Source organism: Saccostrea echinata, unplaced genomic scaffold (genome assembly GCF_033153115.1).
Source record: "Saccostrea echinata isolate AGI-Se365-2 ecotype Australia unplaced genomic scaffold, CSIRO_AGI_Sech_v1 ptg000018l, whole genome shotgun sequence".
NCBI classification, from domain to species: domain Eukaryota; kingdom Metazoa; phylum Mollusca; class Bivalvia; order Ostreida; family Ostreidae; genus Saccostrea; species Saccostrea echinata.
The window spans coordinates 1,753,578-1,825,666 of NW_026889767.1; the positions used below are offsets into that span (position 1 = coordinate 1,753,578).

At 34.7% G+C, this 72,089-nt stretch overlaps 2 protein-coding genes across 2 annotated transcripts; both read left to right on the forward strand.

Annotated features, from left to right (window-relative positions):
• Positions 1–17,168: 17,168 nt before the first annotated feature.
• LOC133189428 (uncharacterized) lies at positions 17,169–21,333 on the forward strand. The gene is made up of 2 exons (XM_061324800.1): positions 17,169–21,272; positions 21,319–21,333. The coding sequence occupies exons 1-2, from the start codon at positions 17,169–17,171 to the stop codon at positions 21,331–21,333; spliced, it is 4,119 nt and encodes a 1,372-aa protein (XP_061180784.1).
• A 2,602-nt stretch (positions 21,334–23,935) lies between these two features.
• Positions 23,936–55,158, forward strand: LOC133189429 (uncharacterized). The gene is made up of 7 exons (XM_061324801.1): positions 23,936–23,993; positions 29,871–30,083; positions 36,000–36,260; positions 46,430–46,507; positions 48,418–48,584; positions 54,817–54,874; positions 54,971–55,158. Exons 1-7 carry the CDS (start codon positions 23,936–23,938, stop codon positions 55,156–55,158), a joined length of 1,023 nt encoding a protein of 340 aa, XP_061180785.1.
• The last annotated feature ends 16,931 nt before the right edge of the window (positions 55,159–72,089 follow it).

A 72,089-nucleotide genomic window follows, 5' to 3' on the forward strand; every position in this document is an offset into this window, starting at 1 on the left:
ATTACATTAAATTTCTTGCCATTCAAGACACCTTAATGCTATACTGATCTTAAAAAAACAATTACAGATATCACGACATTGTCAGTGAGCTTACTGTTTATACATGCATCACGGACGTAAATTCAGACTAATTATACTATAATATCAGTAAACGAACAAAAAATGTCATACAATTTTTTTTAATTCTACCAATAACATATGGCTAGTGAGGAGAATATATAAGTCATTTGTTTTATTTAATGTCACTAATTTAAACATTTAAGGTCACTAATTTTAACTTTTAAGAAAACAATTAATTTTTTACAAAAAATGTTTGTCTGTCAATTGCCAAACTTTTTTTTAAAAGAATGTTGAACCATATGGTTTGCTGATTTTTCTTTAGATATATTTGAATTAGAAATTTATTTAAAAAAATTATATTCATATTGGTTTAATAATTTATGTAATTCATAGTTAAAGAAATGCACATATTTTTAGAGATATTCTTAAAGTTTCAAACAAACAGTACTTTTATCGCCGACTAGATACACCAGATACACCATGTACAATTGTCAGGCGACCTAATTCAGGCATAACGCACATTAATTAATTCTTTAAACTCCAATTTACTTATCTATTTATTTGCTGAAAGACAAAACAGAGAATATAACCACTCACATAACATCGATGAAAACGATATGAAATATAGGCAACCTGTCGAAAAGCCCGCGCTTATTGAAAATAGTTCGCTTACAATATGCATTCAGTAGCGTATGTGCACAAATTGTTATATCACGATTACCCTAATAAAGTAAATATCTAATTCCTCTTTCAATTTAATTCTCAAACAAAAATATTGATCAATTAACAATTCCGTAGATTGAGATGTAAAAAATATTTGTTTAAGTATCGTCTTTCAATGTGACTATTTTGTTTATCGGAAGCGTCTGCTTTGACGCTGTTAGGCTTTTTGTTTACTTTTCTGAACATGTGCTATTTATAGTAAGGCAGTCGATCACGATGCCTACAGCCAGGACTTTGCTTTCAGCAAAGCCCGGCTAAAAATGCATGTTACTAAGTTTTTAATATTATAAACAAACTCCCATCACCAGTATCACACAGTTTTTATCCAGAAATTTTCGTAGTTTTCAAAAAGATCCCGTATTATCTCAGTTTGTATTTACGAGAAAATTATCTGGTAGCTACGAGAAACAAGATAAGTCTGTGAAACACTGATGCTCCCGTATGGCAGCTTATGGCGACGGTTAATTTCTCAAATGCGTGTCTTTCTCCAAGGTCAAGGTCAAGGACTTGTGTCATTGAATACATACTTGAAATATGAAAGCCCAAGGACTAACCTTTAAAAGTTATGACCAAGATTAAACTTTTTGGAAATGTGGGTCAAACTCCAAGGTCAAGAGGTAATAATTAATGGTACCTAGGGGAAGGTCTTGTTGTAAGAAATATACTAGTGAAATATAAAAGCCCTATCACCAACTGTTCATAAGATATGGCCATGGTTAAAGCTTTCCAAGAGTAGGTCAAACTCAAAGTCAATAGGTCGAAATTTCTGGTATCCAAAGAAAGGTCTTGTCACAAGGAATATACCTGTGAAATATGAAAACCTTAGTGTTATCTGTTCAAAAGTTATGGCCTAGGTAAGTGGCTCAATCGCTAAGGTCAAGGTCAAGAAGCCAAAAACATTTCTACCCATTGGAAGGTCTTGTTACAATGAATACACATAGCACCAACTGTTCAAAAGTTATGGCCAAGGTTAAAAGTTTTTTTATTGAAAGTGGATAAAACTCCAAAGTCAACGGATAAAAAATAGTGGTTCCTAGGGTAATGTCTTGTTATAAGAAATATACAAGTGAACTAACACCAACTGTTGAATAGTTATGGCCGTGGTTAAAGCTTTTTCAAAGTAGGTCAAACTCCAAAGTCAAAAAGTCAAAATTGCTGGCATCCAAAGCAGGGCTTTGACACAAGGAATACACCTGTGAAATATGAAAACCTTATTATTATCTGTTCAAAAGGAATGGCCTAGGTTAAAGTTTTTTGAAAGTGGGTCAAACTGTAATGGTCAAGGTCAAGAGGTCAAACATATTTATAAGCATTGGAAGGTCTTGTCAGAATGAATATACATAGCACCAACTGTTGGTAATTTTTTGCAAAAGGATTCAAACATCAATGCCAAGATGTCAAATTTGTTGGTACCCGAAGAAAGGTCTTGTCACAAGGAATTCACCTGTGAAAAAGTCATAGACTCTCCCACTCAACATTTATGGGCAAGATTAAAGTTTTTGTGGACAACTAGACAAACAGCTAGACTAATAAACAGGACAAAAAGTATATTATACCCCCGAATCTTCCATTACGGGGCCTTAAAAATTGTAAGTACGAGATAATATATGACTAATTATTACATATTTATTTCTAGACATGTACCAAAAATTGTTCTTTTTATTTCCCCCGTAATTGAAGATTCGGGGGTGTTAAGATTTTGCCCTGTCCGTCCGTCTCTCTGTTTATTTATTTGTCCCCAAAAACTTTAACGTTGCCATAACTTTTGATTGGTTGGAGCTATTGGTTTCATATTTCACGTGTATTCCTTGTGACAAGACCTTCCTTTGGGTACCAATAAATTTGACATCTTGACCTTGACTTGGAGTTTTATCCTCTTTTACATAAATTTACCTGACTTTATCCTTGGCCATCACTTTTGAACAGTTGATCCTATGGCTTTCGTTTTTCACATGCGTCACCTTTTTACATTGACCTTATAGTTTGATCCACTTTTAAAAAAAACTTTAACCTTGGTCATAAACTCTTAACAGTGTTTAATAGGGCTTTCAAACATAAGAGGTATATTTCTTGTGTTAAGACCTTCCTTTAGATTCCAACAACTTTGACCCTTTGACCTTGACCCTGGAGTTTGGCATACTTTTGAAAAACTTTAACCTTGGCCATAGCTTTTGAGCAGTTGGTTCTAAGGTTTTATATTTGAATAACTATCTATTTCTTTTGGAAAGGTCTTCCCCTACGTTCCATTTATTTTAACCTTTTTGAACTTAATCTTGGTTTGATCCACTTAAAAAAAATAACTTTACCATATGCATAACTTATGAATGGTTGGTGCTTGGGCTTTCATATTTACTAGGTATATCCAATTACACAAGGTCTTTCTTTAAGTACCAACATTTTTGATCTCTTGACCTTGGAGTTTAACTTGCATCAGTTGTATGTGAGAAACTTTAACCTTTTCCATAAGTTGACACAGGGAAGCATCAGTGTTTCACTAGCACATCTTGTTGAATGCTGTTTTAAGTTTTATATATGTACACATTTTTCAAGAAGGAAGTTATTCTGATATGACTTCCGCTGGCGAATAAAACGGGGCGTGGGGACGAGTGTGCTTTTTGACATACACAAAATCTTAATACCCTCATTTAAGAATCTCGTATTAATGTTATGCATGGCTTCATTCTCATTTTGTTTCCTTATTGCCTCAACTAAATATGCCATGAGTTTAACTTTCACTAAATAAAACCTATGAATATTATTTCCTTTTGATACCAATAATTGATACCTGATCGACTAACGGATTGCTTCCTGGGGAACACACTTTCTAATGTTTCACACCTCAGGGAAGAGAATTAAAGTGTGATAGAAACACACCATCAATATATCGGTCATCATCTGTACACCTTCAGAGTTTACACCAGCCTCTATAAGGTCACAATGTGTTCCATCTGTAACCTTCACAGACGGAAAATCTGATACATGTAGAGCTGCAGTATATATGTGTTATAATTATTGAATGATGTACAAGTCTAGCTTAACGTTAATTACATTTTTCACAACACAGACCAGACATCACTCAGTAATAAATCACCATTTTCAGTCTTTTTTTGTAAGTTCATCAAATTCTCTTTAAAAAAAGCTAAGTGCACGAAGCATAAAAAAAACGACCTCTTCTCAAAAACTAATGTTATGTTTATTATAGATAATGTAGAATTTTCGATTTTCATAACCGTTTTCCTTTTTTCAATATCTATTATACTTTTTGAAAAATAGATATTGCAATATGGCAGTGTTTTGATAGAAAAATGCAATAGGAACGTCGTTTTTTTGTAATGTAATGTCACGTCAAAGAGCGATAGAAATGACTTAAAGTTTGCAATCACAGTGTACAATGTAGCAATATACGAATTTAAGACTTGAAATTGAATAATTGGAGATAGATATTTATTTAATCAACATCATTTAATTAAGAACCATAATTTAAAAAGGCAGATAAAAGTGTTTATATAATATACCAGTCAATTCTGACTAGATAGAATTGAAAAAAATCTTTTCAATGGAAAATGACTTCAACTGCGGTATTTTTAGATCAATGGAATAGTAAATATTTGAGCTTTTAAAAATCTATATCTAAATAAATCATCATAGAAAAAAACAGTCAACGGAAGTTGAAAGGATGTATTTCCTAAACATTTGAAATAATAAATTGAACATCTCATCGTTTTCGTTCATGTAAAAGAGAAACTGAAAGGAATTTCGTAAAATATTAAATAGATATTTCGTAAGATATTAAATGTAAAGGAATAGACCCCCCTTTTTTCCACCACCAGCTCAAAGGATACAGAAGTTCACTGGAGTTGGTAAGAAGAGTCATGTATATATATATATATATATATATATATATATATATATATATATATATATATATATATATATATATATGAAAGAAAATTGCTTGTCAATAAGAAGTGTCAAACCAAAATCCCCCGATAAGGTTTTCGTGTTCGAACTGGTTTATTTCCTTGACATAAAAAGGGGGTTAGTTTTTTTTGGCGTTGGTATTCACGGATCCATCATTGACTCTTATATTTTTTTTGTTTTAAATTTTCTTAAGTGGTTCAGTCATGAAAGCCGGAAACTGGTATTCGATTGAAAGTCTCTTAAAGGAGAAATGCCTCCGTCTTTTCGTATTACGGGCTTAAAATTAACTAATCACATCAGGGGCGGATCCAGCAATTTTTAAAAAGGGGGGGGGGGGGGTTCCAGGTCTGTGCCACAAACAGTCATGCATAGAATCACACCACAGGCACTTCAACCTGTAGAGACGGTTTTCTAAGGGGGCAACCTTCAAAAAGAGTTGACAAGTAAAAAAAAAAATTTAAAAAAAATAAAAAAAAAACCTGTGCACCACGCTCTAAAATCCTATTGGGGGGGTGGGGGGGGGGGGTGGGGTGGAGGGGGGCTTCCTCTCACTATTCAGTACATTTTTTTCTTTCAAATACTTGAATTTGTGCATTTTTACCTTCCAGCAACAAGAAATTGGGGGGGGGGATCCAAATCAAAACTTACATATTAAAACTACAGCAAGATTATTCTCCGTAAAAGTGAACCCCCTCACCCCGCACTATACGGGAACATTTTAAAATCTTTCTCTTCATTGATTAAAATATCTCCATAATATAAGGAGAGAGATATATTCTCTTATGCACACTCCCTTTCATTACGTTTTATGCATACATGTACTTCTTAAAGTTTAGAACTTCAGAAGATAGTGCAAAAATTGCATAGCTAAAAGTTCGCCGGAATCTTACTGATGATAATCAAAGTGAAACACCTTGCATGTTACTTGTGGTTGGTCGGGGCCCGTGGTCGGGATTGTGAAGGTACACGAAGGAAAACAAATACGCGAAACTCTATATAGAGTAGAAAGAAGATATTGAACTACTTATTTTATTCAAAAATGTTAGCCGTAAAATATCTATATTACAGAATCCCCCCTCTCTCTCTCTCTCTGGAAAAATAAAGGGGGTTCCAACCCCCGGAACCCCCCCCCCTCTGGATCCGCCAATGCACATATACATGTATATTGTGCGTTATTTTTTTTTTTTATCAGTGTACAATTATTTGTACAAGGGAGGTGCTGGTCAAGAAAACTTGACAGAAACAATTCATACAAAAGTAGTTTACATGTACACATTTTACTCGTAAATTACATTAGTGTAGTAACAATTAAATAATTCTGAATTTTTTGAAACATATTTCAATTCCCTTTTTCTTCCTTCTCTCAAATCAGTTTTTTTTAACTTGACATCCCACCTGCACTTCCATCTCACTCCTTATAATAAACAATGTCAAGGGTCATATATGTAAAATATGCATCTTGTTCTGGAAACATATTTGAAATGTGTTGAAACCAGACAGCATCCTTTCTTAAGAAGGGTGAACGTTACTTTTCACGTTTTTATGCAGTTGCATAAGAATTATCACGCGGGCTTTTTTTTTTATGAAACGATTGACATGAAGTTACAAAAATAAAGATTGATTGCTGCTACATGTAGATATAAATATTATATGTACCGACATGGGGATTCATTAAAGCCGGACATGTGCATCTGACGGATCAGCACATGAGTTCTATTTTTTTTTTAATTATAAAAAAGATAATTTTGTAACAGAAACTCAATATATCACAAAAATATTTGATTCATAATATATGTAGTCGATGTAATAGTATATAGTAGTAGTATAGTAGTATAGTAGTATATAGTAGTATAGTAGTAGTATAGTAGTATATGTAGTAATGCTTTTATGTAGCATAGATATGCTACAGAAGATTTTATTCAGCTTATATCTTAAAACAGACTAGAGCCTACCGCGCGGTACATGTAATTGAATTCTTTTGTTCTCTTCCTGCACCCCATTCCCACTTAGCCAACACAGATTTACCTGTGTTTTACCTTTTTTTTTTTTTTTTTTTTTTTTTTTTTTTGAAAATGTTGGCTGAGTGGGAAGACACCTTGGATCCAGTTTACAGAGATATTTCTAATTATCTCATGCTAAATTTCTAATATCTGTTTTAGATAATTTTCCCGTTTCTAATTAAGTGCATCTAACAAAACGACAGAAAATTAGATCCATAAAAAGCCTTCGATTTCTTTTTATGATAAGCATTTTAACCGCAATATTGATTGCATGTATCTTCTATGACGTCAAAAATGACGTATAACGAGTAACGTCATGTACAACATACATGATCATAATATACACACATGCTTTTATTCCAAATATGATTTCAGAAAAATGTAATTTTTAGATTCTTTACCACATTTAGTGTCTTAAAAACGAACGATCGACTGCTTTTCTATCGCTTTGTATCTTATCTATGGATCTTTAGTGTAATATGAGCCACCCATTAGCAATTGGCTATTGAAATTTTTGAAAGCATCAAAATTCAAAAGTAATGTCAAATTTCGTATTTGTCAAAGCACAAACAACGCTAATAATTGACATAAATTAAAGATTTGTATTTGTGGTATTTAAACATATAGTAATTATGAAAGTTGTTCTTGTCCGCGACCCCATCTAACTTTGGGGAAAAAACCTGTTGATAAATAGGCATTTTTAACGTTTTTCAAGTTAAAACCAGCATATATTCCAATCGTCTGATACGCCTAAAGACGCCTCATTTAACTTTTTTTTTTACATGTGGGATATGAGTGCGTTTCCACTTACATTATCAATATACATACACCTCATGAATCGATCCTATAAGTTTGTGTAAAACACGATGACACATATGATTGATCGTGGCCATAACATTTTTCACACGCATTGAAATTTTATTTTATTTTTTTTCAACATTAGTACACTCGTTACCGCAAAATATTTTCATTGGAAAATGTTTCCCGAGTAGTTATTATTCTTTTTTCTGTTTTAATATTTTGGGGTAACGAGTGTGCTGTGTATGTTGGTACCCGAAGAAAGGTCTTGTCACAAGGAATTCACCTTTGAAAAAGTCATAGCCTCTCCCACTCAAATGTTATGGGCAAGATTAAAGTTTTTGCGGACAACCAGACAAACCCCTAGACTAATGGACAGGACAAAAAGTATATTATACCCCCGAATCTTCCATTACGGGGCCTTAAAAATTGTAAGTACGAGATAATATATGACTAATTATTACATATTTATTTCTAGACATGTACCAAAAATTGTTCTTTTTATTTCCCCCGTAATTGAAGATTCGGGGGTGTTAAGATTTTGCCCTGTCCGTCCGTCTCTCTGTTTATTTATTTGTCCCCAAAAACTTTAACGTTGCCTATAAATTTTGATTGGTTGGAGCTATTGGTTTCATATTTCACAAGTGTATTCCTTGTGACAAGACCTTCCTTTGGGTACCAACAAATTTGACATCTTGACCTTGACTTGGAGTTTTATCCCCTTTTACATAAATTTACCTGACTTTATCCTTGGCCATCACTTTTGAACAGTTGATCCTATGGCTTTCGTTTTTCACATGCGTATTCATCGTGACAACACCTTACCATGGGTGTATATATTTTTCACCTTTTTACATTGACCTTATGGTTTGATCCACTTTTAAAAAAAACTTTAACCTTGGTCATAAACTCTTAACAGTGTTTAATAGGGCTTTCAAACATAAGACCTTCCTTTAGATTCCAACAACTTTGACCCTTTGACCTTGACCCTGGAGTTTGGCATACTTTTGAAAAACTTCAACCTTGGCCATAGCTTTTGAGCAGTTGGTTCTAAGGTTTTATATTTGAATAACTATCTATTTCTTTTGGAAAGGTCTTCCCCTACGTTCCATTTGGACTTAATCTTGGTTTGATCCACTTAAAAAAATAATTTTACCATATGCATAACTTATGAATGGTTGGTGCTTGGGCTTTCATATTTACTAGGTATATCCAATTACACAAGGTCTTTCTTTAAATACCAACATTTTTGATCTCTTGACCTTGGAGTTTAACTTGCATCAGTTGTATGTGAGAAACTTTAACCTCTTCCATAAGTTGTCATAGGGAAGCATCAGTGTTTCACTAGCACATCTTGTTGAATGCTGTTTTAAGTTTTATATATGTACACATTTTTCAAGAAGGAAGTTATTCTGATATGACTTCCGCTGGCGAATAAAACGGGGCGTGGGGACGAGTGTGCTTTTTGACATACACAAAATCTTAATACCCTCATTTAAGAATCTCGTATTAATGTTATGCATGGCTTCATTCTCATTTTGTTTCCTTATTGCCTCAACTAAATATGCCATGAGTTTAACTTTCACTAAATAAAACCTATGAATATTATTTCTTTTTGATACCAATAATTGATACCTGATCGACTAACGGATTGCTTCCTGGGGAACACACTTTCTAATGTTTTCACATAAGATTTGGATAAATATGCTTATAATAGGTTCAGTTAATATTCACAAGGTGTCTAATTCAAAGAAATAGCAAAGATTACTGATAATGAGTAAGTATCAGTAAAAATGACAGCTTTCTGCAAAGTATGTATGAACGATGTATACAAGTTACTGCAACGTGATTGTTCATTTCCCCTTTACAGGTTAGTTTGTCTGGTAAATCAACGTGTATATATGCGTACTTGTACATGTACATACCGATATTACATGTATGTATATGTAGATATTTAAACTTTCATTAACAATGTGATGACGTAATTTATTTTTCAAACAACAGATTCTTAATGTATGTATGCCACTCTTTACCTGAGTTATATCAAGGCTTTTTATAAAAGTACATTTTAGATAGTTTCTCATATATCATTACAAAAGCATAGGAAGGTCAAATTAAGAAATAAAAAAAAGAAGAAAATTAAAAAAAGAGAAAGAAGTCGTTATTACGAGATAAAAAGTCGAAATTACGAGATAAAAAGTGATTATTACGAATTAAAACGTCATTATAACGAGATTAAAAAAAGTCATTATTACGACTCAAGAAAGTCGTAATGAAGAGGTAAAAAGTCGTAATAACGATATAAAAAGTCGTAATAACGACATAAAAAGTGGCTACTACGACTTAAAAAAGTCATAATAACGAGGTAAAAAATCATCATTACGAGTCGATGACTTTTAAAGGTAAGTATTTAGTTATGAGCAAAGGATGGACTTCATAATGTCTGTAGTCATATTTCTTTAAAATGGCACTAAAAAGGGAAAAAAACAACAGAAAAATATTTTTTTTACTAGACATTTGTATTAAACAAATATCAAAAATTCATTATAAAAAATTATCAAAAAAGTGCTCATTATGTCACTATTGTGATAAATTTGAAAACGTTTGTTTGATAGTGACCACTATGACACTAATGTGATAACTTTTGAAACTTAACTACAGTGAAAATTCTGAAAAAGTTGAAAAACTCACGTTTAAGGATTTGTTTAAAGTTATTACTTTGAATTGAAAACTTTGATTAATTGCTAAAGTGATATTTTTTTCTTTTTGATTCACTATAGTTAAAATTAAGACAGTCTGCTTTACTAAAGCTATTATCACTATGACACGATATAGTGAGTGTTTTGACACTTTAATTAGCTATTGTGACCAGAATGACGATTTAGTAGTAACTTTGACACTTTGATTCACTGAAGTAATAACTTTGAAAATTCGATTTACATAAACAGATCTCTCTTGATCTATCACTGTGAGACATGCACACTGGCAATATCATAGAATTCTTATTTATCACTCCATCATGGTTTAGCAAAGATGTTGATCCAATCCTTCCTGCAAGAGATGGAAGTGGTTGTGATCCATATACATTGTTTTCTGATTTCTTGTCTCTTGAATTCTCACTTGGTTCTGCTTTGCGTATATTACCATGAAGAGATGTAGGATAATTCCTTCTTCAAGTCCTGTATTTCAGTTTTCTATCGCAATGTCTAGAAATGTGACCAACATTTAGGCACCTAAAACACAGATTTTTCTCTTTGGCATATTTCTTTCCATTTTAAACACCCCTGGTCAGGAAATCCATGCATTTGTTGAAAAAAATTTTCTCCATTACAAAGAACACAGGACTTTCCTTTTCTGGGAGTAGTGAGTATGGCAAAAGTCCTTTCTTTGTCCGAGATAGAAGAAGTTGAATATCTGTACTTGGTGGGTTTCTTAGACTGGGTTAAGGACTTTTCAGTTTCACTTTGTCCATGCTGTGCTTTCTCAGACTTGATTGCTTGAATGGAAGTAACAGGATCAAAAGCTATATTTGATATAAATTCCATGTAGTCCTTAAAAGGATGATACTGGTTAGATTCTCCCCTTTTCTGTACTACGATATGACCCCATCTGAAGAGTAAGCAAACTGGTAGTCTGCTCAACTTTTTCTGATTTTCTCGGCTATCATTCAAGACGTCAATGTTTCTAATGCTTCTCATAGCATGTAACATTGTCTCGAAAAGTCTGAAAACTATTAAAGTCCTGGACCATCCCTTGATGGAATTTTTTGGCTATTTTTCATATTTATTTCTGAACACATTAATAAAAAAGAGTCTCCATACGCTGGCCTAGCAAACGTTCCGCTGCATCAAAGGAATCACTAGCAGACACTAGAAAATATTTTTAATTACATCCTTTACTGGTCCACCAATGTATTTTTTTAATGGATCCTCCCTGTAGCCGGTATTTGCAATTAATGCTTAACTAGTGATGTTCCTTGAAATGAAGTTGGTGATGCTGATAGCTTAGGTATGAATCTATTGGCATTAGGATTTAATGCGGAAAATGTCGGAGTTAATGATATGCACTTTCCATGCTAACAGATTCGGCTGCAGCTCCTCTTGTGTATTATTAATATCAGAAGTGAAAGATGGTTCAAACGATTGCATTATATAAGGCACCTGAAAACTAAATTCCAATGTATTTGAAATTTCAGATGACTTAACTGGTTAACTAACTTCAAGCAACATGAACTTCACATCCTTGAGTGCTGCCGCATTATCTGTTCCCTCCATCTTATCAAGGGTTTTCTAATTTTGGTAAAGCCATTTCAATAGGCTTCAGTGTTTTTTATTTTCTAAAAATCTGCACTGGTTTTAGCTTCTATGACAAAGAATTTCTGTGTGCGTTTCAAAGCATCTGCTTCCATTAATGTCTCCTCTGAGCTTTTAGATGAGTGACTAGAAAGATGACTAGAATGATGACTAGAATGAAGACCAGAATGACGACTAGAACTATAACGATTACTGCGATGTGATCATGCTGAATATCGAGTAATAGTTTCATAGGCCTCTTTCTTCTTTTCAAAGATATTGTCACAAACTTTACATATTAAACAGTGATGCTCATTTTCAAAATTTCAAAATCGTTCAGAGCATTCCTTGTGAAAAGAATGAAATTCTTTTCATGCATCTTCATTAACATCAGTAAAGTCACAAACAACTCGTAGGTCACACATCAAATCCTCAAGTATACCTCTTTCTTTCACTTCCAGATCTGCTTTATCCGTAATCAGAATTCTCAGTCTAGTACACTGCTAACTCCTTTTGTTAAAACACAAGTTAAATTCATGTTTAAGTTTTTTTCCATTTAAAAAAAATCTTACCTTTAACTGTCATTTTTCTTTAACATGAGAGATATGTATGCACAGTATCTTCATCCTCGGTATTTGAATTTACAGTTTCAATATAATCACTAAAAGTTTTTTCTTTCCTCTCTTGATACATGTTTTCAGCGTCGGGACTCTCGTCAAGACTCTCTACTTTGTCCGCCATTTTGAATAATCACTACTCTCGTGGGAGTTTCACTGTATCGTAAATGATGTGTTCCAAAATATAATAATAAAATGGAGCGGAATTCATACTAAGAAGGTTATGAAGTTTCTTACACAACGCAATAGAGTTCATAGATCGTTATATTATCAACAAATGGAACACATAAATCTGATCACTCGCACTTGCACTTGCACTTGCACAAAACTTGAACTTGTAAAATATCTCAGGCCAGGTAAATTTATTGCAATCGAATATTTACAAAAAGATTCGCAAATACTGAACCATCGGACATTCGAGTACATTTTTCAAACCTACTATCATCTTCGAGTACTTACACAGACAAAATGTCAAGGGCCTCGCAAGGCACAGTAATTCTAGTGTTTCGTTTTGGAGTCACGACGTAATTCGGGAGCTAATTCCAAGTCGCAGGTCCCGACGTGGGACTTGAAGACCGGTGTGGAATAAGACCATAAAAACGTAGGTCCAGTGTCGGAGTATACATGTAGATGGCACGTAAAAGATCCCTTAATGATGCTTAATGATCAAAGGCCATACATGTAAGTGCCGAGTAAAAGTCTAAATTAGGAGCCTTCCACCGGCCCAACAAATTTTAAAGGTATTTTAAAGCAAAGAAACAACCTGTTTTCAAGGGCCTAACTAAAGCAAAATAAACTGGCCGTCTCAGGAAGCCGTACCATAAGCAAATTTTAAAGATTTCAACACTATTTGGAAATAGTGTACATGTACATGTATAAACAATATATAATTCAACTAAACCATCTCTAAAATGATTAAAGTTTCATATATCTAATTTTATAGTCACGGAGTCAATACCCCATAAATAAAAGGAATAAAGAAACGACATCTGAATTATATTTATCAAATGAAATAATCATACAAAGACACATTTACAACTCCTATGGTCCTATGCAGTAAAAATAGGATCTTACATGAACTGTTTATTAGATCGAAACGAATCAAATGCAGTGAAATTTATTGATATGTATTAACAAGGAGCGCCCCTCATCTACTAATGAGGCAGGCTTTGCTATGCTTACTACGTACGTTAATTTTTTAAATACCATCTTAACACTCCTTAGTCATGGTACATTAATTCACGAGATGTCTCAAGAGTGTAGGATTCTAATAAGTTAAAAAAATAATAAGATTGATACGTCACCATTGTTTTATAACACGAACTAACCCTCTGAGGCCACATATTGTCGGCACCAAATGAGAGTAAAACAAAAGCCGCCGTTCTGATAAAAAACGGATTTTGATGAAATTGTATTTTATAAATTTGATAAACAATAAAAAAAAAAATTAAATAATCTTATTAAAAATACTTTTCAGTCGGCACGATATAAGTGGGTCGGTCGCGTTAGGGAAAACAAAGGTATTTTTTATTTTGGCCTAATCCATTCACATTCATCAAAATGTAGAAGTCAAGTCACAACGAAGTATTACTGTTACACTGTACACTATTACGTTAGACTGCATCGTCACTGTCACCACCCCGATCACCGAGAATCCATACCATATTCAATTTTTCAGCATGAAAAAGTGGCTTGCTACATGTAAGTCTGCTTAAATGGAAAAGTGTCGTCTAACTGGATTGCCTTCCTATTAGGGATTTCAACAACAACAAAAAAAAAAAAAAAAAAAAAAAAAAAAAAAGATTATTTACAGCCTCAATCACAGGAGTTCACAATTTTATCAATAAAGTTAAAAGAAATCATTCGATTGACCATACATGAGCTATGCGTTAGCATAGCGAATATGCAAAGGCGGATCCAGGGCCGCCCCCATCCGTTTGAATTTTTAATATGTAGAACTTATATGTCCACTATCCTAAAATCAAGGAAAAAACATCTCTTATTTGTGAGAAATTGTCAGCCCCTGGACCCCCTTAAGGACCTTGCCCTAGACCCACTGGGGGCTTCAATGCAGCCCCAGAACCCACTGCCTTCTACTGCCCCCCACCCGTTACAAAATTCCTGGATCCGCCACACTGATATGCGAACGCATATCTCATCTCTTGGTCAATCGAGTGATTTCTATTGACTATATTGATAAAATTGCGAACTCCTGTGGCCTCAATGGGGCATAACCAGTGTCCACTAAGTAATAAACAGATAAAAAAAAATAATGAAGAACCGCACAATCATGACAATTGTACCTTTTAGGATTCACTATGAGAAAAACACACTGCAGCTTGTACTTACTATAATATATTCATCCCAAAGTGAAGAAAACTGCGTACTCGTGCAATTCATCTGCTCTTGCGATTTTTTTTCTCTCCTCCATCTTTTTTTTCCGGATCTCGATCCCGTAACTTTATGATGAAACATTTGTGATGCAGTCATGCTATATTTTTAAGAAACTCAAACGTTGTCTTTTAAATAATCAACCCTTTAATTTGATATTTTTATGAAAGCATTTTACTTACTTACTGGGTCCATGCTGGTCAACACATTTATTTCTGGTGAATTTTTCATGTACCTTTCTAAACGTAAATATTTCAAAGGGGGGGGGGGGGACTTAAGAAGAACTTTTTGTCTGCCAAATATTGTTACTCTAAGTAAACGTGTTTTAATAATAAATACAGTGTATTTGACTTTCGATTTAATTTTCCATTGTGTTAAATAAAAAAGAAAAGGACTGACAGAAATTTCCATGTACAAAATAGATGTCGCACTTCTTGTCAACCAAGCCGGAATTAATAGCTTCGATACTTGTAATTCATCTCTCGTATAATAGTAAACTTGTTCCGTCAATACACACAAAACGTCAGGTTTTTGGGGGTGGCTTGTTTGCTTTGCCCCCTAGCAAAATTAAAAAAAAAAAAAAAAAAAAAAAAAAAAAACTGGATTTTCGCATGAATTTCCACTGTCCGTCTATTTGAGTGGTTATTTATAATTTACATGTACTTCTTTTGTATAAACTGATCTTGTAGTATACGTTTAATATTGAATTTCTCCGTTTAAAATTAATACTGACAGCATGCTCGGACATAGAGGGGGGGGGGTGGTTCCGAACCACCATCACCCCCCCCCCCCCGGAATTTGACAAGTTATATACTGTAGTAAATAAAAAAAAATGACTTTGCCCCCCCCCCCCCCCCCAGAAAACGTGGACACCACCACCACCACCACGAAATAGTTTTTTTTCACGTTAAGGAAATGAAATTTACGTTTTTGTCGTTGTTGTTTTTTTTGTTTTTTTTTTTTTCGGCTTGTCAAGAAATTTCTGGGTTGGAATTTTTCTGATTGGGGTGGATTTCCCCTCCCCCCTTCCTGGAAAAATTCTTGGCTCCGCGCCTGGACAGCATGTTATTATAAAAAAAAATATAATTGTCAAAAAAAATGTTAAATTTGAAGATAATGAACAAAAGTCGATTGAAAATCGGTTGACAATAAAGAAAAAGAGCTTTGTTACCTAAAGATACCATGTCATTAGATACTACGACAGACCCACTACTGTCGTATACAGCTATGTTCATTTATTTGATGGTTACCAGTATTAAAAGACATTTTTTTCTCACTGAGCAGGCAGAAAATCTAAACAAAATAAAATTTACATTACTGTATCGATGTAACAATCACTATTATACTTGTACATATTATTTGTATTTCCCGCGTTTTGTCCCTATGCCCCATCTACCCATAAGCCCTTGCAAAATAGCTTGGCCGACCAGAACAATTGAGGCCTGGTCATTCCCGGCAGAGAAGCGTAGCTGCAGACACGTTTCTAAGTGTACATGCAAATAGCTGCCATACAATCAGTATCTTGGCTTTGGCACGGAGACAGGTCCGTGCGTCAAGAACACTGGTATGACATGTGCTAGATACATGCACTAAGCTGAGGGGATCGTCGAGACACAGCGAAAGGTTCCAGGACTAAGGCCCGGAAGGATGCTGTGTGTGGAACAAGATTCACTGGGGGTGGACAGATACAGATAAGTTAATCCACGTAACATTGTATTAGCTCGTTATACGAACACTGACGAAATGGCAAACCTAATGATTTCATTCCTGCATCGAGGATGAGGATGATGATGTTGACGAAGATGATGTTGATGATTATGACAAGGATAATCATTGATCTGTGAACATGTTTGGCAATGATACTTTGAGTGAAATCTATACCCGGGGTTAATTGGTTAATTGTCTGATTATTGGTTACCAATTGCTATTATTTTTTTTTTTGGTTTAATAGTGTGGAAGAGTGTGTGGATCAGAGTGTGGTTGTCTGTTTGAAATCTTCTTTATTATTATTATTATTTTTTTGTAAATAAATTTATTAAAACTTAGTTGAATTTGTGTGATTTTTGGAGATAGCCAGCTTGACCACGTGACATTTGGTGGCTGCGGTGGGATTGCTGACCCTCTCCAAATTACACATTTTCACTATCTAGGTGAAGGTTTGCCAAGTAGATGTAAATAGGTTAGGTTGCTCTAGTAGTAGTTAGTCTTGGGATTCCTGTACATAGTAAGATAGAGGTAAGTGAAAGAATGGCTCTCTCTTAAGTAGGTCAAAGGTAAGGTGGTGTTAGACATATTTATTAATTGGAAAGTATATTATCCTTGGATTATCAAAGTTTTGGTAAGGTGGCTCAGTACTTATAGGCACGATGTCTACCATCAAGGAGATGAAGGAGCTCTTGGAAATTGGGACGCAGATGGGACTCAAGGATGCAGAACTTCAACAGTTTGTGAATAATGAACAAGCAAGACTCCGAGATGAACGTGAAAAAGATCGTGCAGAACGCATGGCTAAACAAGAGCGTGACTTTCAACTAGAATTGGAGATCAAGAGAGAGCAAAACGCTGAGGCTGAACATAAAAGAAAAATAGAAGAGATGGAAATAGATCACAAATTTCAAGTGTTGGCAGCAGAAAGATCACAGAAAGTTCTTGAGTCTACAGCCCTGCATCACCCTGAAACCCAACAACCTGTTAGAGGACCAAAACTACCAGCATTTGATGAGGCAAAAGACAACATCGACGCATATATACAACGCTTTGAAAGATACGCTATCTCACAGAAATGGCAAAGAACAAACTGGGGAGCTCACTTGAGTGCACTTCTAAAAGGAAAAGCGTTGGACGTGTTCGCTAGATTACCACCAGATAGTGCATTGGACTTTGATGAACTTAAAAAAGCACTGATGAAACGTTTCGACATGACTGAGGATGGATTCAGAAAGAAATTCAGATCTTCAAAACCCGATGGGAGTGAAACCTTTCTTCAGTTTTCAACAAGAATCGAAAGTTATCTGGAGAGGTGGATGGAATTAGCGAAAACAAATAAGACGTATGAAGGACTCAAAGACTTGATGTTGCGGGAACAATTTATTTTGTGTTGTAACAAAGAACTTTCCTTATTCTTGAAAGAACGAATTCCTCCTTCTATTCAGGATATGGCCAGATATGCTGATCAGTTTGTTGAGGCAAGAGCAACTAGTTCATCAGCTGTTACCCAGAGACCTATCTTTGAAAAGAAAGTTTCCATAGGAAAGCAATTCTCTTTTCCAAGCACTAGTGACAGTAGCAAACCCAGTGGTGGAGTCAAGTGTTTTAATTGTGACAAATACGGACACAAGCAGTTTGATTGCCCCTTAAGGAAATCTTCCGCAACCAAGACAGCAAACACTCTGGAAAAATCTGACAGACCACAAAAACCATCCCGCTATAGTGAGCAACAACAGAGCTTCAACAGATCTGGACGTCGCTTTTCACAGGGGAAAGAACATGATTCTTCTTTTGTTGGTGCCCATAAACCATGGCTACAAAGTGACATTAGTGACATTGATTCCGTTTCTAGTGGTGTGATGCCAGTTGTGAAAGGATGTGTTGGAGACAGACTTGTGACAGTGTTAAGAGATACCGGATGTCGTGGTGCGGTGATTCGGAAAAGCTTGGTTACTTCAAACCAAATGACTGGAAAAACTCACAAATGCATGCTGGCTGACGGAAGTATAATAGATGCAGATGTTGCGATAGTTGAAGTTGACACACCATATTTTACTGGAACAATTGAAGTATCGTGCTTTGAAACACCAATGTTTGATCTGATTCTTGGAAATTTTGATGGCGTTCGGAAACCAGACAACCCGGATATTCACTGGATGAAATCAACTAAACCTTCATTTGCTGTTGAGACACGCAGCCAACTAAAGAAAAAACAGTTACCTTATAAACCATTGAGGGTTCCTGAAACTCTACAAGATGTATCACGGGATGAGATGTTAAGTGAACAGCTGAGGGATGATTCATTAAGCAAGAGTTGGGACTTTGCTAAACAAGGGACAGTAAAGGAGCTTGGTGATGGAGGTTCAACTCGGATGTATATACGGAAGCAATTACTCTACAGAGAATTCAGTAGTCCAAAAGTGTCAAATGGAAAGACTTATCGACAGCTTATGGTTCCGAAAAAGTACAGATCACTGGTTATGAAGATGGCTCATGAATGTCTTATGGCAGGCCACTTGGGTGTTAAGAAGACCACAGACAGAATACTAGCAGAATTCTTTTGGCCAGGAGTACAAGCAGACGTCAGGCGATTTTGTCGTTCATGTGACGTGTGCCAACGAACAATACCTAAGGGAAAAGTACCTGCAGTTCCTCTTGGACAAATGCCCATGATATCAGAACCATTTCAACGCATTGCTGTGGATATTGTTGGTCCACTCCAGCCAATCACAGACAGAGGAAATAGATATATCCTCACTATTATAGACTATGCGACCAGGTATCCAGAAGCTGTGGCACTGCATGGAATTGAAACTGAACGAGTTGCAGAAGCGCTTGTAGACGTTTTCAGTAGAGTTGGTATTCCATCTGAAATGCTTACAGACCAGGGTTCACAGTTTACATCTGAAGTTATGAAAGAAGTTAGCCGATTGCTGTCACTCAAACGCCTAACTACAACGCCGTATCATCCGATGTGCAACGGCCTTGTTGAAAAATTCAACGGCACGTTGAAGCAGATGCTCAAGCGCATGTGTGCTGAACGCCCTAAAGACTGGGACAAGTACCTCAACGCACTACTTTTTGCTTATCGTGAGATACCTCAAGAGAGCCTTGGATTTTCACCCTTTGAGCTTCTATATGGTCGATCAGTGCGTGGCCCAATGATGATACTGAAGGAACTATGGACCAAGGACATACCAGACAAAGAGGTGAAGACTACATACCAATATATTCTAGATTTAAAGGAAAAACTTGAAGAGACTTGCAAGATTGCTCATCAACAATTGGAAAAAGCAAGGAAGTACCAGAGAAAACATTATAACAAGAGAACAATTGATCGAAGGATGAAAGTTGGTGACTTAGTACTTGTTCTTCTTCCTACAAAGTCAAATAAACTTCTGATGCAATGGCGAGGACCTTACAAAGTTGTACAGAAAGTTGGAGATATGGATTACAAAGTTGAGATGCATGGTAAACTAAAGACACTTCACGCGAATTTGTTGAAAAAGTACATTCCTCGTGAGGAAATACGCTGTGGGGTTCTAACAACTTGCGCCATATCACTAATTGACTTCAGCGAAGAGGGAACACCGGATGAGCAGAATTTAATGATGCTACCAACAGATTCTCAGACAGAAACAGTGTCAGATGTACGTTTCAATGAAGGACTGGATGCGAATAAGCTAGAATCGGTGAAATGTTTGTGTGAGTCGTATGCTGATGTTCTCACTGACGTTCCAGGAATGACTACACTAGTGAAACATAAGATTGAACTGACATCATCAGATCCTATACGGGTGAAGCAGTATCCTATTCCTTTCAATACCGAGAGTGTCATAAAGGAAGAAGTGGAGAAGATGTTACAGTTGAATGTAATAGAACCATCTGTTTCACCATATTCATCACCGGTAGTCATAGCCAGGAAAAAGGACGGAACAAACAGATTCTGCATAGACTTTCGAAGACTAAACTCTGTTACTGTTTTCGACGCTGAGCCTATGCCGAACACAGAAAGTATATTTTCAAAGATGGCAGGGAAGAAGTACGTTTCAAAATTGGATTTGAGTAAAGGATACTGGCAAGTTCCTATGGAAGATGAAAGTAAAGTTCTCACAGCCTTCTCAACACCGTCTGGTTTGTATCAATTTCGTACTATGCCATTCGGGTTAGTTAATGCCCCGGCGACGTTTAGCCGACTCATGAGGAAACTTTTACAGGGCATGGTAGGTGTTGATAACTTCATAGACGATATAATCGTATACACAGATACGTGGGAAGAACATCTAATGGCATTGAGAGAGTTATTTACCAGACTTAGGAAAGCAGGACTTACAGCACGACCGTCTAAGTGTTTCATAGGATATGATCAGATCGACTGCTTAGGACACGTAGTAGGTGACCAGAGACTGAAACCAGAGTCAAACAAGATAGAGGCTATTCGAAGTGCACCAGTACCCATGACAAAGAAGCAGGTTAGATCGTTCTTGGGATTGGCAGGATTCTACAGAAAATTCATACCGAACTTTTCAGCCATTGCCGCTCCATTATCAGATTTAACAAAGAAAGGTCAGCCTAACAAAGTAGTTTGGACAGATAATCAACAACGTGCATTCGATACGCTGAAACAGATGTTATGCTCAGAACCAATTCTGAAGCTTCCAGACTTCAGTGAAGTATTCATTTTACGAACAGATGCTGCTGATGACGGGTTAGGAGCAGTTCTTTTGCAGGAGGAACATGGAGAAAAGCTTCCAGTGGCTTACGCAAGCAGAAAATTGCAGCCCAGAGAGAAGTCATACGCTGTTGTAGAGAAGAAATGCTTAGCAGTAGTATGGGGAATTCAGAAGTTCCATCAATATCTATATGGACGTGAGTTTGTATTGGAAACCGACCATCAGCCATTAACATACCTTAACAAGTCCAAAACAGAGAATTCGAGGTTAATGCGCTGGGCTCTACAATTACAACCTTATCGGTTCCGGATAGAAGCTATAAAGGGAAGCCAAAACGTAGGTGCCGATTACCTTAGTCGCCAATAATCAGCTAAGGACAAATTAGTCAGGTTTGTATTAAGAATTTTGTAAATACGTTTAGTTATTTTAAAATTGTTAGGACAAGTTGGTAGTGATTGTTGTTTAAAAAAAAATGTTACCATTTTTTTAATTAAGGGGGGAGGTGTGTAACAATCACTATTATACTTGTACATATTATTTGTATTTCCCGCGTTTTGTCCCTATGCCCCATCTACCCATAAGCCCTTGCAAAATAGCTTGGCCGACCAGAACAATTGAGGCCTGGTCATTCCCGGCAGAGAAGCGTAGCTGCAGACACGTTTCTAAGTGTACATGCAAATAGCTGCCATACAATCAGTATCTTGGCTTTGGCACGGAGACAGGTCCGTGCGTCAAGAACACTGGTATGACATGTGCTAGATACATGCACTAAGCTGAGGGGATCGTCGAGACACAGCGAAAGGTTCCAGGACTAAGGCCCGGAAGGATGCTGTGTGTGGAACAAGATTCACTGGGGGTGGACAGATACAGATAAGTTAATCCACGTAACATTGTATTAGCTCGTTATACGAACACTGACGAAATGGCAAACCTAATGATTTCATTCCTGCATCGAGGATGAGGATGATGATGTTGACGAAGATGATGTTGATGATTATGACAAGGATAATCATTGATCTGTGAACATGTTTGGCAATGATACTTTGAGTGAAATCTGTACCCGGGGTTAATTGGTTAATTGTCTGATTATTGGTTACCAATTGCTATTATTTTTTTTTTTGGTTTAATAGTGTGGAAGAGTGTGTGGATCAGAGTGTGGTTGTCTGTTTGAAATCTTCTTTATTATTATTATTATTTTTTTGTAAATAAATTTATTAAAACTTAGTTGAATTTGTGTGATTTTTGGAGATAGCCAGCTTGACCACGTGACAATCGACACCGATTGCTTTTCATATATTTGCATCGGCGAGATCTATACTAACACTAGGGACCTTTGTACTAAGTACAGTAAACTGTTGTATACATGTAAGTCCTTGGTTACACAACGTGTTCATGTTTATTAAAACATCAAGGAATATATTTTACAAGCACATGTAGCCACTAGGCAGGAGCATATATATTAGTTTATACATGTAGGTCTCTAATGTAGCCATACTATATGGGAACAAAAAATCTTCATTGCAGAATCATTGGCCGTAATGCATGCCCTTCCCAATTTGATGTTTTAAATTAAATATTTTTTTAATGAATGAAGGAATGAAACAAACATACAAATAAATAAATAATTAATTAAATAAATAAATAAATTGATTAATTAAATAAATAAATAAATAATAAATTAATAGATAATAAATAAATAGATAAATTAATTAATTAATTAAAAAAAGTAAAAAATAATAAAATACATTAATTGATAAAATAATTTTTTTGGGTTTTTTTTTGCTTGCAGCAATGATTTATAAACTTTTCAGAGTTATAGCATAACCCAATAAGTCTCTTAACAAATATAAACATAATGAAATGTACGAATAAACAGTTTTACTGTTTATAGTGTTTTTTTTTTTTTTTCTTTTTTGTTATTTTGTCAGCAAGAAATGTATATTTCACATCAGGCAACATTATTGAACATCTCGAAATTTTCTTTGTGGCGATAAAATATGCGTAAAGTTTTTGCCTAATGTGGATCACGAGACCCGTATCAGTTGACTCCGGTTGTATTACTATGTGTATAAAATAATGTTCAAAATTTTCTCAAGGAAATAACCCTGTGTACTGAACTGAGAAACCCACATCTTAGATAAACAGTGCCTCTGGAAGGTGTATACTTCTTCCGTTTTGTTTCGGTGAACAATACAGGGGCCTACTGGGGCATGTACTGTTGCATACAGTAGGTCACTGTAGGAAGCAGTAGCCATACTGGGGCCTACCGTAGGCGTACTGGGGTCCACTGTAGGTAACTGTGGCATGCTGGGGATACATACAGTGGCATACTGAGAATTACTGTATATACAGAGTAGACATACCGTACCATACTGTAGATATACCGTAGATAGTTGTGGAAATACTGTAGGTTACAGAGGAAGACATGGGATTTTCATACGGACAGGGGTTTTGAAAGCCAGTAGTGTGTGTAACTTTGATCCCTTGTAGCGACCAATCCCTAATCCCGGTGACCATTATTTGAACAAATCTGAATTTGCATAATCAGAAAATGTTTGTGATTTAATATGATTAATCATGGTTTAATTGTTCTTGAGGAGACAATTTTTAAAGATATTTTTTTTACATACATTGTCCCCCTATTATGGCCCCTAACTACCTTCTGCGAACAATTTGGTGACCGAAATATTTCATTTAAATATCCTTCAGAATTTTAAATAGTATGCAGTGTATTTTAACTTCCTCATTTGAAAATGGGTGTTCTATTCTTTATAAATTTTCTACTATTGATTCGAACGGATTTTTGTTACGGTAAGTAATTTTCAGGTGCGATTTAGTCTATTTGTATTTATTTTATTTCATCAAAACATAAAACAGGTAAGATCTCCTGAGTAATCTAAACGTATCTGATCTATAGGTAAGGAAATCTGTTTTAGTTTAGGGATCATAAAATTTGTTCTAATAGCATAAACAGTAATTCGAAAAATGTATCAACATTATTATTTAGACTAAAAGTACATTTGACATTAATTGAAATGCTAAATTTTATAAAGTTATAAAGGATGCTTCAATCATTATTATTGAGTTAGTCGTAATAACGAGATAATAAGTCGTACAAACGACATACAGGAAGTCTCACGTACGACATAATTAGTCGAAATAACGAGATAATATGTCGTTATAACGAGATACTAAGTCGCGCATACGAGATACTAAGTCATTATAACTAGATACTTAGTCGTACGTACGACATAATAAGTCGTAATAACGAAATAATAAGTCGTACAAACATACAGCAAGTCGTCCGTCCGACATACAGTAAGTCGCACGTGCGACATAAGTCGAAATGACGAGATAATAAGTCGTGACAACGAGATACTAAGTCGCACGTACAAGATATTAACTCGTAATAACGAGATACTAAGTCGTAATAAGTCGACTTATTATGTCGTTTGTACGACTTAGTATCTCGTACTTACGACATATTATTTTGTAATAACGACTTAATATGTCGGAGGTATAACTGAGTTTCTCGTTCTCACATTACTTAGTATTTCGGACCCCCTTGAAATTCCAGAGGTGTGATCAGGTGCCTATGAAGGGTAAGCATCTCTTGTTGATCGGTAACACCTGCCGTATTGATCAGGTATATTCGATAGTCAAAAAAATAGTAGATAAAGACAATATTGTTTTTAAAAGTTCTTGGTATAAGTTTGATCTACAAGAAGTAACTGTATAAAATGCAAGGATTGATTAAAGACAAAAAAGGATTTTGTGGCTCCAAAACATAGGTATTGAGAGAATCGTAAAAGCCTTTGATCCTTTTGAATATTCAATCTAATACTGAAAATTCGTAGATATTTATGCAAAAACTTAAACTGCAATGAAAAACTACCACCAGGGATGGGGTAATTGAAATGAGTAATTGTAATTTACTGTATTTAAATACATTTTTTCACAGTAATTGCATTTGTAATTAAGTTTGTTTTCAATGACAAGTAATTGAATGTAATTAAATACAATTCAAAAATGTCATGTATTTTTCAATTACATTTCAAATACTTTATTTTTCAAGTTAAATATTAAAAAAGGTGATTTATAATGATGCATACCAGTACTGCTTAGCTCGAGGTTGTGTTTATTCAATAAATGCCTAGTAATGTTTATACAGCATAAACACACAGCCCAGGGCAATAGGAAAGGTCAAATTTAATTATTTTGCTGCTTCAAAATATTCATGTTTTGTTCTTCAAAATTTTTGGAATTTGGAAATAAAACTTAAGGGAGCCGACTGGGGTTTTATTGTGTGAAAACTACTACAGAGAAACTCTTTAATTTTATACCATATGTACCTTTCAATGACTTCAGTATACATGCCAAGTTTAGTGAAAATCTACCGTCTGGTTATTTTTAGGGACCATCTCAAAATACAGGTACATATATATATATAGGATTATATAGGAAAATACCATTCGGAGCAAATAATACAAATGCTACTATAGACTTTTTGCTCAAATTATATTATTTCATGGGTAATACTACATTGTAAATTTCATGCAAGAAAGACAAAATTCTACCCTCTGGTTTCCAGAGGGGGCATCTCAAAATATCAAAATTCACGATATATTCCTGTTTTATGGAGTACAACAAAACATGACTGATATCACAGATTTACATAAAAAATTATAAAAAATGATTGTGAGATTCTCAATTTCCTATGTATAAAATTTCATGACCATCTATTTTATACTTTTTATTTTATGACATAATTAATGACCCCGCTTAAAGAACTTCGTTTATTCATAACGTCAAAAACACACTATTACGACGTCTATCTACCCATCATTTGAAAAATCGTTATTCAAAAAAGTAATTAGATTTTTAAAACTGAGATTGCTTTAAAACAGTAAATACGTTTTATTTTACAATGCTGCGCGAAGTATTGCGCAATGAAAACCCCAGTCGGCCCCCTTAAGGTCTGACGACACTTTCCTTAAATATCTGTATAGTTTTTCGTTGTCAAATATAAGAAATATTCATAAAATTAGCATTATCTTGTGATTTATAAACTGTTTTCAAAATGTCTTAGCAAATAAATACAATAAAAAATTGTGATTTTGACAATCCAGGTGTTTTCAAATAGGATTATTTAAGAAACTCCACCTTCTGGTATCTTGCACAAATGCCTGGTAACTAAAAGTACTTCATTCTTTGTGTTAAAATAGCAGTACTTCAATGATAAATTCTTGGGAAAAATCATTAATTATTGACGAACATGTCGTCTGACCTTAAGTAATTGATAACATTCTTCAAAGTAATTGAGAGTAATTAATTACATTTGTTAAAATCAATGTATTTTTAATTGAAAGTAATTTACAAAATTATCAATGTATTTGAATCTATTTAATTACATTTTCAAGTAATTGACCCCAACCCTGACTACCACCATCCATAAAGTCTTTAAGGACAGACATATCAAAAGAAATTGGTGATGCTTTGAAACATTTCCATTACCTGAAATAACCTCACTTCAGTGGATTCTACATATCATTTAATACATGGTTTCACTGATGCAAACCTGCATGATTCTTATGACAACACTGCTTAAGACCTTAACTTACTTGACACCAATAAAGCAGATCACAATTCCAATTCTAGGTTACAACTCACAGAAACACTAATCGGTGAAATAGGCAAAGCATATTCTTGAGAGTACAACAGTTCTCTAGATGTAGTTGTTGACTGATAGCGATATAAATCAGTTAATGTTATCAACGGAAGAAAATTAGGGTAATAATTGAATTTTTCACCATAGACGTACGCAGCTAGGTTAAGGACTCCCATATCTACGTCAGCCCATGTAGAGGATCGGGAAAGCTGTCACGTGACAAACAGCTGATGTAAGTGATGTCGCTTTGACCGAACTCAGCAGAGACCCGATTTATACAAGTGCAAACACCACAATTCACATTTATCAAAACTAATGATGTTAAAAAAAAATTAAAATTGTATTCATTTTCTCTGAATATATTAAGGCGTATATTTCATCAGAAACGAGCTAATATGGAGTACAGGGAAAACCCACATCCTCGAGACCCTAAGTACAGTGTAGGGCTGATTGATTGATTGATTGTATGTTATTTTACCTCCCGTTCGAGAATTTTTCACTCATATGGAGACGTCACCATATACCGTTGAAGGGCTTCAAATTTAGACCTTTATTCGGCACTTAGGGCCATTGAGCAGTGAGGAATCTTTATCGTGCCAATGCCTGCCGTGACACGGGGCTCAGTCGCGGCCAGGGCTCGAACCCACGACCTCCCGATCACGGAGCGAGCGCTCTACCGAATGAGCTACCGTGACGGTTAATAGTGGAGGGGGGAATGCTTACTAAATTCAAAAAAACTACATTGCTGGAAATCATTGGACATGTATATAGTTACAAAGATAAGGGCGTGGATGAATGGCAGACCATTAAATTACATGTTTATCTAAATAAATAAAAAAAATGTTTTTGTTCATTTGCAAGATGGACACATCCACTCTATATTGTTGAAGTGGATAACAATTACAACTGCATATTGAATCACACAAAAAACAAATTATTAGGGCTGTGCAATAATATCGATATACCGGTATATTGCGATTCTTTGACAAAACATATCGTATTGCAATACGTTTTTTTCAGTACCGATATACCGGCAAAATGCTGGGGCTAGGAATTTCTGAAGTAAAATATGAAATTTAATATGCAGAAAAGTTTCCAATCGTGCCAAACAGTAAGGTTGCTGTTTTATTATTGCATTTCCTTGCAAAACTGTAGTTAAAACAAGAAAAACTTTCTTTGTGGCAACATATTCATAACAATTATATACACTCTCCTTATATATGGAGGTAAATAAAGAAGAAAAGATCATTTTAACTGTTATTAATAATATTGCAATACATATCGCAATACAGTTAAAATATTGCAATATATTGCAATACGAAATTCACAGCCGATACCCAGCCCTACAAATAATACAAAAACACTAAATTAAAAAGAAATGACCTATTAGAAGGTCAGAATATTTAATTTCTTTGAGGCAGATTTATTAAATAAGAAAACAAAATGCAGCGAACCTAGTGTTGGAATGCTGTCCAATTACAAAAATAACTTCATCAAAGACATCACCGTTCACGGTAGCTCAGTCGGTAGAGCGCTCGCTCCGTGATCGGGAGGTCGTGAGTTCGAATCTCGGCCGCGACTGACCTAAGTCGATAAAAAATGGGTAGCAATTGTTCCTTCTCCATGCGCTCGGCACTATGAAGTGAAAGTTGCGGGTATTTCGGATGAGACCTTAAAAACCGAGGTCCCCTGGCACGGCAGGCGTTGGCACGATAAAGATCCCACACTGCTCAATGTCCCTAAGTGCCGAAAAAGGTCAAAATTTGAAGCTCTTCACCTGTATATGGTGACGTCTCTATATGAGTGAAAAATTCTCGAATGGGACATAAAACATCATACAACCAATCAATCATCAAAGACATCAACTGAAAAAATTGCTGTAGTAGTAGATTGAACATCAGCAGAGATGGCCTGGCAATTTCATCCGTTTTATTTGCGTGCTGGTAATGATAAAATTCAAACTCGTCCATATTATCAAGTTTTAACCCCATTGATTTTGTTTGGATTCATAGTGAAAAGAAGTGCATATGTTTAAAAAATAACAGCGCAATAAATAAAATTTCAATTTTGTAAAAAAGAAAGAAAAAAAAAACTCTGGTCCAATTAGCAAGGAGAGTGTTAATTGATTTTCTAACACTTAATGACACTAAAGTACATAATCACTACGTAGTGGTACTGCTATGATGACATGTAAAACAAATCATTCCCTGTCATAATGTAGATATGTCCGCACAAGCAGCAGAAAACAAAATATGCTTGCAAAAATGTATATGAGAGGTAAGTTACTCAATTTCTCCTATTGAATTATTCCTCATTTTTAAATGTCATATATATTTGCATGTGAAAATAATGATCCATCTGTGCCTGATTTCAACAAAAAAAAAAATCTACCCCATCTTAGGAACCTTTAACCTAGTTGTCATCTTTTCCAGTCCAGTGATTCTTGAGAATATTCTTAAATAGCCTTACTCTGTCTTTTCGTTCCAATTTCCCGTTCAACAAGCATTTATTTCCTTTACGTAGAAGAGTGTGTCAAGTTTAGTTAGAAATTGTCAAGTTCTTCTGATTGAATATTGTTTAACGCTGAGTCGGAAGTATTTTAGTTATACATCGGCGATGTTCTACTAAAGTAAAAAAAAAAAAAAAAAAAAAAAAAAAAAAAAATATATATATATATATATATATATATATATATATATATATATATATATATATATATATATATATATATATATATATATATATATATATATATATGAAAGATTATCTGACAGGTGGATTGTTTGACGGATATATCTATCTGATTTCGATCAGAAAACTCCATTGAGTATTTGCTTTGTCTGATTGTAAGAAGAAGAAACATACCAACTAAATATGAATTGTGCTACAATGCCTTAAAATGTACAAATCTTACCCTAACTTGATACAGACATATTTTTTTAAGGTGTACTCATTAATGATTGCCATACGCAAAAAATGTGTTGCTGTCTTCATGAAACACTCTTTTCTTATTAAAACAGATAATCTTAGCAGAAAAAACACAACACAGCTCTCACAAAGTTCGACGTACAATGATAGAGATGCTTCACTTGCAAACGATGGTGTACTAAGGACTACAGAAAAATACTGTGCCCATACAGCTCCTTGGAACACTAATTCACCGGCTTGGTTTCAAGTGGATCTTGGAAGGCCATACAGCATAAAAAGTGTAAAAATATATTACAGAAAAGAAGGCATGAGCATAACTTGATATTTTACATCTCTTTATGGCAATGTACTATATGTATCATATATTGTCACTTAAAATGAAAGATCTCCCTGAAGAACTTTCTTACATAAAGAAAATAATAATAATAGTAATAATAATAATAATAGAGCCTTTATTTATCCAGGATGACAAATAGGAACAATGGAAGTTTTCACTATTGTTCTGCATATAACCTTCATACAATAGACAGTTGTTAGTAATACAAAAGAAATAGCGTTCATTTAAGGTATTTTAAGAATAATAACTGTGAATTTAAAATAAACAAACATTCTGAGAGTATTGCATTAGCAATACTAGTCCCCTACTGGCAAGTGTAATCTGGTTCCCGTTAAAAATTGAAAATGCCATAATTCCGTCAAAAATCAATGAAGCAGAACGAAATGCGAACTTGATCTATTACTCATCAAGGTAAAGCCAAAAAATCAGCTCAATATCTGCAAGCGTTTAGAAGAAAATTTGCCGGAAGCCCTGAAAAATTGAAAAGGTCCTATTTCCGTTCAAAAATCATTGAAGCGGAACGAAATGCAAACTTGATCTGTAACTTATAAAGATACACTCACATACTAAAAATCAGCTCAATATTATATCTGCAAGTGTTTAGAAAAAAAAAAAGTGCGGAAAACCAAGTGGGACAGACTGACAGACAGACAGCAGGACAGACAGATGGATTTTCCGCACTTTTTTCTAAACGCTTGCAGATATTGAGCTGATTTTTGGTATGTGACTTTACCTTAATGAGTCATAGATCAAATTTGTATTTCGTTCTGCTTCATTGATTTTTGACGGAATTATGGCCTTTTCAATTTTTAACGGGAACCAGATTACACTTGCCGGTAGGGGACTAGTATTGCTATTGCAATAGTCTCAGAATGCTTGACAAAGATGGTGTTTGAAAACTTTGTATGTTCAAAATGACCCTAGCAACAACACTTTGCAATATTAAACGCTTTTCCTCATTTACAACATTTCCATATAGTGCAACACTTTTACAGTAGAAAAAATTTCAACAATGCATCATTTGACATAAAGTCTTTTATTCTTCGTAAAATGCCCATTCTCTTGGAAATCTTGTTCATAAGTGTTTCAATATTACATTTCCAGGAGAAAGTTTCATAAATATTACCAAGTTATTTTGACTTCTGAACAAATTTTTTGATATTGCTATTTACAACCAAATTTAATTTTTGACATTCTGATAATCTTTTTGGGGTTCCATCAAGAATACATTGAGTTTTAGACAGATTTATGCTTTATTTTGCTCAATCCAACATTACTGCATTGTACATGTAGATCAAAATCATCTTTCATTTTTCTTAATTCATCTTCAACTCTATGTTTTCTACTGACTTACGAGGGGTTGTCAAAAAGTTCGTGGACTGGCGTCATAAAATTTAAACCGCTTGAGATACATCAATGAATTTTTAAACATTAAATAAGCATCTTCTTTTCTATCTGTAAAATAAACTATAAATCATAAGTTTTATTTTTTAGTGAAAAGTAAGTGATTTTGTAAGCAGTGGTATGTCAAGGCGGCGTAACCTCGAACATAACGTATTTTCTGCCTGAGTGTAACTGAGAAAAACTCTTCTAATATGAGCATTTGTCATCCGAAAATCCAATTAATTCACTCATGTGATATGACACAATTTTTCCGTAAAAGTTGCAATTTTTACCTCATTCTGTATATTCTATGAAATTTATCGTATATATTATAGGGAATGTCCAAAGAATAAAAGGGTTAAAAATGACGTCGAAAGGGGGTAGGGTGTCACGTTACAACATTCTATAAAGTTTCAGCCCCTGGAAAACCTGACATAGACCTAGAAAATGTTTAAACAGATTACAGAGAAACAAAATACATCCAGAGTACTTGTTTTTTAATTAAAAAACAGATTTAGCAAGAAAGGAGACACACGGTTAATGTCGATTTGTAGTCAGGGTGTCCAAAGTCAGACACGTCGAAAAGTGACGTTGATTATTGGTTGACATTGAACTGCGGCAAGAAAATTATGCTGGTAAAATCAAGCGAGGATTTTTTCCTATGTATAGATTTAATATTTACAATATTAATGCATTGGAATCAGTTGTTCATGATATTGTAAAGTCATATAAACAAGACTGGTTTAGGTCTGTATTTTACTCCAGAGAATCTCATCAAGATAAGTGTACTGAGGCAGAGGGAGCGGGCATTGAGAAACAATGACGTTGTCGGACGTAATGAAACTAAACGGCGACAGCGCTGGGTGATCATATAATGCCCTTTTTATTTAATGATAATTTGGCAAATTATCAACATATCAAGCTGAAATTTTCAACACTTCTTAAACTGTTGTTATTTTATGTTCCCTACAAATTTTGTAATCAACAACTACATAATATTAATTTCATCGCATCAGTGCACGAACTCTTTGGTAACCCCTCGTATTTGTTACATTTTGTAAAGTATCGTCTGCTGGGTTCTTCATCAGCTGTTTTACTGTGTCGGGCCCGACACTGTAAAATTTTCCCCGACACAGTAACAATTCAAATTTTATGCGTGCGACACAGTAAATATTTTGCGACACAGTAAGATCCGTGATAATCAGAAAATCAGAACATAAATTTTCTATAACTGAAACTTTAATCAAACAAATGTACCGTCTTTCAATTTTTAATGCAGGGCATTAAATTATCTCTTTAATTAGGGCACATTGTCTTGCTTCACCTTGCATTATCCATTATCTCCTAGACCCTCACTGAATTTTACGCATGAAGGACAAAGGCAAATCATTTGTTTTCACACTTCCATGTAACCGAAATAATTGCTAAATGCATTTTTAAATATTATTTAGATATATAAAAATTAATTAAATATATTTCTTTACTTCAGAATCTCGTCTCTAGAATAATGATGGCTCTGTGAGTCAAACACCATAACGTAATTTAATTGATGTACATGTATTGTTGAAGAATTTCAAGGCACCCCTAAAACTATTTTCAGCTCTAATGTTTCTTTTTTATATTCAAAAACATACCCGTAATTCGATCAACAAACAAAATCACGGCAAATTTACTTTTAAAGATGGCAAGTAGTTCGATTGTATCGACCAGAATTTCCTCTGCTCTTCAGAGCATGTGTAAAATATAAAGATATATACAAAATTATCAAGGTTTCATACTTACAACTTGTAAATACTGATACAAGTATATTATATATTAAGTATTTTTCTTATAATCGTATTTTTTTAAAGTTGTGTGTGCATGTGGGGGTGGGATGGGGTGGGGGTGAGGTGGGGGTGTTCAGTTGGTTTGAGTTATAGTATGTACATTATTATATATAATTGGAGACATTCTAATTGTTTTCATTATTCATTTATTATTTTTTTTTATTAATATTACGATCATACCATTTGTGTAAGGAATAAGTGACTCAAAACTGTTGTGTGTGCGTGTATGCTTGTGTAATTATAATGAATAGTGGTTGAATTGCGAATTTGATCGCGAATTAATATACCGCGAATATATAGGGCTTCACGAAAAGTCTGCAACACAGTAAAATTTCATATAATGGAGAACCCTGCGTCTGCAAATATATTTACATGACAGTGTTTGTGATGGTCATTAATGTACAGGATAAAAAAGAAAACATGGAGCCTTGTGGATTGTATGTATGTATGTTGTTTAACGTCCCTCTCGAGAATTTTTCACTCATATGGAGACGCCACCACTTGCCGGTGGAGAGCTGCAAATTTTGTCCTATACTCGACACTTACGGTCATTGAGCAGTGAGGGATCTTTTTCGTGCCAGCACCTACTGCGACACGGGACCTCGGTTTATACGGTCTCATCCGAAGGACCGGTCTCCACGTCCCACAGTGGGATTCGAACCCGCGACATAAGGATCAACTCCTTACTCCGCGACTCTAGAGCGAACGCTCTAACCACTGCGCCACGCGGGCGACGAGCCTTGTGGAACCTTGATCGTTACATTATTTTCATCTGAAAGATCCCCTTTCCAACTAACTCTCTCTACATGATTTACAGACATGATTTAAACCATTCGAAAGTATTTTTACATATACATATACCAAAGGACATGAGCTTTTGTAATACAACCTTGTGATTTAAGTGTCAAATGCTTTCCTTAAGTATATCAAATACACCCGTAAGGTTACCTTCATCAATATTTTTAAGCCATCTATCTACATGTACTACAGAAATAAATGTACTTCCACATGACTGTTTGGGTCTAAAAGTAGACTGATAATCTGTTATTCTTGTGAATTTACAGAAAAAAATTGTCCTCAAAGTTGGAGGGATGTGCAGCTAGAAAAATTGATGCAAAAATGTACTTTGGGTTAGTCCATTTTTCTATAGAGTCAACATTTTGTAGACTCTTTAGTAATAACCTCCCCGCACTATCAAGGACAAGGTTTCTTACGACTTGCAATTCTGTAAAGGTGGTTGTGGAGCTTGTAGAACTGCTTCTTTGGCGTGTACATGTGGCTGAGGAGCAGTTTGTGAAATTGGAAGAAGTTTTTGTTGAGGTTGTAAAGCTTGTTGTGGGGCCAGAAAAAGTGGTCTAGGAGTTGGTTGTGGAATTTAAAGAGGGTATTGTGGAGCTTTTAGAGCTGATTATGGGGCCTGTACAAGTACCCGAGGAGCTGGTTTAAGAATTGGAAGAGGTTGTGGATCTTCCAGAACTTGTTGGTCCTGCAGGCGTGGCTTAGGAGCTTGTTGCGGAAGTGAAAAGAGTTGTTATGGAGCTTGCAAAGCTGGTTTTCGGGTCTTAACAGGTGACCGATGAGCCTGTTGTGGGAACATTAGGAGGATCTTTTGGGGCTTGCAAAGCTGGCTGTCGGACCTTTACAGGTGGCAGAGGAGGCTGTTGTGGAACTTAAAGAGGTTGTTGTGGAGCTTGTAAAGCTTGTTGTTGGGTCCTTGTAGGTGGCCGAGGAAAATGTTGTGGAACTTGGAGAGGTTCTTGTGGAGCTTGCAAAGCTAGTTGTGGGGGTTGTACTGGTGGCTGAGGAGCTGGTATTGGAATTTTAAGATGGTGCTGCGTAGCCCGTAGGGCTTATTGTGAAGCCTGTACAGGTGACCCAGGAGCTGGGTGTGGAAACTGTTGAGGTGAAACCCGCACAGCTGTAGTGGAACTTACAGTGGATCAGGGGCATATCAATCTAAGGAGGGGGACAGCGTTTTTGCTCTTTTGGAGGGTGCTTTTGTTGTATTGTTCCTTCTGTTGTCTGTAGTCGTTTGCGTTACTGATTTCCTTGATGCAACATCCTACATTCAAACGAAGGGAAAAGATTTTAGTCCAATACAATTCATAAACATGTAGAACATGAATAAATCAACGAATGAACAAAATCTGTATTCTGTAATTTCATATGTACTCTATACCTTAACTTTCTTAAATGAGTTGCTGACAAAATTTATTAAATATGCACATTAGTGAAAAACAATTTTGTGAAAAAAAAGAAAAAAAGACAATAATGATGTGTTAAGCTGGAGCAGCGCCTGAGCTACCGTGACGGTCCCCACAGCTAAGAGATTCATTTTAAATAATTTTTGTACATAAGTATTTTTATTCTATAAAAGTATAGTCTTCAATTATTTGTCTGAAAAGTCGGATCTTTCAGATTGTCCTTTTTATACAAATTCCATAATTACACATTAAACAAAAATCATGTTAGTGAGCAGGGTGTCAGTAGAACAATATGGCGACTGAAATTATATTTATATTCCATCTTTTTTATTGAGTTATAACTCAGAAATCATTCATAATGTTCACTGCTCAAATAAATTTACAGATAAATAAATCAAACTGTTGAAGGGGTCCAGTGACTACTGGCTAGTGAATTTTATTAATTCATAAAATATTTTTTTAATATTACAGGTGATCAACAAAATGACTGGAAGCAGTTTAGATTTAGGCAATTTTATTTGGATGTCTCAGATTCACCAGCAGCATCGACTACCACAAGTCAGCGAACCCGATGTTATACTGACAATTCGACTTATCCAGATTTACCTGACAATATAATTGATATTCCGTGTGAACAGACAGTAAGATATATAATTGTGGAAACCAAGTACATCTCTATTGAATCCAGAGATACCAGTCCTATCCTGGAAATTTGTGAAATAGAAGTTTACGGTAAAACAACGATTAAAAGATGCCCGATATATTCAAATATAATGTATTCAAAAAAAAAAATAAAATTTAAAAAAAAATAAATTTATATATATATATATATATATATATATATATATATATATATATATATATATATATATATATATATATATATATATATATATATATATATATATATATATATATATATAACTATAGCATAGCTCGTTGCAATGCAACGAGTATGTCTTCCGATGCACGATTCACATCGAAAGTATGTATTTTTAGATTTTATCCTAAAAAGAATAAATTTAGGCAAATTTTCCAAAAACTTAGACACACACAAAAAAATTATTTTCCCACAACTTTCGGTTCCGATTCCAACATTTCCGGTCATTATGTCGTCACTTCCAGTTGATGTCAAAATTCTAAATTCAAAAAGGCCAGAAAATAATTAAAACTCGATAACAAGTCATTTTATACTATTTCTAATGATTTAAGAGAAAAACTTTATTTTTCGGCTGCTTCCGGTTTACACCAGTGGTTATTCCTATAGATTGTGTTTGTTGTCCATTATCCATATAAACATTAGTTTTATATACCTTTATTGCAAACTGTTTAATTTTTTTTTATAAAACGCTAAATTAAGCATCATCCCCGGTGTCAATTGGCAGTAAGGATGCAAAAAAGAGGGTTATGCATAACTTAAAGAAATTTTCTATCTTCCTTGAAAATATCATGATTCTGTCTTGAGTCGTTTATTTGAAAATGCGTGGACAAAATGACAATTTGGAAAATGAAAATCTGATAAAAAATGCGACCGCAAGTGATTTACAAAAATAAAAGAAAATGATATGATAAAAATGATTTGAAAATGATGCAACATTCCTGAAAAAAAAAAAAATCTTTGAAATCGCTCGACTAGTTTCCGACAAATCACGAAAACTATGAAAACGCAGCTATGTTTTAAGGCTCCCAGCAGCATTAAATTACGTTAAAAACATGTCATTACATTTTCAAATTCGATGTTGATTTCAACATGTTGAATGTGATCGTAAATACAGACGATTTGGGAAAAGGGATCTCTCAGCTTCACATCACCACATTTGTTGCGATATCACATGACGCAGTTGATCACCTGACCGTCATTTAGATATTTTTTAAGTGTTCCACATAAATTGCTTCATCGCAAATGCACAATTTTTTATTTACATTTTGTAACTTAAATAAAATAAATGTATCATAATGTACCTGAGAAAAGCTAGGGACGGGGTTTGGTATTGTTAATGTTTGAAATATTTCATTAGAAATTCTTTCCCACACATTTGAGGGTATATTCCGTTCTCTATCTTAATCTGTAACAAAAAGAAGGGATTTTATTTCCATCCCAAGCAAGATTCATTTACAGAACATTCTCCTCCTATGAATTTTTACAAATATTTTAAAAATAATCCTTACAATCACTTCCACCAGCATTGTGCTGCCCCAAGTTAGAACTTTTCCGGAAATACGGAACTTATATGTCATAGGTTTTATCTTTTACTTTGTCATACGTTTAGAATACGCTGTTTACATGTGCTCGCTCCTTGTGTATCGCACTTTTATTTGATCCAGCACGGAGTAAGTGTTGTTTTCTTCATGTATTATTGTATAAAATGCTTATATGTGTTTCCGAAAGTATGTGTTAAATGATTATTGTCAGGATTTTTGTCTAAGTCATGTTTTGAGTGAATTCTTTGCATCCGAATTTCCTAGTCATAGGTCTATTTTAGTCTACAATGTTTCTTGGCAAATATTTGTTTACATTAACTTGTTAATTTCTGTTGAAAGTGTATACTTGCAATATTAGGACTACATTTATTATTGTTTATATATATCAATACTTTATAGACGCAAATTAAATGATTAAGTGCCATGTTTAAATGTGTAAATTGTGACTGTGATTCATGTTGTACTAAGTATCTGTTTTTTTTTATATGTTTTAGTTTTTTACCATGCTCATGCATATGGACATCAATGTTGAATAAACGTCCTATTCCTTGATGACTGGTTATCTTACTGAGTTTGAGTCAGTACAGTAAAAAATCCGTGGATTGTGCATCATGGAGTCAGATCTACAGAACTGCACCTATGACCCTGACATTGTCGTGAAACGAGAAGCAACTTCCGTGAGATCCTCTGCTATCTCCCAGTCCAGTTCAGTACTACTAGCCCGGAAGCGTGCTAAGGCAGAAGCTACCCGTGTGAAGTTGAAGTTTGCCGAAACAGAAGCTTTGATAAAAAAGCAACAGGCCATTATCGAGGAAACTCGCAAGTTAAACATAGCTAAGGCAGAGCGCCAAAACAGTGAATTAGAAGCTGATTTAAAGTTACTCAGTCGATAAAGTGAAGCAGCCGCAGCCGCTGCAGAAGTGGAGGACTTGGAGTATGTGGATGTAAGAAACAGTGTTCTTGACATTCCAGTATGTGATAAGAAGAAACTTGTGGAACAGTATGTGGAAAAACATTCGCCACATTCAAGTGTACACGTGAAAGAAGAACAACATTCTAATGTTCAAGACTGTAACGAGATATCATCACTGTGTTCAGATACCCCCAGAGTTAGTCGACAGTTCGTACCTATATCCACACTTGTACCTACTGTACCTGATCCCTGTGTGGACTTGGATAGTGTTTCACGGGACTCTGTGCCAGCTGGGACGTCATTGAATCCTCAGGCAAAGGCATTTTTTGCCAAGGCTCATACAAGTACTCCTGCTACCACTGATTTTAAGGACAACATTATGGCAAATGAACTTACACGTTTCCTTATGAAGAAGGATTTACTGCTATCTCGCTTTACAGTGTTCAATGATCAGCCCGAATCGTTTCCTGTCTGGAAGTCCTCCTTCGTACATATATCACAGGATCTTGGCGTCAACCCTAGAGAAGAATTGGACCTTTTTGAAATGGCTCGGGCCAGAATCATCGAAACATGCCCATAGCATAAGGATCGCAAATGCAAGTGACCCAGCAGAAGCATTAAGGAAAGTGTGGGAAAGATTAGACGACAGGTATGGTTGGCCAGAACTTATTGAGTGTGCCCTAAAACAAAAACTGACTAACTTTCTAAGGTGACAAACAAGGACACTGATAAACTGTATGCCCTGTCCGAGATTGCGTCCATTAAAGAAAACCCTACCTACTCTTCCTTACTTGCGTATTTTGATTCATCGTCTGGAGTCAACCAAGTTGTAGCTAAGCTACCATACAACTTGCAGACGAAGTGGATGGACAGAGCTTCGAAATATAAGACTTCACAGAAAGTTTCCTTTCCACCGTTTACGTTCTTTATGGATTATGTAAAGGAGATGACCAAAATGATGAACAATCCGAGTTTTCAGCAAACTCTGCAGTACACATCAAAAAGGGAAGAAACGTTTCGCTTGACTCCACTCAGACAACCTATAAGAGTTAAGAAAACTGATGTGAGTTCTGAAAGCATATGTCCAGTTCACAAGACGTGTCACTCCCTTAACCAATGCAAAACCTTTCGAGCAAAGCCAATTCAAGTTCGCAGAAAATTTCTCAGTGACCACAAGATATGTTATGGATGTTGTAACTCAGATAAACATGTGAAACGTGACTGTCAAAAGAGAACAAAATGTGATAACTCTGGCAGTGAGGATCATCCATCTGCTTTACATGTGACAAGCAAATGCAGTAGAGAAAAACAGCAAGAGGAGAATGAATCGTCTATCCTAGCTTCTCCACAGCACGGCGGGGAGGGAAAAAAAAAACTCGCGGAACTCAACGAGTAGTACGACTGAAATATGTGAGAATTCTTCATTCCCGGGAAAGTCTTGTGCAAAGGTACTGTTGGTAAGGGTGTACTCTTCTTGTCGCCCTGACAAGTCTGTATTGACTTATGCTCTCCTCGACGATCAGAGTAACAGATCTCTAGCTACTACTCACCTTCTTGATCTTCTGGATGTGAACTCAGAAGAGGTGGCATATTCTCTTGCGTCATGTGCTGGTTCCTTTGTGTTTTCGGGATGTGTGGCTGAAGAATATGTTGTTGAATCTCTAGACGGAAGTGTCAAGATGAACCTGCCGCCACTGATTGAATGCAATAACATTCCTGATGTGAGAGAGGAAATACCGACACCGAAAATTGCACATCATTACACTCATTTGATGGACATTCAGGAATTCATTCCTCCGCTTTCAGAAGCACGTACTCTCTTGCTGATTGGACGCAACCTGCCTGGCGGTCATCATGTTCTTGACCAGAGGGTTGGATCAGGAAACGAGCCATTTGCCCAAAGGCTAAGATTGGGATGGATCATTGTGGGTGAAACCTGCTTAGGAAAAGTTCACAGAAATCGAATATCAGTGAATAAAACATTTGTTCTTGATAATGGACGTCCTACATTGTTTAGACCATGTGAAAACAGGATTCATGTTTCTGAGAAGTGGGACAGCATAGGTTCGTCAGTATTCTCCAGGAATAAAGACGACAACAGGGTCGGCCTCTCCATTGAAGACAAGCAGTTCATTCGAGTGATGGAGAAGAGTTTACACAAGGATACAGATGGAAATTGGGTAGCGCCTCTACCGTTTTGTGAAAACCATCCTCCACTGCCTAATAATAGACTACAGACACTTAACCGTGCTAAGAATCTCCATGCTAGTCTGTCCAAAGATCCTGTGAAACTCCAGCACATGGTGACATTTATGCAACGCGTATTTGAAAGCAAGCATGCAGAAGTAGCTCCGCCATTAACAAGTAACGAAGAGTGTTGGTACCTACCAATATTTGGGGTGTACCACCCCCAGAAACCAGGTCAGATTCGTGCTGTTTTCGACTCGTCTGCACAGTTTCAAGGACTCTCCCTGAATAGCGTCCTCCTATCTGGACCTGACCTTTCAAACAATCTGCTTGATGTCCTTCTGAGATTTCGTATGGAACCTGTTGCCATCTCTGGAGACATACAACAAATGTTCCATAGCTTCCTAGTTGAAGAAACCCATAGGAACTACCTGAGGTTTTTCTGGTATCAAGACAACAATCCAAGTGACAGTCTTATAGAGTACCGCATGAAGGTACATGTATTTGGGAATCGACCTTCCCCAGCTTTGCAAACTATGGACGGAAATCATTCTCGAGAAATATGGAAGTGATGTGAGAGACTTTATTCAGAGAAACTTTTATGTGGACGATGGATTGATATCCCTACCCACATCAACTGAAGCAATTGACTTGATGACGCATACTATGTCTGCCCTTAAGAATGAAGGAAATCTACGCTTACAAAAGATCGCTTCGAATAAAGAAGAGGTCATGAGTGCATTCGCAAATGATGACCTTGCAAAGGACCTTAAGGATCTGGACATTGGCAATGACCAACTTCCTGTACAGCGCAACCTAGGATTAAACTGGGACTTGATGTCAGAAACATTCACATTTAGAGTGACTGGCGCTGAGAAACCTTACATACGTCGAGGCATTCTGTCTGTTATCAACAGTCTATATGACCCTCTGGGCCTTGTCGCTCCTGTGACTATTCGGGGAAAGATGATATTACGGAAGATTGTAACAGATAGTTCTGATTGGGATAGTCCTCTGCCGGAACAGTACCGTTCTGAATGGGATTTGTGGAAAACGGAACTTCAGTGCCTCCAAGATATTAACATTCGCCGCACGTACATGAAACATGACGCCTCTCTCAGCAAAGCTGTAAGACGAGAAATTCATGTCTACTCTGATGCATCTGAGGATGCAATTGCAGCGGTGACATATCTGAAGACCATTTCCCAGGAAGGCGAGATACATGTTGGAATCATCCTAGGCAAGGCAAAGGTAGCACCTAAACATGGAAATTCGATTCCACGCCTTGAATTATGTGGAGCTCTCCTGGCTGTAGAAATCTACGACATTGCAGCGAATGCATTAGACATTGCAGTTGATTGTGTTCAGTTTCACATTGACAGTAAGGTGGTATTAGGCTACATAAATAACTGTGTCTGACGATTCTACATGTATGTGAGCAATCGTATTGAACGTATACTTAGAACTACAACGCCTGAACAATGGACATATGTACCCACTCACATGAACCCTGCAGATTGTGCTACCCGCTCGCTTCCTGCAAGTCAGATGCAAAACAGCCCCTGGTTGCAAGGGCCTGTTCAACTCTACAAGAAAGGTCAGAACGAGGTCAAGCTGGACAACAGTACATTTTCTCTTGTTGACCCAGAGAATGATAAGGAAATCAAACCAGCTCTGGCTGTTCATGTAATGAAGTCTTCTATCGAGGACCAGTGCATATTTGGAACCCATAGATTCAACAAGTTCTCATCATGGACTGCTCTTGTAAGAGCATTTGCCTTTCTACGGAACAGAGTGTGTGCCTTCAAAGAGAGGAATGTTGGCAATAGTTCACACTTATGTGTTGACTACAAGGCTGTTGAGACATTTCAGTTAGTTGAACGATGGATTATTGAGACAGTTCAAAGAGAAACATTTCCTGAGGAGTACTCATGTTTACTTGACAAAAGGACTCTACCTCCTAACAGCTCGTTACTTACCTTGGATCCGTTCCTCAATCAGCATGGTCTGATTTGTGTTGGTGGACGTCTCAGAGATTCCGACTTAGGTAAACACGAGAAGTTTCCAGTGATTCTTCCACGCAAGCACCACATTAGTACCTTGCTAGTACGACACTACCATGAACAAGTAAAACATCAGGCCGTTTCTTCACAGAAAGCATGATACGATCCGCTGGCTTCTGGATTGTAGGTGCCAAGCGCTTGATCTCTTCAGTGATTCATGCATGTGTAAAGTGCAAAAGACTCCGTGGGAGGCTAGAAACCCAGAAGATGGCTGATCTTCCGGTGGACCGTGTCAGTCCCGCTCCTCCTTTTAGCTACACAGGAGTTGATGTGTTTGGACCTTGGTCAGTGGTGACAAGACGCACCAGAGGCGGACAGGCTAGCAGTAAGAGATGGGGTGTGATATTTACGTGCCTAAGCATACGGGCCATTCATATAGAAGTAGTAGAGGAATTGTCTTCTTCCTCATTCATAAATGCACTGAGAAGATTCACAGCTATCAGAGGTCAAGTGAAGGAATTAAGATCCGACCCTGGAACAAATTTTGTTGGCTGCACTAAAGATCTTCAGATTGAGGCAATCATTGTTGAGGGTGCTAAAATGAAGAAGTTTTTGTTCGACAAGGGAACAGTTTGGCGCTTCAACCCACCTCATTCATCCCATATGGGAGGGGTTTGGGAGCACATGATCAAGACTACCAGAAACATACTAGATTCCATGTTGTCTGAAGTGAGTGACAAAAATTTGACGCATGAAGTGCTTACTACCTTTATGTGCGAAGTGTGCACCATAGTCAAGGCGCGACCAATCGTTGCGATCACCTCAGATCCTACGAACCCATTCTTACTTAGTCCATCAATCTTACTTACTCAAAGGACAAGTGCAGATGTACAACCCTTTGTGGACCTGAATCCGAAGGACATGTATAAGGAACAGTGGCGTCGAGTACAATATCTTGCCGAACGTTTCTGGAATCGCTGGAAGCAAGAGTATCTGCAGACCTTACAACCTAGAAGGAAATGGCAGTGTGACAAGACCAACTTAAATCGTGGTGACATTGTTTTGTTGAAAGAGCCCGAGAGCCACAGAAACAACTGGCCGCTTGGAATGGTGGAAAACGCTATTTGTGGAAAAGATGGTCGTGTTCGAAAAGCGGAAGTTCGCATTACCAAGAATGGCTTGTCAAAGACTTATACAAGACCGGTGACTGAACTTGTTCTGCTTTTGAGTGACAAGGGAAATGATCTAGACACTTCCAGCAGTGACAAAGAATAATGTGCTTTATCGTGTTTAGTGCAACGAAACATACTTTGTTATGATTTGTGAATTAGAATACCTGTTACATTTGCACCATATTGATTTTGTGCTAAATGATTGTAATAGTTGTAGTGATATCTTGTAAGATATCAGGCGGGGAGTGTGCTGCCCCAAGTTAGAACTTTTTCGGAAATATACTTATATGTCATAGGTTTTATCATTTACTTTGTCATACGTTTAGAATACGCTGTTTACATGTGCTCGCTCCTTGTGTATCGCACTTTTATTTGATCCAGCACGGAGTAAGTGTTGTTTTCTTCATGTATTATTGTATAAAATGCTTATATGTGTTTCCGAAAGTATGTGTTAAATAATTATTGTCAGGATTTTTGTCTAAGTCATGTTTTGAGTTAATTCTTTGCATCCGAATTTCCTAGTCATAGGTCTATTTTAGTCTACAATGTTTCTTGGCAAATATTTGTTTACATTAACTTGTTAATTTCTGTTGAAAGTGTATACTTGCAATATTTGGGCTACGTTTATTATTGTTTATATATACCCATACTTTATAGACGCAAATTAAATGATTAAGTGCCATGTTTACATGTGTAAATTGTGATTGTGATTCATGTTGTACTAAGTATCTGTTTTTTATATGTTTTAGTTTTTTACCATGCTCATGCATATGGACATCAATGTTGAATAAACGTCCTATTCCTTGATGACTGGTTATCTTACTGAGTTTGAGTCAGTACAAGCATGTTATACATACACACATAAATTCTACCTTAAACCATGACCCTATAAACGTGTGCATTTTAAAGTCTCGTTTCTTGCAATATCATATTGAATACAGATATTTTCAATCTAAATAAATTAAATAAAGTAATGTCAAAATATTCGACAATAATTACGTACCCTCAGGCTTAAAACTATAGTCAAGACACATGCATTTTACAATGTCGTTTTAAGACTTTTCATGTGGTGTGAAGTACGACTTGAACTTTATGACACTCTCCCCGTCATGATTGATCAAGCTTGCGGTGATTTGAGGTCATTTTTCATTATGACGTCATATCCTGGTTGTACAGAAGTGACTGCAGAAAATTGTACCGTAATACTATTAGGGAAACCTTAACCTACCGGTGCCCGCAAATGGAATAATGATAATAGGAAACAGGGTGAAAACAGTAATGTCTTCCGAAAGAAGTCGGAAAACCTTAAGTAGTATTTTCTTCATTTATCTACTGTACAAAAAATGCAGACATATACATATAGAGTTAGACAAGTAACCGAACAATAGTTGTACCTGTCATAACAAAGTAATTAAAAATTATTTCCTTTAATTATGCTCACAAGATCTTCTAATAGCTTCCTCTTCCTTTTCACAATATCTTTGAATAAAGTTTGCTTAAATATAAGTGGCACACGTAACCTTAAATCAAATGAGCGATCCAGAGATGAGTTTTCAAATTAATAAATAAGCTCCACTATACAAGGTGACGTTATACTTCGTTGTTTTATATTAATTAAGCATTAATTTGAATTATTTTAGCCATCGAAAAAAAATATATGATAAATAAAATCATAGCCTTAAAGTAATCAATAAAAAAGTAACTGAAAGATATCAATAATTGATAAGTTACCCTTAGAAAGAAAAAAAGAAAAATAATATTTCCAATTTGCAAACTTTAGTTTAATACAATATTTAGAATATTCATGTATATCTTATTCAAGCAAATTGATCAAGACGTATTTTCAAGACCAAAAATATATCAGGCATTCATGCATCAGAGAGGATAATGTTTTTTTTACCTTTAGCAGCAACTATTGAACTTGTAAAACTGCAAACTCTAAGGCAGTACAAAAAAAATGTCTCAACTCATTTTCTGAAGGAAACATAAGAAATCTTTCAAACTAAAATATTTCATCACTGATTTGCACTCATATCTAATGAATTGCTCGTTGATAAGCGGTCAAGTTTTGAGGTAATTTTAATTTTTTTTGTTTTTATCTCAAAGGGTTATAACTTAAAGTATGCCATATCTCTCTGCTTAAATGTATCATATGATTTTTTTCTTTGTGCTCGGTCGATATGTTTTTTTTTCTGAGATGTCGATATACCCAAGGATTGATTTTATGTAAGGGCCATATTTGTAAAATATATATTACTGTTTTCAAAATAAAAGAAAAATGTGTTTTGTCTGACCATAATTTTTTTTTTTGGTCAAATAATTATATCTTTTTGCGCCTTACAAATATTAAACATAGTAAATTATATAAAAAATAAATTTGATAAATAATTTTCTGACATTTGTAATAATTAATTCATTTTTAAGGTTGTGATATCGGTTATTATGGCCTATTTTGTTCCTCTTGTGGGGATTGTGAAAACTGCAACATTGAAAAAGGCTGTTGTAAGTATAATTCATGTCAAAGTTTATTAAGCTTTATAGCAAAATGTTCATATTTATTATAAAGATCATTGTTGAAAAAAGATCTCTTTATTCAAAATCCGTCATGAATTTTGATACTAGTATTTAATTATGTAACTAACGAAAAGGGGAAATTGCGCTTGTATTCTTTTTAACATGTAGCTGTCTCCTCCATATCATTTTTAATGGAATAAGAGGCAAAAATGCAATATTTTACATATGTATAGAAAAACACGGTTACAGACTTATTTAGGTCATATTTGTCACGTTGCTAAAATGCTGCACATACCGTTAATTTACAAAATAAAAGTTATCTGTACCTGATTTCCAAATTAATGCAATTTCTAACGTATATTAGATCCATAGCTTTAGGTTCATGACATCTATCTGTTGAGCTGTTGTGCCTAGTACCGTTTAACAATTCAACAAGTTGTAAGGAAATGTCCTTGATTGATTGACTGTATGCTGTTTTACGTCCCATTCAAGAATTTTTTCACTCATACAGAGATGTAACCATAAACTGATGAAGGGCTTCAAATTTTGACCTTTACTCGGCACTCAGGGCCACTGAGCAGTAAAGGATCTTTATCGTGCCAACGCCTGCCGTGACACGGGGCCTTGGTTTTTAAGGTCTCATCCGAAGGACCTGCAACTTTCACTTCAAAGTGCCGAGCGCATGGCGAAGGAACAGTTAATACCCATTTTTTTATCGACTTAGGCCAGTCGCGGCCGAGATTCGAACTCACGACCTCCCGATCACGGAAAAAGCGCTCTACCGACTGAGCTTAAGTAGTTCTCTATGAGTAGAGAAAAAGATTTAATAAGATGTAATGCAGTTCCTGTATATGACCAACTAATCACCAACCCAGAGTCTGAGCCAGAAAGTCAAGGGGCCAGGGAATGTGGTAAAAGGTTGAGTAGATGCACTCAATTGTAATAATGAAAATGAAGTTTTCTTAACACAAATCAAGAAGTTAAGAAGATGATTTTCGAAGACAGCATTGCCTTTATTGGTTTTGGACTTTTTACCCCCTCAGGCCTAAGAGAGACAGGAACCGTGAAATTCCATTTTGTTTCCCTTTACACATAGATACAATATACTTAGGAGTTTGAAGGACAACGCTGAAAATTTTCAAAATATATGATAGTCGCAAGATACAAGACATAACAGAAAACAATAGATTACTTGAAAAACTCATTTGACCAAAATACATGCATTAAAAAATCACAATTGTCTATCAATGAAGTGCATTAAGAGTGTTTTAAGTTAAAAGGTTTTCAGGTAAACGCCACACAAAATTATTTTATCTCTAAATGAGAAATGTCAGATTTACTTTAAGTAAAAAGGTAAACGTGTCTATATATTCTTTATGTCATTATTCAACAGCTTGCAGTCAAAATTGTGTAAACAGTACCTGTGATGCGAATTTGAACTGCAACCTTGATTGTTACCCGGGATACTGGGGAAAAAAGTGTCAGAACCTTTGTCATCATACCAACTGTCTAACTAGTGTCTGCAATAAAACAAACGGAAATTGCCTTTCCTGCAAGCAGGGATTCTATGATGATGAATGTAGCACGTATTGTTCCAACTGTTCTGGGGAAACGTGTAGCAACACGGGCTTCTGTGTTAATGGATGCATTACTGGGTTTTACGGTAACAATTGCGATAGACAATGTGGTAATTGTAACCCAAAAAGTTGTGACAGATACACAGGAAATTGTGATGTCTGTGATATAGGATTTTACAGTGACAAATGTGATATACAATGTACAACAACTTGCTACAATCAGACATGCAGAAAAGGTGATGGGTATTGTTTTGGATGCAAGGAAGGGTTTTTTGGATTTCAATGTAAGAACATTTGTAATGTTAACTGTTTTTCATCAAGTTGTGATCAAGATACTGGCCAATGTAATAGAGGTTGCAAAAATGGATTTTATGGTTCCTTCTGCAACATGTCATGTAGTTCCAATTGTGCACCGACTGGCTGTAATACCAAAAATGGAGCTTGTATCGGAGGATGTCAATCAAACTGGACAGGAATCAAGTGTGATGGTGAGTTTATTTCTCCTGAGTTATATTCTCTTACTGATTTTGTATTTTTTATCATACGATATGCAATGAAACTCAATGTGTAAGCATAGATATGAGAAATCTAAATATGAAAAACATTAGCTATGGTGATTTACTGAAAAAATACGTTTTATTAACCTGAATTTAATTCTCACGTATTTTTAAAAAAAAGATTTTATGGAACAATTATTAGAATACATGAAAATTTTGATTTGATTATTAATACCATATAGCTATATTGCGAAAATATTTTGGTGATTTACTGTAGTATTGTTGGAAGCACGTGCAATTTAATTTTGGATTCATTTTTTTTTAAATACATATTTTTTTAACCTCCTTCTGTTTGAAGACGTAATCAGTCTCTGTCAAGCGAAATGCAGAGACATTCGGCGAACCACAGATAGAGGAAGTACGAATAACCCCGAAAAAAGATTACCCTGAATGTACAAATTACACCCGGAAAACTAGTCCGAAATATCTGACGTTTTCCTGGCTTTTTTTTCACGATTTTTATATTTTATGTGCCAGGAAAACGGCAGAACCGGCGCCATTACGAAAACTGGAAATTCGCCGCCTCCAACTGGAGGCAGCATTCTCGGGTTGATTTTCGATACTTGCGGACCGAATTAAATGCTGAATTCACAACTTATCAATAGAACAATGCCTTTAGTACTCATCAACATCGTTTTTTATGGTTTGTTTAATAAATATATACAGTCCGGTGAAAACATTTTATCAGACGCCCGAGTTTTGTTTTCAATTCGTGTATTTTAAAATCTTGCAAGACCTGTATCGAAATGTAGAGTGATATTTTCTTTTCATCGATATAAGGGAGTACTATAGGCATTGTGCTATTGATAAATTGTAAGTTCGGCATTTAATTCAGTTCGCAAGTATCGAAAATCATCTCCGGTTGGAGACGGCGAAATTTCCAGTTTTTGTAATAGCGCCGGTTCTGACGTTTTCCTGGCACGTAAAATATCAAAATCGTGTAAAAAGCCAGGAAAACGTCAGATATTTCGGACTACCGGAAAACATGTGCACGTGGCTTATGGCCGAAACCACAGGAGGTATTAAAGAAGGAAGAAAAGTAGTGGTTCTGTAATGTACCTGCTGGTAAAATCACACCGTGTAACATGATGCAATACTGGTAAAGAGGAATATCTCAACAAAAAGTACACAAACCACTGTAAGGACAACTTTTTGCATATCAGGTTTGGTTAACTGTGGGTAAAAGGTTCTGCGCATTATAGGGTTATCTGGACATAAATCCGAGTCAAGCAATAAGCAACATGCATCTCCATCTCCTTTGAACGAAGCTGGAAAACGTGAGATGTGAACTGCGCTGTCATCTTAAATTATATCTGTGCACAGGTGGAAAAAAAATTTCGTCCCCCCTTGGGGGGGGGGGGGCAATTGACCATCCTCACCTTGCATCTGCATCTGGTTCGACGATTTTTGAAGAATTAGATTTTCAACGAAATAGAATTTCGTATTTGATTACTGTTTTAGAGTACCCCATTTGGAACACAGAGCAGTCCATGAGGAGTAAAAAAAAATCCGGTCCACAAGCCCTTTTTTCCCGAAATTGTTACATTGCAATAAACTACAATTAAAGCAATAATTATGAAATCGATCACATTGCAGATAATGCATGCGACACAAATCATTCAACTTATTTTGAAAAACTTGTTTCCAATGACTGATACCTTGTATGTCAATGAATTTTAAAAAAAAAAAAAAAAACCTTTTTCCCCTTTTTTCATATTATATTTTTATGGGAAATATTTAAAATCTTTAGAAGCTCGTGATTCAAAAAGAAGATTTTCAGTTACCAAGTGATAGTGGAGTCGGATGACGTGAACATACCAAATGGAGCGGGGGAATTTCCAAAGAGTCCTCAGCATATTGAAGGGGATAGTCAGAGAGATAAAAGAGCTTTGAGACAAGATTTTGTCTCAAATCAATGTAAGGTGTACCAAAAATTCCAAAAAATCTCGGGATCATTGTTGCCGTGAATCTTTGGTAAACTGTTAGTCCCGAGTTTAGCAAGTTTTATCAAAACCCAGGATAATTAAATTTTATTCTGCTAATAACTTTCTAATTTACATTAAATTGAAAATGGTTTTAATCTTTTTAAAAGGAAGGTAGAAAGATATTTTACGCTAGCAATTCTATACAAAATCCTTAATTTTGCACATTTTTACAATCAACTTAAGTTTTTGGTCTTAGTCGTAAGTTCTTTTGTAAAACGGACCGAAGGCTTTTTGACATCGATGACAGCTGCTTTTTATGCCCCCATGATCGAAGATTCGGGGGCAAATAATTTTTGTTCTATCCGTCTGTCCGTCTGTTTGTTGGTCAGCAAAAACTTTAACATTGCCCATAACTTTTGATTGGTTGAAGCTATGGCTTTGTTATTTCACATGTGTATTTCTTTGGTTACCATTATATTTGACTTTTTGACATTGACCTTGGAGTTTGACCCAGTTTGCAAAATCTTACCCAAATTTTACATTGCCCATAACTTTGAAGAGTTGGTGCTAGGGCTTTCATACTTCACATATTTAATCGTTGTGACAAGACCCTCCTTTGAATACCAACAACTCTGACCCTTTGACCTTGACCTAGGAGTTTGACCTACTTTTGAAAACTTTAACCTTAGCCATAACTTTTCAACGGTTTGAGCTATGTCTTTTATACTTCAATTAATTAATCCTTGTGACGAGTCCTTTCTTTGGATACCAACATCTTTGACCTTGACCTTGGCGTTTGCCCTTCTTTTGGAAAAATTTAACCATGGCAATAACTTTTGAACAGTTGGTGCAAGGGCTTTCGTTTTTCACATGTGTATTCCTTGTCACAAGTTCTTCCTTTGGAAACCAACAATTGTAGGCTATTGAACATTATCTTAGAGATTGACCTTCTTTTGAAAAACTTAAACTTTGGCCATGACTTTTGAACGGTTGGTGCTAGGGCTTTTATATTTCACATGTGTATTTCTTTTGCAAAGGCCTTTCCTTTGGCACCATTAATTTTGACAATTTGATCTTGACCTTGATGCTTTACTTACTTTTAGAAAAAAAAATATCTATATCTATTTTTTCTATATTTATCTATATTTCATATCTATTTAATGGTAGCAGCTAGGGTTTTCATATTTCACAGATATATTCCTCTAGACAAGACCTTACCTTGGGTACAAACATGATTTGGATTTGTGGAAGCTTAATCTTCGCTATAAGTTTCCCCAACAGGGGCATCAGTGTTTCACAAACACTTCTTGTTTCAATGCAAATGGAACTCGTAAATTTATTTACATTGTCATTGGTCATTTACAACATTATTTTGCTAAAAAAAACATTCTGATTGTACACAGAAGTATAAAAGATGCTTGAGTTTCTGAATGACAATATGTAGCTTTTGGAGACCAGATCTTCCAACAATCTGTCGAAATTCCCTTCGATACCAATTGCAAACGGTTATTAGCAGACCTGTTTTGTACTCATATGAAACAGAATTTATTCGAAATCTTATACATGAGAAGAAGAAAACACTTGCCGTGGCCTTCAACTCAACAATTAGATATATCGACGACGTATTATCAATTAATAATAGTAACTTCCATTCATGTGTTGACTCAATATATTCCAGTGAGCTTAAAATAAAAGATACCACAGAGTCTGACGCATCTGTTTCATATATGGATATTTACCTGAAAAAAAAAATCGTTAATGGTAACCTTACAACCAAGCTTTGTAATAAACATGATGACTTCAACTTTTCAATCGTCAACTTCCCTTACTTATGTAGCAATAAACCCTTTTTACCTGCATATGAGGTTTATGTCTCTCAGATGATTCCATAAGCAAGTGCATGCTTTACGTACGAACATTTCTTAAACGAGGCAAGGTATTGACAGACAAATTGATTAAACAAGAATATCAAACGTCTCGTTTAAAGTCATCATTTTGCAAGTTCTATGGTCGGTACAATGACCTTGTCAGGAAATAATATCATTATGTCAAATGCTGACTGACTTTTTCACAGAGTCGCATGACTTTGTTTAACTACGTCATAGTCTCGTTTATATGAGTGCAAAACGTGTAAAGCATCAGTTCTTGTATAATATTTTGATAATTTTTTTACTTTAATTACCATCTTATATAAAAAAAAAAATTAAAAAGTTTTAACATTCTTGTAAATATTAACAAATTATGAAAAAAGATTGATCCACTCCTCTGTTTCCCTAAACTGCGCATCCAAAAAGTCGGTGACGTCATAAACGATGTTAGTACAGCAAGATCATAATCGGTTAACACAGGCCTAGGGGCGGTATTATTATGTAAAAACAGGTCATAATCAGTATATGATGAAATATTTTGAGAAACGGAGAACACAAAAATTAGTTTTGCATGACTGATGACGGAAATCTTATGTAAGTATATCTTATTTCGCTTATTCAGCTTACGTGTGACGTCATAGTTGGTTTTTCCCGTACTCAAGAAATGTAACATTGCACGTTTTTGTCATGCTTATGTCCTTTTTAACGATGACCTGTGAAATAATGAGGTCAGCTTCATCATTCGAAATTTTTACAGTTAATCAATAATTTGAAGGATTTGCATTTCAACGTAAATTAAAAAATATTGAATGATAGAATTTTTTGTAAATTACGTTTTTTATTGTTTATGTTGTCTTAAAAAGTGCGTAATTTTCCCTATCCTGATGCAGTGTGATAGAAAAAACTTGCGTTTTTCGAATTTTAAATCCTAGTTATACTCTGAAATATTTTAAAAGATACATGTACACTTTGATTTTTTTATATGTGCTTTAAAAATCCCATTGTGGACAGAGTAATGAGCCCGGAAACATGGAGAATAAAAACTCCACTTAGATACTGTAGGGTATAGTATTTGTCAATCAATATCCCTAAAATAAGGTAAGAAATCTAATAATATAACTTCTTTAAGATATGTGGGACATACTTAATTAGAAATATACAAAATATGAAAAAATTGAATAACAAGTATTTTTTCAGCCCAAGGTCCTTCTCTTCCTTAAATGGACTTTTGAGCTTGAATAATGTTCCTTTTCTCTATAGTTCATCATCAAAATCGTTTGTGGTGTGTCTTAGACTTCATTGACGTTGGACGAGTGTGACATCTTATTATATAAACTGTGATATAAACTGTGTAAAATTGTAATCATTTTTAAAAAAAAGATAATTGTTAGGCATACGTGTATTTGTTTGATACGTCTTGATTAATCTAAAAGTATATCTTGAATGTAGATCATAATGTGTCATTGAAAACGTGTCACAAGGTCTGTTCTCAAAATCAGAAAGAGGATCTTGTGATCCTAGGTTTACAAGGTGCTAATATCCCCGGAACCTTCGGATGCTTAGTGTATTGTGCACCTTTTTTGACGTTTGCAAAGCATCGTACTCTTCTCTTTTTTGATACTGAATACAGATTTTTTTTTAAGTTTGTTTTTACGTATTGTATATTTTGTATATTTAGCATGGATATCAATAATAAAACATGGATGATATACATGTACGTGAATATATCTGCTGCCAGGTATGAAAGCTATGTATTCTTCAGTACGTAAAGAAACTCTTAAGCTGAATTCTCTTTTTCAAGGAAATACTTGAAATTTCAAAATATCTTCCATGTTCAATGTCGATACGTTTTACATCATTCACATAAAAATGAATGCAGTTGGGTACATTCTGATTTGCTTATAAATATATGATTATATGTGTTTCCTTCTTTACATGAATACTCAGGAATGCGATGCATTTGCATTACGAATGTCATTTATTATAACTTTGGGAGGGAACGTTTTGGGAAAACTTGTAACAATTAACTTCAATGCTTGTTTGCTATATTTCTCATTTTCAGTATATCTACAAAAACATAAAACCAATAACTGACATAAAAAAATAAAAAAAAAAAGGTCTCTTGAATACTGATTCTATGTATCGGAAAACTGTATCGAATATAGATACCTGTAGAACGCTTTTTTGTTTTGTGTTTTTTTGTTTTTGTTTTTGTAAAAGCTTTGGCAATGCAGTGCCAAACACAAGCTTTGTTCACTCCAAATTAGTTATTAGGTAGTGTTTTGGTTACAAGCTTTCAGAGTCAAAATTTATTTTAATGTTGACTGTAATTGTTTTCACGAAATGTTTTGTTTGATCTCCTTTTAACAGAATGTGACTCAGAACATTACGGGTTTGATTGTTCCAAGGAATGTACGTCTTCATGCAAGTCAGGGTGCTATAGCGACACTGGCATGTGTAAAGGTGCTTGTGAAATTGGTAAATATGGAGCCTTATGCAATAAAGCATGTCACATAAACTGCAGAAATGGATGCAACAGAAACAATGGTAGTTGCAAAAATTGTATTGATGGAAAATTTGGAGTCACTTGTCAAAAAAGATGTGGAGCAGGGTGCAATTCCAACTGTGCTCAAAATGATGGAAAATGTACGTGCAAAACAGGCTGGCAAGAGGACTTTTGTGATGGTAAAACACGAAAAAGACATCAATTGATTTACGTTCTGATCATCATTTTAAAGATCATGCTAATATATATATATATATATATATATATATATATATATATATATATATATATATATATATATATATATATATATATATATAATTTTACCCAATACCTTTGTCTTTTCATCATTTATTTTTCAGAAGTGTTTTAAATCTGAACAACATTTATCTTTGATAATTTACTAAGGAAATTGATATCTAGAGAATAAAATTTCTGAAATTGTATTACTCTGTGTCATTTTCCTGTTGAAATAGAATGTAGTCCCTTCTTCTACGGTGAAATGTGTGAACATAAATGTAGCAAGAACTGCCTTAACGGTTCCTGTTTTTCAAACAATGGATCATGCACCATGGGATGCCTTCAGGATTTTATTGATGAAAAATGTACCGGTAAGAAGAGGATTTGGTAAAAAATTGTGTCGAATTTAAATAGATATAAAATTCATATTTGATAGGAGAAATGCAACTTTTTTGTAATTGTGAATGTATAATAATTGGATTTTACTTATGTACCAGTACTGTAGGTTTTATTTTGTTGTCTAGTGTTAAAATAAATAAATAAATAAATAACTGTAGAAATATCGGACGATGAAGCTTACCTCAGTCTTGTACATGACTTCGTTAGAAACGACGTAATCGTGATAAAAACGCTAACTGTTTATATTTTCCGAGTACGAAAAAAACAACTATGACGTCACACAAAAGCATTTGCGAGCGATATAAAATAAAATTCTGCTCACATCTAACCAAAAATTATGATTGTGCTTCCTCTTTCTTTTAATGCCTAAAAATAGGCTGACAATAAAATGTTTCGTTTAATGAAGTTGACCGTGTAATCAAGTGTGCTTGATCTTGCGGCACTAACAGATTACGTATGACGTCACTGACTTGTTAGACGTGCAGTGTAGGGAAATAGAGGATTGGATTAATCTTTGTCAGAATTTGTAAATTCTGATATAAATTTCAAAACTTTGAAACATTTTTTTATTTATGATGATAAAGCGCAACAATTTAACAACTACTGGTGATTTTAATAATTTTTTGCATCTTTATTAAAAGGGATTGTGCCGTAGTCAATTGTGTCATGTGACATGTGTCCGGCATCCCCTTAGATACTGTACATGTCTTGCTTGTTATGAATTTCATCTTCGATTTTTTTTAAAAATTGAATTAACGTATATAAAGTATCATTTGAAAGGCAGTTTTGTTTAATTAGTTCTAACAGATTATTTTATTTAAAACATTCTCCTGAGTAATTCAGTAAAATGATGATCACTTATAGGAACCTGTAAAAAAAAAAAAAGAAGTGTTTAAAAATCCTTTAAAAATTTATTCATCCTTATGAACAAAAATCAAAAATTTGCTGCGTATTGTTTCCATGCTTCTTTTTTTTCTATTAAAGTAAGTCTGCAATCATCGAAGACCAAACCAAACATCAATTTGACAACGTTTGCTCTGTATGTTGTGATCGCAGTTCTCTTCATAAGTATTTCTCTCAACGTATTTTTCATTATTCGGTGAGTTTCTTTTAATTTTTCGCAATTTGATAGTTTATATATTATGTAATAAAGGTAATGTATAACGCACGTTACTCATTTTATTTATTTATTTATTTTTTTGGAATACACCATTGTAGTTATGACACGACATGCATCTTTCCAAAAAAAAAAAAAAAAATAATAAAAAAAAAAATAAAAAAATAAATAACAATTCAATGCTCGTCTCAATATTTGTTACTCACTGTCTTGTCTGCAAAAGTGAATTATATTTCAAATCCTTGTATTATCCTTCGGGTAAGGTACAAATAATGAGAAAATCATTTGCATCAGCAATACTATATGTGAGCGTGAATTTTCAGTTTTGGTTTGAAGTTACACTTGCACGGCGTTCAATGTTTGTGTCCCCAAATATAAATCATCACTTAATTTTTGTCCTCCCCATCCCTGTTTTGAGTATTATATCGCAAAGCTTTTTCTTAAATTTAATAAGGAAAATATACGAGGAATTTAAATATAAATATATAGTTTTGAGGTACAATATTTTTAGCTTTTATAGACATGAAAGAGAAGCCATCCATTTACTACAATTCTCTGTCCATTTCATTGTAACAGGAATGTCAGGCAAAGACATCACAAAAACAAAGACTCGGAGAAGGTTAATAGCAAAAGTGATACAGAAGGATATGCAAACACAACTGCATATGACAAAGTGGAAGATAATGCTGGCTATCAAGAACTTGGGGAATTAAGTCAACATTCTCATTATGATCAACTCAAGTGAATGATGCTTAATTTTTAGCAATTTTGAACCGAAGTCTAGGTAACTGTACCCTTTTTTATAAAATAAAAAAAATATGGTAAGCAAGATTGATGAAAAGAATGCTTTATTTGACTTGCGTTGTTTTTGTTATTGAAATTGTCATGTCAATGTCTTTACTGTTTCTTTTTATGATGTGTTTAACAATGTAAAAAGATAGGGAGATAACGTACAGTAATCGATCTCAAAAAAATCTATAAACAATACAAATCTGTCAAGAGGGCATTAAACACGGACCCTGGAAATTTCAGAGGTGGGATCAGGTGCCTAGGATGTGTAATCATCCCCTGTTGAACGGTCGCATCCGCTGTGAGCCGCATGATTTGATCACAGTTACACTGCATAGTCAAATATAGTATAAAAAGGCATAACATTTAGTATGAAACACATCAGCCAAAATACGACACAATGTTTAGTTTGTTTGTTTGTTTGTATGTTGTTTAACGTCCCTAATGTTTAGTTATATTTGCTAACAAAGTCATTATAACAACCATAGAATTTTCGAAATGCTAAAATGTTAAAATCCTTGTAACATCATCTTATCTGTCAGTAGCTTGCCTCTTTAAAAATGATCGTACTCAGAAAAAAGCTCTTGAGTAGCGAATAAATTGGGAGACATAGAGACCATAAGCAGGTGATAGTGGAATATATCTACATAAAAAAGGAAAGTTGACGATAGAAAAAAATGAAGTTATCTCGTTTGTCATACAATTTACTTGTCAGTTGGCCATTATCGTATATCGTGAGTAAAACATCCAAATATGAATCAAACATGGCAAACTCTGTGGTGTCCTTTATTTCAAATTCACTTCAGATTTTGAATGAAAATAACTATTGTTAATTGATAAAACATCGTCAATATAAATTGAAGGCCACAGCAAGTGAATTCATATTCTCATGTATTTTTTTAAAAAGAATATTGCTTCATAGGCATATAGAAACAGGCCAGTTTATAAAGTAGCACAATTCCAACAGCTTTTGGAAGTCTTTAGACCTGATCTCCGAAGACAACATAGATGTTGTCAATGAGGAAACTCCAGCATCCTTTATCAACTTCAGAGTTCTTGTGTGTGCAATCTGAGTGATTTTTAATGAAATACTTTTGCTAATGACCAATCGCAAGTCTCCTCATGGCAAGAATATTACCGACGTCGTTATGACGTTACTTTCATTTTCATATGATCTGCATATATGTTTAAACTTTCACTTCTTTTTAATAAACATTATTTATATTTTGCCATAAACCGTTTTGTTTTGTGTTGTCACATTATTTCAAGTTCATTTTTTATTGCGTAAATCTACTAAATCATTAGATTTAAAATGAGTGTCAAAGAAAAAAAAAATAACAACGTTGCAACATTCTTGATGTGCGTTGATAGACGGGACCCAGCGTTGTGTTTATTTTATTACTATATAAATTATTGCATAAATCTGATTAAATTTTAAAGCAGAAATCAAAATAGATAGAGGTATAAGTATGTTCATTCTGATGAAAACATTTGAATGTATAGCAATTGTGACATTACGTTTGGATAAACACACGTTGATCTGATGATTGTTATTTGAAGAGAACCTGAAACAAGAAAAGAAAGAAAACAATTTGTACATGTTTCGCTTACAAAGTTCGTTTAAAAACTTGCGTCCCTCTGAATCGGCGCAAATACATTAAGAATACGGAAAACATTGGCAAGTTGTAAAATGAAATATTAAGATAACAAACAGTACTCAATCTCACAAGTCAATTCAAACAAAAGAAATCAAGAGCAGATTTAAATATATATCTTAAAACAATTTCCCTTCCTAACCAGTACTCTAATCGCTGCAAAAACAAAAAAAAAAAAAAAAAAAAATTTCTTAAGTTCTAAACATGATTAAAATTTGTGATTTACTTGAACCATAATAGTTTAAAAACGAAGACTGTTCTTGTTATTCTTTATCTATAATTTCAGAGAAGAAAACGACTCCTTATGCTCTTCACAGCGAACATGAGCCTCATCACTTTTTGTCATTGTGTAAGCATCTTTTGGCATGATATAAGAATACAAAAGTCACTTTATAGATACAAGTATATTCAAAATAAAGAAAATTCGTAAACTAAGGAAACATATGTGTTTTCTCCTACCCTCTCCCTCTCCCCTTAGAAATATATTTTCAGGTTTGGACTAATTTTTTCTCTTACATTTGTTTCGCTTGTCAAAATATTCCCGAGTCTGATAAATGAACACCTTTTTCTTTCACAAAAAAATCCTGAATCCGTCCATATTAATACTTATAAAGTGCAGAAATTTAAATTAATTGCAATCTACCAAACATATCATACCATTATGACGACCAGATATTCCGGCAGCCTCTTTTAAGCTTAAATTTAGAAATTACAATGCATGTAATTTACACTGTATTCCTAAAATACATATCAAAAATATTTGCAGAATAAGTATATGGATTTTTTTTTATCTGTTGCATGGTTCTAGTCTCCTGATTACCCTCGACAAACCAAGAAACAGTCTTGTTTACGTATATAAAGAATAAAATTTGTGCTTACATTAAACACTTAGCAAAGAAAAAATGAAGATTATGATTTCTTTTCTTTATCGCTTATTACCGTCTTCCTTGGAAGACGGTATACAGAGTTGAAGTATTTTACAGTCTTCGGACTATATATTTCCTCTCTTTTGTGATTGGTAGACATTGCATGATGAGAAAATTTTCAATTATTTCATTGGCGTGAAATGCTGTTCAAGGCAAGGGAGATAATTTTCTGATGCTCTAATTTTCGTGCGAGTTAACAATTTTTCAAGATTTTCAATCGTAAAGAAATGTGACAAAACGAACAGTGGAAATTGGCAGTAATTAATTCGAAATAATATGCTAGCTTTTTATAGCAATTACCAAAAAAAAAAAAAAAAAAAAAAAAAAAAAACGTTTCTATATTTTCATTGTTAACAGAATTGATCTTTATTGCATGCAAGCTAAATACAGCCTGTATGTATTCCTCTTCCCTTTGTTTTGCACTGTCTTTCTAATTTCTATACATGTTGCACTCTGCACACCTCGGCCGATTCGCACCTCACCTACATATACCAAGGTGACGGAATCAGCCGAATGATCTCGACAGCAGAGTCGAAGTTTACGGAGACAACCGAGCAACTGCTAACCTTTCACTTGGTAGGCCTTATTTCAGAAAAAAAAAACTAATGGAGAAATACAAAGCCAAAAAATTTTCAAGAATTATACGTCCTGACATGTTACTGTTTAAGGTTGTTGCTAAAGATGGTAAGCTTTTTTAAAAAAAGCTCTACTTGTTTAGTTGAGCATTCAAAAGCCATTATTTTCTTCGGACGGGGGACAGGGCACGCGTAGAACAACTCTCTTTAGATCAAGTATTGTTCTACCGAACATTCTAAAATTATTATTTGATTCGACATAAATTATTGTCAGACTCTTTTTAAAGAACATGATTATAAAAAATGTGTTTATTAAAAAAGTTTCTTATATATGAATAACATTTACAGCTCTTCCAAGTTTTCAAAAATTATTTTGGATTTCCAACGTTTTGGCATGAGCATCACTGAAGAGACATTGATTGTCGAAATTCGGATCTGTTGCATAAAAATTGGTACCGTATGTGATTTACATTATGACCCCTGGGCCGAGGCCTCTGCTGGTGGACTGTTTGTCCCCGAGGTTCTCTACAGCCCAGTAGCTAAGTACTTCGGTACAAGCTTGAAAAAACGGATACATATTTAATTGTTGTGGTAAAATGCAGAAAATTATTTCAAAATTAAAGAATATTTCCCTCATGCATATCTCTGATCCTTTGACGTATTTGGCTCCAGTCTTTGGCACTTTTTTCAGATCTTTCAAGTTTTTATAAAAATATTTTGAATTTCAATTGTTTCGGATTGAGCATCACCGACTGAAGAGAAATAATTTATCGAAATGCACATCTGGTGCATCAAAATTGGTACCGTATGTGATATACATTGAATTAATGAATTTCAATGATTGATTCAATGATTATTTATTGTTTAATAATTATAAGATAGTTCGCTATTTCTTTGAGCATACTTTTTTACAGCTATGTTTTTAGAAGAAAAACAACATTCCATAAGCCAGTCTTTTTTTTTACCAGTTCACCAGCTACTCAATGCCAGTTAACAATATAACTTCACTTCCGGGTTTCAAAAATTCTTCTAATGAATTGAATTTGTATTTAAAATTCATTAATTCGTTGTATCTAAAAAAAAATGTTATATTCCCTCTCAAGAATTTTTCACTCATATGTAGACGCCACCACTTGCCGGTGGAGGGCTACAAATTTATCCCTATTCTAATTTATACTAGGCACTTAGGGCCATTGAGCAGTGAAGGATCTTTTTCGTGCCAACACTTACTGCAACACGGGACCTCGGTTTATACGGTCCCATCCAAAAAATAAATAGATAAATAAAAAGATAATCATAGGCACAAAATGCGCCTCCATCCATACTTTTCTATAATCAAAAAAGTGAAGGAATTTGTTTTAATGAATTCAGGCATTCGTTTTATGAACTATGATTGATTAGTGTAGCCGCTTCAAGCAAAAGTTTAACCAAATATTTTAATTGTGGAGACAAACCTTGAATTTGACACAATTAGCTTTCAAATAATATTGTTTTTTAAATCATCGTTTGCACATCTCAATTTTTGTTATTTTCAAGATGGTTGTCGCTAAAACAAAATGGCGATATTTCTTCTTGGACTTACAAACGATCGATTTAGTGTAATATTTATCATACTTTGGCCGTGTTGTGCTATATCTGGCTAAAAATAAGCTTTGTGAAAGACATCTTGAACATCACATTGTAAAACAAAAGCTTAATGACGGTTCATGACGCAATACTTACATACACACACATACCCTCACACACACACCCTCACACACACACACATAAAGAGAAGGATAGGAAAAGTGTATGGCATATAAATAAATAAACATGTCTTATTTATTTAGCATAACTCGCAATACTGTAGGGAGAAAAATTTTTGCTCAGAAAACACTAGGATTGGTATACATCACCATGATATATCAAGACATCGTAATTTTTGAGATATCTGATAAATCAGTCTATTCTTTTTTTTCTTTTTTTATATTCTAGGAGATTAAATATGAATTTATTTTTCCAGTTATAATGATTGTCTGGAAATTATTTTTTGCGTAATTCTTATACATATACCAATATAATTGGTGTTGGAGTTGAAATTTTTAGCCAACCTGAGCTGAAAGTTCAAGTGAGCTTTCCTGATGACAATTTGTCTGTCGTCCTTTTGTAAACTTTTCACATTTTCAGCTTCTCCTCATGAACTTCTGTGCCACTTTCAACCAAACTTGCCAAAAAGCATCCGTTGATAAAGGGGATTCAAGCTTCTTCAAATGAAGTGTGATGTCCTCTTCCCCTCAAGGGAAATATGAAGAATTAATGAAAATTTACAGACATTTAAAAAAAAATCTTCTCAAGAACCACTGTGTCAGAAAAGTTGAAACCTATGCGTAAACTTCATTATAAAGGGTAGATTCAGTTTTATTCAGATCAGATAATGTAGATTCAAGTATCTTTAAATCTTGACCAAAGTCAGTGCTATGGTGTTTTTGGCGATCAATGTTTTACATAGGAATCTATAGGAAAATTCTTTAAAAATATTCTTCTCAAAAACAGCAAAGCAATGAATACTCATATTTATGTGGAAGCATTGCCATGCATGGCATGCGACATGTTCTGATGGACGACAATGTGCGCTGTAAGGGTAGGTAAACATTGTTGCCGGTGTAAAGACGAATAATGACCCCCGTAGAATAATGACCGGGGGTCATTTTCCGATGTTGAAAATTGACTCCCGGTCATTATTTGACCTCGAAACCTGACCCCCGGTCATTATTCGACGTCAAAAAATGACCCTTTTGCCCATAGAAAAAGTGGCATCACCTTTAAAATTTGCATACCCTACATGAAGGAAATTGACCCTCGTAGAATAATGACCCCTGATAGATTAATTAGAAATATATTTTTTGGATTAAAAAAAAAACAAGAACTAATAAATCAAGAGGGCCATGGATTAAAATGCTCACCTGAGATAAATTGAAGATATAGCGATGATCTGTTGTCCTCATTAAATCTTTCAAACGCTTTTATGATGAAATATATGGAGATAACGAACAGTATTCAATCTCAAAAGTCCATTTAACAATACAAAATAAGAGCAGAGCAAACACGGACCTCCAAAACATCAGAGGTGGGATCAGGTGCCATGAAGGAGTGAGCATCCCATGCCGACCGGTCACACCCGCCGTGTGCTCATTTTCATGATCGGGAAATAACGGAAAAATTCGTCGACAATTCAGTGTGTAAACAATGGCCTAACAGTTAGTATGAAAAACGTCAGTCAGCATTTGACTCAATGATAAATTGTATTTGCTGACAAGGTCATTGTATCGACCATAGAACTTAAGAAATGATGACTTTAAACGAGACTGCTGGTATTCTTGTTTCATCAACTTGTTTGACAATGTTCAATGTGGAAATGCTTTTATTCTGATTGACTTTTAATTATGTATCATTGTTTAAAAAATATCGTTTTATTTTCGCTTATACTATCCCGAGTCCAGAGAGAGAGAGAGAGAGAGAGAGAGAGAGAGAGAGAGAGAGAGAGAGAGAATTACAATGTCCATCTACCGATTAATTAAGATGCGTCCGAATGCCTTTTTTAAGCCAATGATTTAAATATTGTACATACATGTAATTTTCGGGCATACAACAAAAGTGCCTTACAATTTTTGAAACAAGAAGAATTACTTGATGTTGCAAGTTTTAGACTTCAAAAGTCAACTCGTTTGTTAATTGACCATAAACGTCTATAATCAGTAAAAAAGACTAGAATGTATGTTATTGCAAGCAATAGTACGAAAGACCGTTTTGGTATTTACCGCCATTAAGTGATATCGCCAGTACCGCCATTAATTGATTTACACACTGAATTGTCGACGGATGTTTCCGTTATTTACCGATCATGACAAGGAGCACACGGCAGGTGTGACCGGTCGGCAGGGGATGCTCACTCCTCCATGGCACCTGATCCAACTTCTGTTTTTGGAAGTCCGTGTTTGCTGTGCTCCCGATTTGAAATCATATTTCATCACCTATATTCGAATGGGTGATATCACCTATTTAATTGGTTTATCACCTATTCGAATTCATGATATCACATACTAAACTTTTGAATTGGTGATATCCCCTATTTGAATAAGTGATATCACCTATTCAAATTAAGTATGAAATAACAACTGCCCCCAAGACTATAGCGCATGCATTTATTCTATACAGGAACTACAATGTTCAGACTATTCTCACACAGATAATTATAACAGAGAAAAAGAATCAATAAATATAGCAAAAAATGACTGCTAGTGAAATTCATATAACTTCACAGGAATTGAAAACAATTGGTGTTTTAAATGTCTTGGACTATAACACAGGTGGAAGGGGCAGCCCGAATTTGCTTATGGACTATAGAAATCAAGTTTTTTCATATGCAAACCAGGTTATTTTATAGTCTTTTTTGTGTACACTGTACATATACTTTGTAACTTAAAAACAGTGCCCCTTTCCTCTTTGTTCTCATAAAAGATCTTACAGAAAATCTACAGTTTATTTGATCAATGTAATGCCGACAGTAGCAGTAGAGCTATAGTAAGTTCATAGAAACATTATTGTCTTTTTTTAAGTTTGTGCTAGAGTATTGAAATCAATTTCATCCATTTTGCATCACTGCTAAGGAAAAAAATTGCTCTTTGAAAACCTTCTGAAAGTTTATCCTTTACTTTGCATTGAAGCTAGATTGTCTTGAGGAAGGGGACATTCATTTTAAATGTTATAAGAAATTAGGTGATATCACTAAATTTAAATTCAAATTGGTGAAATAATCAATTCAAAACAAATTGTTGATATCACCTATTCGAAAAGGTGATTATTCCAATTCGAATAGGTGATACATGTATCACCTATTCAACTCAAATAGGTGATATCACCAATTCCGATAGGTGATATCGCCTATTCATTTCCAATAGGTGATATCACCAATTCGAAAAGGTTATATCTATATATATATATATATATTATGAGTGATATAACCTTTTCAAACAGGTTATATCATCTATTCGAATAGGTAATATAACTAAATGGTAATAAATACCAATGCGCGCCTCATACAATAGACATACAACATGATCCTGTAATGACAGGTTTGAACCTGTGCGAGTTAGTTCACTTGTTCGTTGTGAGAAAAAAGTTTGTCGAATTCTTTCCACGGCAATGGAAACAGTTTTAAAAAGCTAAATTGTAAATGCATTTGCAAAGTTTCACAAGGGTTTTAAAAGTCAGTCTTGACAAATTTGGTTGACAATATTTTTTCCCATGAGAATGGTGGTCAGTTTTAAAAATCAAAATATTTAATGAACATTTAGAGTAACTGTTGCTAATCGTTATTTCTGAAACGTTTCATTATGTTTATCCAAGTCATGTCCGAGAAAATGTTTGGACAAAGTAATTGGTCTAGCGATAACAATATATCGTCCTGACTCACCTTTAACCAGTAGCTACTATGAGGCATCTATTGTGCAATTTTAATTCTGAGCTTAGAACACAATAGGTCTAATAGAAAGAAAAAAGCGCAATGTTTTTAAAAAAAATTTCATTGCGTGGTCGTCTGGTGTTAATCAGAAAAATGCAAGAGATTTACCCGTCGAGATTCAAACCTTGGCATCAATCATCTCTTTTGAACTTTCTATCACTCTGTTGGGATTGGGTCATATTTCAACGGGGGTCAATTTCTTATAGGTTGCACATATAAAAAACTGACCCCTAGGTTTCTTTTCTACAAAAAATTAAATTTTCTTCGGCTAGGGGGTAATTTTTCGATGACCTCCCTGTCATTTTTCCACGGAGGTCATTATTCGTCTTTACACCGGCGACAATATGGACTGGACGACGAAACGTACCGTCACAATCTCGCTGCATGAATGCGTACGAGACAGGTCAGTGTAATTTATACACAAATTACATTTACAAAACTACCACACACACACACACACACACACACACACACACACACACACAAATCTTTAAGTAACAATGTCTGTGGGGCGACAATATGTGAAGTGAGGGAAAGGTACATAATGTTGCCAGCGACAATTTGTACATTTGCAACTTTTCAACCAGACGACAATATGTACAGTACGACAATATGTACCGTCACAAGACCTCGTTAAATAAGAAACAGTTAAAAACTAGAAGTTCTATCGCCGAGAATACTTTAAAATGGATTCATATAAATCTATTTCCTTGTATTCTTTCAAAGAGAAGGAATTTTCTATCCACATTTGTACAAACTATATCCTTGATGAAATACATGCAAACACTATAAGTAAATGGGGAAGTATATAGTTTTGTAAAGTACAATTAATTGATTACATTCAAGGCGTCTTGTTGTGTTATCATATTTTAAAGGATTATCAGCACACGTTTTAAATTTCCGTGTGTATATTATAATAGTTCACTTGACAGTGAGACATTCAAACTGTCGTTTATCTTCTCTGGTCGTTTCATTTTAACAAAGTTAAGTTTTGTTTATAACTTCCTTTTTGTCGACATGGATGTCCTCTGGTGTATGTGGTTTATTTTGCTAGCCAGATTTATTTACTGTTACGGTATGTTCGTAAACTTTTAAATAACCCTTTTTCTGTTATTTTATATCATATGTTTATCCCCATATTTACCCTGTTATCCAGTGGATATCACTCATTGGATATTTTTTTCATATCCCACTGCTGTGACGTAACAGTGGGTATTGTACGAAAGTGATGAAGTAAAATAAAGTGGATTCCTATATAAAACAGTGTAAAATATTGATAGTGATGCATAAAACATTGGATAAAAAGAATTACCCATGATTTGTACCTGGATATGATTGTTATCCAATTTTCCAAGGCTCGGAGATAAAAAACACACACACAACTCGTTGGATAAAAATCATATCCAACTACAAATCATGGGTGATTCTATATTTATTCAATTTTTAATAATTAGAACAGAACCTTGGATTCGGTCTATTTAAAGTAACACGTCCTTTTGTTGTTTTTTTAGCTCACCTGAGCCAAATTTTTTCAATGTTTAATAATTATAACAGAACCTTGGATTCGGTCTATTTAAAGTAACATATTTTTTTTTAACTCACATGAGCCAAAGGCTAAAGTGAAGTTTTCTGATCAAATTTGTCCGTTGTCTGTCGTCGTCGTAGTTGTAAACTGTTCACATTTTCATCTTCTTCTCAAGAACCACTGGGCCAATATCAACCAAACTTATCAAAGATATCCTTGGATAAAGGGAATTCAATTTTGTTCAAATGCAGGGCCACAACCTCTTCCAAGGGGAGATAACTAAGAAATAGTGAAAATTGGGTAGGGGAATTTAAAAATCTTCTTTTCAAGAACAATTGGGCCAGAAAAAAATGAAACTTATGTAAAACTTCCTGACATAGTAACAATTCATGCTTGTTCAAATCATGTCCCCTGGGGATAGGGTGGGGCTGCAATGGGCGATCAAATTTTTACATAGAAATATATAGGAAAAAATCTCTAATGAACAGTAAAACCTTGATTGGTAATATTTATATTAAAGCATCCTTAGGTAGTGAAGATTTAAGTTTGTTCAAATCATGAACCTCGGGGCTAGGATGGGGTCATAATGAGCGATCAAATTTTTACAAAGAAATATATAGGAAAACATCTTTAAAAATCTTCTTCTCAAAACGCTATCTTTAACGTGATCTTTATATGGAAGCATCCTCGGGCAGTGTAGATTCAAATTTGTTCGAATCATGACCCCTGGGGGTAGGGAGGGGCCATAATAGGTGATCAAATTTTTACATAGGAATACATATGAAAATCTTTAAAAATCTTTTTTTCAAGAAAAGTAAAGCAATAATTAAACATTTTTATATGGAAACATCCTCAGGTAGTTTACATTCAAGTCATGATCCCTAGGGGTAGGAAGGGGCTGCAATTGGTGATAAAAGTTTTACATGAGAATACATAGGATAAATCATTAAAATCTTCCCAAGAATAGCAAATCCGATCCATGATTAGTCATATTAATGCAGAAGCATCCTCAGGTAAGGTATATTCAAATTTGTTTATAAATCATGTCCCCTGGGTGTATGGCGGGTCCACAATAGAAGAATAAACATATAAAAAATCTTCTATAGCTATGATTAGTCAATGAAATATGAAAGCATCCTTAGTTAGTGTAGGTTCAAGTTGAATAAATCAGGCCCCCCTTTCTCAGGGGAAGGGGTTATTTGTGATCACTTATATATCTAACCTTTTTAATCAATACTAAACTGATTTCTGCTTTTTTTCTAGAAAATGTACTCAGGTGTCAATGTGACCCATGGGCCCCTTGTTTTACCAGGTGGGCTGAAAATGCGCTAAAAACTGCATTTTCTCTTATTTTAAAACGTGTACGATAAGTAAAGAGCATTGTTGACAAAATGTCATAGAAAAATATTTTAACATGTCATTTTCTTTGTTTCTATTGACTAAAATACTTAGATATCAGGAATTTGAAAGACCACGTTTTTCTTTTTCATCATAATTGTACAACTTTTTAACAGAAATGGTAAACTGAGTTTAGAAACTTTCAGGGACTATACTTTGGCGGAACGGTGGCGTATGAAAATATATATTTTTTTCTTCTTCTCAAAATTATTACAGAAAAATGAATTTAGATAAAATTTTCCAACAATAAAAGATTTAAAGAAATTTTCCAATGTATCTAAAATCAATTTTTTAAGTGCAAAAACTATGTGGAGAATCCCTCCTTAAGACTTGATATTTCCTTGTTATGTAAATATTTATAGATGTTAGAAAAGCCATTTATAAGATATTTATTTTTTAACAATCTTGAAGTATGTAAATGAAAATAATTTCTGAAAACCGTGAATTTTTAGCCTTATTTCAAAGAACTTTTCTGTGAACAAGTTATTAATATTTACAATAGAAAAAGCTAGATAAATGTTCTTGCATTGAAGGTTTCTTCAATAGCTTGCTAGAGTGGGTGTATACATGTAGCAAGTAAAGACATAATAGAATAACAGCAGAGTATATAATTCTCCTTTACAAACCATTTAGCTGAATAGGCCGAAAGTTTCCTTTTGTTTTTGGCTACTTTCAGTGTGAATGGTTAAAAAGTGAAGGTTTGCTAGTTTTTACCAATCAGCATCGTCTTTGGATAATTAGAGAAATAAATAGCAAAAAGGTTGTGTATTTCTAGCTTATGTTTACTTAATATTATTCGTCCTGTATATGTGTATGTGTATTTGTAAAGTTTTAAAACTATATAGAAAACTCGCTTTTAATGGATTGACGCTTACTTCGAAGTGAGATTTATCGTCCATTGCAAAATAAATTGTCACCCGAACTGATATAATAGATTACCTTTATAGCGAAGGGAAACTGTCCATTCTTGACCTTCATTGGAAGCGTTTTTACTGTATATTGATTATGAAAAACAAACAAGGCAAAGTCAAAGTAAAAATAGGGACATACTACGATATCTAAGACTTCAAACAGATGCGAATCTTAAATTATTTTTAAAGGAGTTTGGATCATGTTATCAAAAGTAATGAGAATTTTTTATCAAGTAAATTCACGGAATCTACACATATAGCTTAATTAAAAATCAAAAAACAAAAAGTGGGGGTCAATGCGCTATACTTTCGGAGCTATGGAGCATTTAATGTCATCTGTTGGCACTGTAACGACGTGTCACACATAAATCAAATTTTTTCCTTTAATATTTTTTATTACAATGAATTATGGGAACAAACACAGTCTTTTTTTATCTTGAAAAGTCACATTAAAATTTTTGACAACCAAAAGAAATTCCAAATTGCTTCGCATAGTCAATTATTTGACCTTTCTGCACTCAAAAAAATGCCATTTTAATGGCATTGAAAATTTAACAAACAATTAAATCACTTAAAAGTAAAGTTTTTTAAATAGACGACAATACAAAAATCTGCTCAAAAGCTCAGGAGCGAACCTTTTTAAAGATGGGCCAGAACATTTTTTTTTCTCTATCTGAGAAGTGCAGACCAAACGAATAAAATTGCATAGTTTTCTTTGAGATCGACAGTGTAAAAAAATATGGTATGATTACGCAGGTATGTTAAGGCAGTACCAGATTATATTTCGACGAATTTAGACTTTTTTCGTAAAATGTAACATTGATAAATCGGAAAAGCCTTAGATAAAACATTTACTGTTATTATCTATTGTATAGACGTCATTGAGTCTTAGGCTAAAAGAAGCACTCCACTACGACGTCATCACGTGACGTCTATAAATACAAAAATTGCCTTAATGAAAAAGCAAAAAGTTCAACACTACCCCGGAGCTAATTCATTTTTTTATGGAAAATAATTATCTAAAAACATCACTTGGCCATGAAAAGTGCTGCTAGATTCCTACTCTCCCGACGCAGAAAAAAATATTCTTAAGTTTCGCATGAAACCTTACCAAAATTTTTACATTTCATACATACGATCAAGGTTTAGTTATCAATTCATGTTTACCACACGATTCTAGCAGCACTTTCCAAGTACTATAGAATACAAGCTTTATACACAAACAAAAATTATGTTTCAAAGTATGCGGCGTAGTGTTGAACTTTTTCATCTTTGTTGTTATAGAACGACAAAGGAAAGGCTGATCGGGATTTCAAAGCCTGCCTGTATTCATTATAAGAAAATATGATAAGAATATATCAGCATACCTGATTCTTAATCTTTAATTCCTTATGAATCACACAAAACATTCCCGATATATGCTTTAAAACTCCCATTTCATCTATTTGTTTACATGAATTCTCGTCACGTTTAATTTCACTCGGCAAATATTTGATCAATAGTTATGACGTCATGGGTTTGGTATTTAACCCCCGTGCTAAATACTTAGCTATTTATACCACCCAAAACGACAAGATTTAGTTTCTATTATGTTTTGAATGATTCCATTCATTTCTTTGACCTGAAATTAAACTTTAAATATAGATATTAAGAAATCATGATTTCTAAAGTTCACGTCATACAGCTTACTATGACGTCATATTGTAAAGGCAAGTAGGATATCTCTGGGTGTAGCCTTAACATACCCGCGTAGGAAATATTTTACAGCACTAGTTGTATCATTTAGCGGTACAAAGAAACGAGAAAAAAAATCAGTACGTGACATGCCGATACGTAAGAACTACATTACAAGATGTAAGATAAATGTCATAGTTAGGTCTGTGTTGAGAAAAAAAAAAAAAAAAAAAAAAAAAAAAAAAAAAAAAAAAAACATGGTCGTGGTGAAATGAAATATGACGATAACGAACAGTAATCAAGCTTAGAATTGATTGTATTTGCTGACAAATTCATTGTATCAACCATAAAACAAAATTTGCACAAAATGTTAACATAAAACGAGACTGTTGATAACCTTGACTCTTTATAGAAATTGTTTGGCTTAG

What these genes read in the sequence shown, in the direction of transcription:
- LOC133189428 (XM_061324800.1), top strand. Translation starts at nt 17,169, where the DNA reads ATGTCTACCATCAAGGAGATGAAGGAGCTCTTGGAAATTGGGACGCAG.
- LOC133189429 (XM_061324801.1), top strand. Translation starts at nt 23,936, where the DNA reads ATGGGTGTTCTATTCTTTATAAATTTTCTACTATTGATTCGAACGGAT. An exon ending in AATATATTACAGAAAAGAAG is followed by an intron (nt 30,084 to 35,999) that starts GCATGAGCATAA and finishes TTAATATTACAG; the next exon opens with GTGATCAACAAAATGACTGG. An exon ending in GAATGTACGTCTTCATGCAA is followed by an intron (nt 54,875 to 54,970) that starts GTCAGGGTGCTA and finishes CATAAACTGCAG; the next exon opens with AAATGGATGCAACAGAAACA.